This window comes from Suricata suricatta, chromosome 12, assembly GCF_006229205.1.
Source record: "Suricata suricatta isolate VVHF042 chromosome 12, meerkat_22Aug2017_6uvM2_HiC, whole genome shotgun sequence".
Lineage (NCBI taxonomy): Eukaryota > Metazoa > Chordata > Mammalia > Carnivora > Herpestidae > Suricata > Suricata suricatta.
In genome coordinates, this window is record NC_043711.1 from 53,230,558 (window position 1) to 53,302,312 (window position 71,755).

Below are 71,755 nucleotides of genomic sequence, written 5' to 3' on the forward strand. Positions count from 1 at the left end.
GGCTCCCTCCTTGACAGGTGAGAAAAAGGAGAGGCCCAAATGCCTTAAGTAGATGATCCGAGGCAGCACAGTGGCGGGTGGAGTTGCTGGGAGCTAACCCTGCGCGGGCTGCCTTTCCAAGACTGCTGAAGGGCTCCTCAATTCAGGGGGACAGAGAGCAGGACCTCAGAAGCACCTCTGGGCCTTTTTGAAAATATTCCCCCCTTAGTTTGGTTTCCCTTAGAGGCTAACCCTTGAGACAGGGCTTCAAGCGCATGCATTTTACTTGGGAGGGGACCCAGGGTGCGCCGGAGAGAGAGTGTGTAAGCAAGACTGAGCGGGAAGCCTGCCAACGAAGCCAGCATCAGACCTCAACCCACTGTGGGCAACTGGAGCGGAAAGCTGTGGAAACGCCAAGTGTCCACGAAGAACAGAGCTCACGGTGGTCCTCCCTGAGGGGCAACGGGCTGCTGTGTTTTCACCCGGACTCTCTTCAGCCATTGGTTGGGTCCACTCCCAGGGCACACTCCTTAGCCAGCCTGTCCAACAGCTAGAAAAAGGCCTCAGGCACTGCCAGATGGATGCGGTCCGGGCCTCACGCGGGGCACTGACCAAGGCCACCGCGACCCCTGGCCTCCCAAGCTCGGAACCACTGTTCTTCAACAGCAAAACAGGCCAGCATACTTGAAATCAGGGCCGTTCCAGACCCTTAATGGTGGAGCACATCAGACGCCTGCTTCATCTCCCGAGACTGGGGAGCCCTGAGGGGCAGGTGGTTTCTTCTTTCAAAACCCCCTTCACTTCTCTTGCTGTTTACCTCCGTTTTTACTAGAGTTGCACAAAGATGGCCTGAAGAGAACATCCAAGGATCTGAAATGCAGGGGTTCGGTACATCCAAAGATCATTGCCGATAACTTATATCTGATAGATATTTTATTTATTTATATAGATATTTTAAAATAGACTTCCTGGGGCACCTGGGTGGCTCCGTCGGGTAAACGCCGGTTTCTTCTAAGAAAATGATGATAAAGTATTTCAGACATACAAAGTGGGGGAACAGTAACATAGCAAACACCCATATACCCACCCCTAAGCTTCAGAACTGGACAATCGCAAGCTGATTCTGTCTTTTCAGAACCACCGTCCTGCCAGAGATGTGGAGACGGGAGCCCAAACTTCCAGATGTCACTCTGCCCTTCCCAGCTGTGGTCTTGCACAGTCACTTCACTGAGCCTCAGTTTCCTTGTCTATGAGATGAGGAGCATGCCAGTACTTACCTTAAGGAGAAAGTGAGGTGACCTGTGAGTTGATGGGTGAACATAGGTGGTCTGTGCCTTTTTTTTTTTTTTTGGCAAAATGTTTCACTGCATTTCTCGTTGAGCCTGAAAAGTCTCCATCCTTTTCCCTCTGGGCTGCCATCTTTGCTCTGATGTTTCTAGCACAAGAGAGTGAAAAATGAGCCAAGGCAAGGCTGGCCTGAGAAATCAAGACTTGTCAGCAAGCAGATACAAGGATACGTACATCCCAGTATCCTAGGAGGAGTTGTGCAGGTTAGCTCAGGAGTGAGCATGCGTCTGTTCCAGTGGGAATGTTCATTTATTTGCTTACACAGGTCTTCATTGCAGGGGGGCGGGGGGGGGGGCGGCGGTGGGGAGATGTGTGCATGAACTCCGTGTCAGTGGATATGGCCCCTTGACACATTTTTATCTGGTTACATTTTTTTTCCTGTCACAGTAGTTTTTTTATCCCATTACTGTAATACCCAAATATCCTGACATTCCTTCAGAAATCCTCTGATTTCTCTTTTCTCCTGCCTGCCAAGAAAAAAAAGGCAAAAAGACCTTACATTCTAAGTCACACTGCCCAGCCCCATCAGGAACACCTTCAGAACAGAGGGGTGTCGGTTAGCTACTGCTGTGTAACAAACATAATCTCAATGGGTTGAAACAATGGACATCATTACTCAGAGAGCACAGGCCAGCGGGGTGACACTTCTGGTGTCAGCTGGCCTTGCTTATGTGTCTGACCTCAGCTGAGAGTCATGTAGGGAACATTCTGATCTGCTCAGGGCTCTCATATTTTGGGGGGTCAGATGGCTGTACGCAGGTCCACAATATAAGCTGGGACACCTGGGCTCTCCTCCAAGTGTCTTTACATCCTCCAGCAGACTAGACAAGGTTTGTTCATGTGGAAGGAGAGAGAGGACGCGTGCAAGTACTCACAACTGGCACACCATCATTTCTGTCACATTCTACTGGCCAGAGCAAGTCATGAGTTCAGCTTAGATTCAAGTTGTGGAGAAATAGAATCATCTCTCAGTGAGAGGGGCTGCAGAGTCACATTGCAAAGGGATGTGAGTATAGGGAGGCCATTCCTGCAGTAAGTCTACTACAAAAGGGAAGCATTCTGGAATGATCAGCCTTCCTCAACTGCCACTACCCATGGCTGAGATATGTGGGTCTCCAAATTGGCAGGTCCATAAAGGAAGGGAGGGAATAGGGAAGCAGGAAGAGAGGACCGGGCTTGGTAAGACTCTGTGCCCTCCCCATCCTTAGCCAACAGCCAAGGGGCTGGGAGGAATTCGCTCTGGCAGTACATGTTCTGGGCATCCAACCTAGAGCTCCTAATACTTAGTGAATCTCTGACCTTGTTCTAGAAGTTGGTTTAATAAGGCATTACTGATGCATTAACTAGCAACTAATTGTTGAGCATATTTACCCAAGTCTTTGATGAACACGAAATCTGTTCTGGTGTCATTGCTGCCATGACAATTGTGCTCATTTAATCTCTATCCTTGTTTCACGAATTATGTCCTTGTTCTTGTGTGTTAAAGGGATGTTCCTTGTGTGATGTGGGTGCCTGAGCTTTAGGGGACTCCATCAGAGGAAGCTAAAGGACGTCTCCCTCCACTCTAGCTGAGCTCCCTCTAGACTCTAGAGTCGCCTCCATGCCCGCTCCCCCACCAGCTTCTGCCTTGTCCCCGGCTAGGCACTCAACTGTCCCATCTCATTGCTCCACGCTGATCACTTATCTGTCTCCTTTGAGAGACACCAGCCCTGGGACTCAGATTTGGCTCTGAGTCTGGACTCCATTGCTCTTTTGAGTTGCTTTGGGACATTTTTAAAACTTCACTGACACTCAACTTTCTCATCTGCAAAATGGGCATCAGATGACCAAGATTGCTTTTAAAGTTTGCTCTGATTAAAAATCAAAGTTCTTGCAAAGATCATAAAGTTGGATGGTCTGGCTGATGTTCCCTCTCTGAACTCATCCACTATTCAGCTCCTCCCCGCCACCATGCTCATCTTCCTCTAGCTACCTGGGCCTCTTCCGGGGAGGCTGCTTCCTCAGGGCTTCTGCTTATGCTGTTCCTTCTACCATTAGTGCTCTCCCCGAAGACAGCCACATGGCTCTCTCCCTCACCTCCTTCATGTCTTTGCTGAAACTCATCTGCTTCCTATCTGCCAGGTCTATCTAGGGAACACAGCCTCTGCTCTGTGCATTCCCCATCCTGTTCCCTGCTTGATTTTGCTCCTTATTAGCACTGTATAATTTACTCCACTGTTATCAGATTCCACACCATCAACAGCAAGATGAGCCATTAGTTTTGTACCGCAAAGAAGGAAACAAATAACACCAATTAAACCGTAGAACAATGCTGAGACACCATTGAATGTGGGATACACCTAATTTCAGACATGTTAAATGTGAGGGAAAAACACATAGAATCAATGAAACATGGTGTATTTTATATATTTGTGTTGTTTATTTTTTTTAAGTTTATTCATTTATTTTGAGAGAGAGAGAGTGCAGGGGAGGGGTAGAAGGAGAGGGAGAGATCAAGACTCCCAAGCAGGTTCTGCACTGTCAGCACAAAGCCTGATGTGGGGCTCAATCCCATGAACCATGAGATCATGACCTGAGCCAAAGTCAAGAGTCAGATGCTTAACCGACTGAGTCACCCAGTCACCCAAGAAAGCACAAAACCTGGAATTGCCTTAATACTGCCCAAACGGGCTGTAGGAATGTCTGATGTAAGAGGGAGCATGTCAAGAAGGGGGCCTGGTGGGAAAGCGCCCAACAGTGACAGCAGGGAGCTCTGTGCGCCAGTCTGGCTGACAGGATGTTATAGGAATCCACTGCTACAGTGCGAGGGGCATCCCCTGCGTTTGGGGGGCGTACTGCTTGAGTGGCCCAACGCAGCCACCCATGTCCCAGGGACTGGACCCAGTGAGAGAAGCGGGGAACGAGTCAACATGGTGGCTCGCAGGACCTGCCCCAGGTTGGGGAGGGGCAGTTCGTCACATCCTCACATTTACGCAGGGCCTCACACACTGAGGTTTGAGACGCTCTGGAGAAGTCACTTTCTATGTGAATTTTAGGCAGCACTTTGTAAGAATATTAATGGAGTCTAATTTTAAATGCAAAACTGGAAATAGTAAGAATATCTCTCCCTCCCCCCTCCCTCCCTCTCTGTCTGTTGCGTGTGGGGACGTGCTCATGTGCACACACATACACACACAGAGTTAGTGGAAGGAAATTCAAAAGTCCAACCTATCCAGAGAGGGCCCACCAGAAGAATTCTGAGTCATACTTCACTGCTGCCACACGGTGGCGCCACGCCAGCCATGAACAGAAGCTACCTCCGACTTGTCCTTGTTGGTCTTGGATTGTGAGAGTTTTGAAGAGTTTTGTGAGAGTCTTCAGGACTGCTTCTGTCACATACTCCTCATTGTGTTTTATGGGTTGTGCTCTTCAAGGTGTTCATTCTTTGATTTGTACCCTGTAAAATATACCACTTTATGACACCATTTCTTCATTGTTTAGTCTATCAGGTGTCCCCAAACATGGGAGTGGCCCAGGGGCTCTCGGCTCTGAGAGGCCCCAGAGATTGGCTTTCCTGGTGACCCAGGAGAGGTGGCATCTCCTTCCTCATCCATCCATCCCCGGAGACTTCCATGAGTGCATGCACAAAGCAAATACTCCACAGCCCATACCCAGGAAAGCTATTGTGCTGGGAACCAGATGTCAGAGATGGACCAGATGGGCTCCCCAGAACCTAGGGCTGGGGGCTCCCAGGGGGGCCATCCGGAGGAGGTGACGTCTTGGCATTCATTAGATTGAGAGTGTGGAAATGAACATGAAATTCTGAATTACCCTTTGTCTCATTGGCTGAGCCACAAGCTCCTTGTGGTCAGGAAACACAATTCCATTCACCTATTTTTCTGCCCTTCTGTTTAACATAGGAACTGGCAAGTGAACTAAGTATGCAAATTTCTTATAGCCTCACCGGATACTAGTGAAGACTATGGCAGTGTTAGCCGCTATTGTCACTGTTGTCTTCCTGTCATTAACCAGAATCAGTGTATACAGAATGAGTGAGTGGCGTGGTGGTAGGGGGCTCGGAACAGAGGCCTCGGGCTGGCTTTAGCGCTGATCCTCACTTCAACGTCCATAAAGTAGAGAAAATGAAACCTTTCAGGACTGGTGGGGGTTTTTTTGTTTTTTTAATTTATTTTTTAGAAACAGAAAGAGACAGCATGAGCAGGGGAGGGTCACAGAGAGAAGGAGACACAAAATCTGAAGACAGGCTCCAGGCTCTGAGGTGTCAGCACAGAGCCTGATGCGGGGCTTGAACCCACAAACTGTGAGATCATGACCTGAGCCAAAGCCAGACACTTAACCAACTGAGCCACCCATGTGCCCCTCAGGCCTGCTATTCTTAGGGTGAAATGAAATTTGAGAAAATGCACAGAAAGCAGCCAGCATGTAGAAGATGCTTAATGCTAATTCTACTCCCCCTTCTCATGTTATGGCCCCCCAGCACCTAGCACAGGACAGGGCATGTGTGTGAGCTCAATAAACATTTATTCTATTCATGGATAATGATAAATAATGTTCTCATTGCTTTAAGAAAATTAGTCATTGGGGCGCCTGGGTGGCTCAGTCGGTTAAGCGGCCGACTTCAGCTCAGGTCATGATCTCATGGTTCATGGGTTCAAGCCCCGCATCAGGCTCTGTGCTGATAGCTCAGAGCCTGGCACCTGCTTCGGATTCTGTGTCTCCCTCTCTCTGCCCATCCCTTGTTCACATCCTGTCTCTCTCTGTCTCAAAAATAAGTAAACATAAAAAAAAAAAAAAGATTAGTCATGAAGCGTGCTGGGGTGGCTCGGTCAGTTAAGCATCTGACTTTGGCTCAGGTCATGGTCTTGCAGTTCATGGGTTAAAGCCCCACATCAGGTTCTATGCTGACATCTCAGAGCCTGGAGCCTGCTTCCCATTCTGTGTGTGTCTCTCTCTCTCTCTCTGACCCTCCCCTGCTCACACACAGAATAAATAAATAGAATAAATAGAATAAATAAAACATTTTTTTAAAAAAATACTAGTCATGAGACATGTTTAAGGATCTCAAATAAACTCTTTTTTTAAATTTTTTAATGTTTATTTAATTTTGATAGAAAGTGACAGAGCAGAGAGAGAGGGAGACACAGAGTCTGAAACAGGTTCCAGGCTCTGAACTGTCAGCACAGAGCTAGATGCGGGGCTTGAACCCCACAAACCATGAGATCATGACCTGAGCTGAAGTCGGCTGAGCCACCCAGGCACCCCTAAACTCTTAAGCAGAAATGGGAAATACCTTCATATGAATGTCTGTTGACCACCCCTCACCCAAGGCAGACATTATTAATCAATCATGACATTCTACCAGTCAGGATTGGCCAGCTAGGATCATGTGTCCCTGGCAAGGTACCCCAGGGGAGGGCAGCCAGCAGAAGTGAAGAGTTGGCCCTCCTATGGTCCAGAGGAAGAACAAACAAAAGCTTGCATACAACTCACTTTGACTTGTCCAGAATTGGTTGTGAAAAATAAACAGGCTTCTGCATTGATTTGTTTACATGAAGAGAAACCCCATATCTTTATGATAAAGGACCTTTTACACTAATGAGTCTCCCTGGAGCCTGTAAGAGTTGGGGTTTGATTTGGTTTTTTGTTTCCTCTAAATTACTAGGAAGAATTTTTTTCCTGTAAGTGGTAGGAAGCATCACTGCATCTGGAAAAACCATCATCATCATGCCTCCCTTTCCTGGGTGGCTGAGTCACTTGCTTGGCTCTAGGAGACAGTGCCACTCAGTCCTCGTTAGGGGGTGTGTGTGCATGAGTGTGCGTGCACACCCACAAACCATGGGTGTGTGCATACACACACACCTGCCAGGGGCACAAATGCACCTTGCTTGAAGGGGGTGTGTCCCCCCACGCCTGGGGCCACTGACAGCAGCCATTCTGCAAAGGCTTGTTAATTCCTAGACAGCAGGGTGTGAATATCGTCTGACATTTCTAGCACATCTTCCCCGCACTCCTCTCGCCCACACCGAGCCATGCACCTGCAGAAGGGAACTGTGAGCGTGCTTGCAGCAGATGTTGTGTGCCCTGGGAATGGTTAAATATGTACTCTACTGAAGGCGTTTGTTACCCAAACACAGGACCCGAGGGAGGAAGGGTGGGGTGGGACTCTGGTTTCCCAAGTCTATGTCTGGGTGATCTGGGTGGACAGCCTGTGAAATCCCAGGCTTGGATAAAAAAACAAAAAGCTATCCTGGCTTGATTTTTTAAAACAAGCTCAAGAAGATGTTAGTTTATTATATAGAAGGAAAAAAAGCACAACCCCAAACAACACATAGGCTATGAAGTCAGAGAAACCTGATTTTGAGTCCCAACTCTACCATTTGACTTGCTGGGTGACCTTGGGCCAGTTCTTAGCCTCTCTGAGTTTCCTCACCTGTAAAGTGGATGTATTAAAGGTATTTACTTCTCAGGGTTGTGGTCAGGGCCTGTTAGATTAGTGATTCATAAGGTAGAAGCAATGTTGGATATTATTCTCTTAAAATTCTTTTTAATGTTTATTTATTGTTAAGAGAGACAGAGTTCAAGTGGGAGAGGGACAGAAAGAGAGGGAGACACAGAATCTGAAGCAGGCTCCAGGCTCTGAGCTGTCAGCCCAGGGCCGGACATGGGGCTTGAACTCACTGACTGTGAGAGTCCAAGGTTGGACTCTTTAACTGACTGAGCCCACCAGGGGCCCCTGGATATTATTTTCTTTATTTGATCTTCTAAGTTCAGGATGGTGTTTCAGGGCAACTTTGTTCTAAAATTAGAGATCTTATGACCATTTTCTAGTTGCCTCTGGTTCTCAGCTATCTGTCCCTAACTCTGGAGTTCCTGTGCCTCCTGGGGGTGGTCCCACAGTTGCTCCCCCCTGCAGATCCAGCCCATCCTCAGTCCCCAGGTCTCTCTGAACTTGAGAGGGAAAATATATTATGTCACTCAGTACTTTTCTGGTTGCAAAGTGACAGAAAATGGGAACTTACTAATTCATATAATTAGAAAGTTCAAGGATCTGACTTCCTGACACAAAGTACAAACAGGCCACCTGAACTTGACTTGACTCTGTCTCTGTCTTTCTGCTTCACCGTCTACCGGGCTGGCTTCATTCTCAGGATTTTCCTCATGGCCACAAGATGGTTTCCAGCAACATCAGTTCACATCCAACCTAGAAAAGGTGTCTCCCTGTCCCAGCACTCTTAGCAAAATCTTGAGACTTACTTGGATCGAACAGAGTGAGGAGAACAAGGTACAGTGGTCCAAGGAATGGACCACACTCACTGGCACAGACCCGGGTCACTGTCTGACACTGGGCAGGGAGACTCATGTGGATCAAGAGTGTGCAAAGGTGCCTCCTCAAACAAAAATTTAGGGCTCTTGCTAGCAAAGGAGGGTGGGATGCTGACCAGACAAACCGCAGCCATCTACTGTGTGTGTGAGCCCAAAGCTGTGGTCCAAGGAGCCCAGCATTGAGGCTTCTCATTGTTCTCCCCTGGGTCTGCGTGTTCCTGCCCGGACCACTGACCCACGATTCAGATAAGTGGTGGGAAAACGCAATTAACAGTATCTGCGGGGGTGTCGTAAGCAGTCAACGGGTCTTGTAAATAGATGCTTAGCTCCTTGTGTGGGAACAGTGCTTTATGACCCCAAGGTCATTTCCATCTCCTGGATGCCTGAAGGAAGGATGTTTCCTGCCTCCATGCAGGTATATTGGGACCTCAGGACTGAGTTCTGACCAGTGGACTGTGGGCGAAAATGGCATACATACTATGTCTGGGCCCGGCCACCTTCCATACTTCTCTCTTCCTCGCTATTAGGTGGAAGCAAAGGGCTCTGAGGTACTGAAGCCGCCCATTGAACTAGCCTCATGCCTCAGTCACTATGTGGAGGCGAGCCCAGGACATCAGCTGGGCCCAGGTACCCCGGACTTTGTAACAGCGAACCTTAGATGTGATAAGTCAATGGTTCTCAAAGTGGGTCATTTGATAATATTGGTTGTCCCAGGGAGAGGTGGGGTGGGGTGAGGAAATGTCATGGGCATCTAGCGGGTAGAGGTCAGAGATGCCGTTCAACATCCCACAATGCCCAGGGCAGCCTCCCAAACAAAGAATTCCTTGGCCCAAAATGTCAACAGTACCAAGGTTAAGAAATCCCACTCTAAACTGTGAGCACCTTATGGAAAAGATTTGTCATTGCCCTGTTTGGGACCTCCAACAGCGTCTGTCACAGCTGGGATAAATCGTGGGCCCCCACCCCCCACCCCTTGAGCTACAAGGCCCTGCAGGACCAGGATCGTGCCCACCTCTCCTACTTCACATCCTATCCTCTCCCCTCACCTCGCTCGATACCAACCACACTTGCCTTCATCTGACCTCTTATAGACCTCAGGGCCTTTCACTTGCTTTCCCCTCTTCTTTAAATGTATCTCCCTCCCCCTCCTCGCTCTTCTAATTATCCAGGTACAATTTTTTTATTTTATTTTTCAATGTTTTATTCATTTTTGATACAGAGAGAGACAGAGCATGAGAGGGGGAGGGGCAGAGAGAGAAGGAGACACAGAACTGGAAGCAGGCTCCAGGCTCTGAGCTAGCTGTCAGCACAGAGCCTGACGCGGGGCTTGAACCCACGAACGTGAGATCTGACCTGAGCCGAAGCCAGAGGCTTAACCGACTGAGCCGCCCAGGCGCCCCATATCCAGGTACAATTTAAATGTCACCTGCTCAGAGACACCGTCCCTGATCACACAGTGTGTATCAGGCCCCTTCTCCATTATCAAACCACATCCCCATTACCAGTGATCACAGTCACGAGCCCAATCTACAATGTGGTAACGGGCTGGTTACCTGGGAAGAGAGGGACTGGGGTCCCCCTGGAACCTGAGGGCATGAGAACAAGCACCATGCCTACATCCTTTATTTCTGTCTCTCTGGTACCTGGCACAATAGAGGCGTTGGATGAACGAGTAGATGAGGAATGGGCAGAATGGGCAGGGTCTTTGCATTCAGACTCCCCTGGATTGGATTCTGGCTCCACCACCAGCTGTGAGTCAGCTTCACTCTCCAAACCTCCATCTGCTCCTCTGTAAGATGAACATGAGGATCCCATCTCCCAGGCTGCTGTGAGGATGAAAGAGGGTGACCTATGCAGGGTGCCATCACAGTTCCTAGCACATAACAGGCACTTGTAAGGTATGCACTGAATATCAAATGCACTTCCCTGTGGGCCATCATTTTGCGGGTGGCCGCTGGGAGGGAAGATGGAGCTGGGATGCCAGGACCTGGTTCATCGAGGTGGCTTCCACTTCTCTCTCTCGATGATCCTATTTTGTACCCTGCCTTCTCCTGGAAGACCATGACTCTAGGTCCCTCCTGCCAAAGTCACAGACCTGGCAGATGTCTTCCCTGCAGCCTGCCTGTCCCTTGCATGATCCAGGAGTGATGCAGCCATCATGAGGGTCCCTCCTGCGAGATTCACAGCCCCTCCCCAGGTGTGCCTCCCACTCCCTGACTCTATCTGCGTCCATCTAGACTATGCAGGAAATGAAAGCGGGTGGCAGGGTGTCTGCAGTAAGGAGCACTGTGAGGCCCTGTGATGTCTGTAAAAAGCAATGTGCTTAGGGGCCTCTTTTTTTCAAGTGCGGTTTCATAGCAGACTTGGGGCCGCAAAGGAACTCGGATTCTTTCTTCCTCTGGGTGTATGCAGAGCGAGGACGGCAGGCAGGGCATAGAGGAGGCAGTGAACCAGGGGAGAAACAGGTGCAGGAGCCCCATCTTCTAGGAGAGGCAGGAGTGAGAGGCTGGGTCCTCCCGCCCGGCCCTGGTGTGGACACCGAGGCTCCCTGAGCCTCGTCCCCCTCTGCCATCACAGCAGGCCCTCCCACTTGGGTTATTGTAAAAATCTGATGAGTTAAAGCTTGTACAGTGGGCACCGCTTGACCGTGGGCTGAGCCAGTGACATGTTTCCACAGGGGAGCTGTGCAAAGGGTTAAAGATGCCTTCCTGGTAGAGAAAGCTGCACACCGGGCCTCAAGCCAGGGGACGAGTGATTTCAGCAGCGCCACTGACCGGCCTCCCAGCAGCCTGATCCAGATGGGGGCCTGCGTACAGACCGACTTCCTTTTGTCCCTTCTCAGCAGCCAGGCTGTGGGGCCACGTTTCTTCGGCCAATTCTCAACAATGCCTCAGGCAGGTTGTAGCCCAGGGCTCTCCGAGGTGGAGGGAGGCCTGATTCCCTCCTCCCAGGCAGCACTGGGAAACCTGAGCTCCTTTGGAGCCTCTTCTGGGTTGAAATGGGCCCCGCCATCGAATGATATATTGGAGTCTTAACCCCAGTATCTCAAAACGTGACCTTGTTTAGCAGTAGGATTGTTAATAACAGATGTAATTAGATGAGGTCCTACTGAGAAAGGCGGCCCTGCCTCCAGTAGGCCCGGCATCCTTGGAAGGCAGCACGTGAAGACACAGGGAGAACGCCAAGGATTGGAGTGACGCATCTACAGGCCAAGGGACACCAAAGATTGCCAGCAAACCACCAGAAGCTAAGAAGAGGCAAGGAAGGACTCCTCCAACAGACTGCAGGGGAGTGTGGTCCTCCAGCACCTTTATGTCAGACTTCCAGCCTCCAGAAATGTGAGGTGATGTCTGTTGTTTTAAGCTGCCAAGTTTGGGCCTGGGAAACGAACACAGGGCCAAAAGGAAGGGTCTGCTTTTCCCCCACTTCATGGCCTTCAACCTCCTGAGGGGTATCCTGCTCAAACATTGCCAAGTTCCTGACTTGCCCTTTGTGCCCATCTTTGGAGCCCCTCACCTGGCTTCAGACGCCCCTGCCTCCTCTCAGCAGTGCATCTGCTTGGTGGGAGAGGTGGGAGTTGAACATGGTAAGGCATCTTCTGCCTTTCCCCGTCAAAGCCACTGGGTTGAGGCTGGGGGCAACTGTCAGGCCCAGTGATAGGTGGTTTTTTCCAGGCCATATGTAGAATTCCTAGTACCTCTTGTGTTCAGCTGTGGACTCAGCACTGACTTCCCAGGCGGCAAGAAAAGCTCCTCTCACCATCCCATTATTCCAGATTTGCAAGCTCAGATGGGAGCTCCAGGCCACCAGAGGATCCTTGTCCAACACCAGGGGGCACCTTCCGGCCTCCTGACATTCACCTGGCTGGCCCCTTGTGCTTACAATAACCTATGACCAGTGCCTTGTGGAAATATACTGGCGTGAGCTCTTATAAAAATCTCCCCTCTCCCATGTAGACTTACCTGGATGGATGAATAAGTGAACCCGTGCGAAGCTAATACAGTCTCACATCCACTGAGGGAGGACAGTGTGAGGTTCTGGACTAGGCTGCTTGGGTTCAAACCCCAGGACCAAGACTCTCTGGGTGACCTTGGTCAAGTTACCTTCTCTGCTTCTCAGTTTCCTCATCTACAAAATCAGGATGACAACAGCACTTAACTCTTGAGGTTGTTGTGGGGCTTTAGTGAAATATTGCCAACAGCAGATTCTGTGCCTGGTGCCAGTAAAAGTTAGCTTCTTTGTTAACCAGGATACGAGTCACGGCATCTCTCTACCCCATCCCGTGCCTGTGCTTAGAACCTAATTTCCTAATCTCCTTTCACACATTGGGTTTGCCTAATTCATCTACTGCTGAGTAATTTATTATCACAGATGGCGCTCTGGAGACGGAACAAAGGTTAAGATGCTACGGGCTGGACGCAGTGGGGAGAGACACATTTTTAGTTTGAGGAAACAGGGTGTGTAGAGAAATTGCACACATGCCAAAGTGGGGTCTGGATGAAATTAAACCTCTTTACTGCCAATTAAAACATTACAGGAGTGGCACAGGCTTTAGCCTGCAACCAGACTGCTGTGAGACCTCCTGTTGGAAAATGACTTTAGGGCCGCCTTTAAAACAAGAGCACAGCGTGGTGGCCATGTCCACAGGGAAATAGCTGCTGCGTGTTTTGGAAGGTCTCCTCTCTCCCCCTTCTTTAAGCACCTAGGAGATTTGACAATTAAAATCTACTAAGAGATGAGAAGGAGGAAGATAATTGGTCTCCCACTGAGTCCCACCCCCTTGGGACCCAGCATGGGGACAAAATGGACCTCAGAACACTGCAGAATATGCACTGTCATAACGCAGACTGTCTTCAAGCATGTGCCTTTGGCTGTAAGAAAACCGGCACTGAGCAAAACTTCTGGATCCTGTATGTGATGTGTGCACAGCACCTGTCTGCAGATCATCCCTGCGCTCTAGATCTCAAACATCCTGTGTCCCTGACTGGGTGAGAGTGTTGGGGCACCGAGGGGCGAGGCGACGTTCTCGAGGGAGCTGAGGGGGTGGGGTCGGGACTGAGTCCTAGGCCCTTTGGAGGAAACCCTCACTCTCTTCCATCAGGCTAGAGTACCCCTGTCTGTGTCTTTCTTCCAGAATGAACCCAGCTCCATGGTCCGGCTGAGAAGATGACACCCTAGGGGAAGAATGGCCCGGCAAAGAACATGAGGGCTGTGGCCTCAATTTTTGTATTAGGTAGCAGAAGGCCATTCGAGAAGGACCCAGGTGTTTGGAAAGCATCAAAGGAAGAATCGGAGGAAACAGGACATGGGAAAAATCACTGGTGTCCTCAGAGGGCATTCTGGTCAATCCAAGATTAAGCTTTTCCCTGCTTCTCCAGACCTTGAAGTGTGTGAGGCTGGGGGGAATAAAGGGGACTCCCTGACTTTTTCATAGTAATTTTAATGGCGTGGAAGGTAATTAAAATCAGCTGGATGCACTCTAGTGAGACCTTCTGATAAAGATGATGGCGTACACTTGCCTAATGAGCATGGAGATGACAGCAAAGGACCATGGCAGGCATTACAAAGAGTAAGTCCAACTCTCAAGGTCTCCTGTTTATGGAAACAACTAAGGTTACTTTCTTTCTAGCTGCCCAAGATCAGAACCCTCTGAATGAGATCATTGCCAGTGGTCAGCTGGGCAAGGAAACTAACATTCATGGTTTCGAGTCTGTCTTTGGCTTCTCCTTCTCCCTCTCTTTCTTTCATAGAAGTCCTCTTCTAGCCATTTTTAGCTGGTTCCCCTCTTTACAAGTAAGTAGCATGTAATTAATTCAATGTCGCTGAGTTACTCTTTGACTCTAGGCTCCAGCACTTGCTAGCTGGCAAAGGCCCCCTGGGGTGTCACTTAACTTCTTGAGCCTTGTTTTTTCCCTCTGTAAAATGGAGATAGTAACTCCTACCTCTGGGATTATTTCAAGAATTAAACCAGATAACCCATGGAAAGAGCTGCACACATCCCCGACCTCCAGTAGTGCTGTTGCTAAAATCATCATTTCTATCAGTTTCCAATTGTAAATGTTATTTTTAAAAAAATCGACCTCTGTGCTTCAGAGTGTAAACATAACTCAATGACAGAGTTTGGGGTAAAGAGGAACAATAGTTTTATTGCTTTGTGGGACAAAGGAGGCTGTGGAGGACAAAGGCCTTCAAAACTGCAAGCCTGCTCAAAGTTGGGGGATGGGATGTTTTATAGGGACATCAGGATCTAGCTGGTTTTGATAGGACTTGAGGAAACATATTAACAGGTCCTGTGGACTAAAAGATGGACATCTTTGGCAGGGCAGGTCATTAGTCTGTCACAATCATTAATATGTTTTTTTTAATTTATGTGAGAGAGAGAGAGAGAGAGAGAGAGAGAGTGAGTCTCAAGCAATCTTTGTGTTGTCAACAGCAGAGCCCAATTCAGGGTTAAAATGGAACCATGAAATCATGACCTGAGCCAAAATCAAGAGTCAGACACTCAACTGACTGAGCCACCAAGGCACCCCAAAATCATTGATAGTTTTATCAAAACTAGCTCATTTAACTCATTTAACCCTCATTAAGTCCCATGAAGTACATACTATTTGATTCCCATTTGGAAACTGATACAGAGAGAAGTTTCCAATGTCACATAGCCCATAAGTGTAATTGGAAGCCAGGAAACTGGACCTCTGGAGTTCATGTTCTTACCACCTCAAATATATGTACAGTATTTTTTTTGTATTTTAGTGAGAGAGTACACGAGCAGGGGAGAGGGGCAGAGAGAGAGAAACAGAGAAAGAGACAGAGAATCTTAAACATGCTCCACACTCAGCTCAGAGTCTACAGGAGGCTGGATTCCATGACCCTGGGATCATATATGAGCCAAAAACAAGAGTCAGACCCTCAATCTACTGAGCCACCCAGGCGACCCAAAACAGGTGATATATGTAAAATGGTACATAATAGGCACAGTATTGTTAGTTATTCCTCCCGAGATTGATATAATAATCCATATCACATATGGCTTTTGTGAGAAATAAGTTAAAGTGTGAGAAGCACCACACAGTGCCAGTCGTACAGGAGATCTTCAAATGGCATATAGATCTTTCCAGACTTTATTAGACCACCTTTCTTTTCATCAGGAAGAACATTTGCTCTCACAATGCCCTCCCCAAAATGGCGCCATCCCAACACCCAGTCCGCCCCATTCAAGATGGCGCCCATCTTGCTGAACGCCACATTCTGCCCTTCTCAAGATGGCGCCAACACCAGCCCTCGTTACCTTCCCCCTCTCTCTTCAAGATGTCCTTAGCTTAACTGTGGGTTTCTTTGACCCTCTCAAAATGGTGGCAGGCAATACGCACACCATACGACCTTTCCAAGATGGCGCCAGCGTCGCAAACATCCTGTGTATTTTAACAGACACTTCCGGTTGCGCCGGATGCAGGCATTTGAGGCCTGCGAGAGTCGGTCCGTGCTTGGCAGCTTTGCGCTGGGACCCTCTGGCGCCAGAATGGACCGGAGGAAAAAGCCTTTGGACGTTACAGCCTCCTCGGTGAGTGCGTGTACGGTGATACTACGGGGCTCCGAGTTCTTGCTCCAATAGGCAAGAATCTCGACCTTGTGTCTTCACTGCGGAGACCCAGACCTGGCTTTCCCTCAAACAGGAACCCGAACCTGGCTTGTCTCAGTTGGGGACCAGGCCCAACTTTCTTACTGGGTTCTCCCCTCGGACGTACACCCAGAGCAGGATTCCCTCCTCCGATAGGACCTGAACCTGATGTCTTTACCCCGGTTAAGAACGTCTCAGCCCTGCCTCGGCAACAACCGGGCCAGGTCTCCTTGCCAGTCGCGTCTCCCTCTGTGGTCGGAGAGGAACCCCGGCCTGTGCTTGTGGAGCAGACAATTCGCCTTCCTCCTTTTCCAGTCCAGGGACCAGCAGGGTCGTCCCAGAACATGAGAGAAGGTGACTTACACCCCGGGCTCCGAGAGCGCCCAGCGTTCCCTGACCGGGAAACAGTTGTTAATGTACCCGTAGGTTGCGGTGCTTTTGAGTGTTGTTAAACTAGCTACTTCTAAGAAGGAAACCTGCCCTGAGTACGTTTCTGTGCGCTCCCTGAATTCTCCCAGGTGCGTTAGAAAGCAGGTGCTATTAATATCCCGGTTTTATAGCTGATGATTTTGAGGCCCATTAAGGCAAAGTGGCTTTCCCCAGTTTCCGTACAGAATTCTTAGTGATAGAACTGGCTCACTCAATCTGGTTGTCTCCGAAGCGGTTGCTCATGAGAGCAAATTGCCTAATATTTGATATACTCTTCAACTAAATCAGAACAAATTGCCCAATATTTGATTTAATCTTTAATACTGCAGAGTATTAAGGTGCAAAGGAAAACTACTATGTGTTCCAGTATTTGAGTGTCTTTTCCTTGTCTAATATTGAAAATTGGTTAATTATGTTTGAGCAAAAAGAACACAAAAAAATAGTTATTCTATCTTAAAATTAGCAACCATAATAACAATGCTATCTGGGAGTGGACAATTTTCAGAGCATCTTCCTTTTAAAATTCAAAAGCAGTCATAGGATAGGAAAATACATGGCTAGAAAATGGATGTGGTTAAGAAAGCTTAGAAGAAGAGGCTATAAAGTTTTTGTGTGTAAAAACTTAGAATACTAGGTTCTGGGATGAAACTGCCTTAAATCCCTGCCAAGACTGCTTTTAAACTGATGTCTTCCAAAATAGAAATACTTGATTTCCCTAAAAAGTCTATCTGTGATGCTTTGGGAATGCCCTGTGATAAATGCCCACTCGGAAGCACCTGGGTGGCTCCTTTCGTTAAGCTTCTGACTTTTGATTTTCAGCTTAGGTCATGATCTCACAGTCCTGAGATTGAGCCCCGCATGGGACTCTGTCCCGAGTATGGAGACTGCCTGGGATTCTCTCTCTCCCTCTCCGCACTCGCATGCACATGTGCTCGCTTTCTCAAATAAGCATTAGAAAAAATGCCCGTGTGTATGGGGAGCTGTATCTGGACCCTTAAAAAGGAAACTGGCGTTATATCTGTCTTTGCAAAGTAAACAGTAGTGATTGGTACAGTAGGCATGGTTATTCACCCATCTGCCCTGTACCCTTTACCCTGCCTCTCCTGTTCTTGAGCCCTGTGATTGAGCTAAACTTAGTTTCTAAACATACATAAGCTTGGAGCTCTTTTCACTCAGTCCACTTTATTTCTAGCTGTAGACATCTTACATATCTTTTTGTTTTAAATTTTATTTATCATTAAAACCATTTTTTAATGTTTATTTTTGAGAGAGAAAGAGAGCATAAGCAGGGGAGGGGCACAGAGAAAGGGAGACACAGAATCTGAAGCAGGCTCCAGGCTCTGAGCCGTCAGCACAGAGCCCTACATGGGGCTTGAACTCATGAACCGCGAGATCATGACCTGAGCCAAAGTCGCTTAACTGACTGAGCCATCCAGGTGCCCCTTATTCATTTTAAGTAATTTCTACATCCAGTGTAGGGCTTGAATTCATGACCCTGGCTGCGATCAAGAATTGCACACTCTGACTGAGCCAGCCAGGCACCCCTTTCCTCTTCTTTTAAGGCTCAACTCAAAGCTGTTTCTGATCACTCTGGACAGAATGAAATGCTCCTGCAGCTCAAATTATATTCTGTTTTCTTCCACTCTTTTTTTTTTTTACTTAAAGACTATTTTTAGGTAATCTCTACACACAATGTGGGGCTTGAACTTATAACCATAAGATCAAGAGTCACATGTTCCACCAACTGAGCTGGCCAGGTGCCCCTGTTTTCTTCCATTCTTTTTTGAGAGAGAGGGGCACCTGGGTGGCTCAGTCAGTTCCGTATCCAGACTTCAGCTCAGGTCATGATCGTAGGATTCGTGAGTTCAAGCCTCACATCGGGCTCTCTGCTGTCAGCACAGAGCCAGCTTGGGATCCTCTATCTCCCTCTCTCTGCCCCTCCCCTGCTTACACTCTCTCAAAAATAAATAAACATTTAGAGAGAGAGAATATATTAAGTAAGCTGCATACTTAGTACAGAGCCTGACTCCGGCTCAGTCACAGCTCCATCTCAGAATCCTGAGATCATGACCTGAGCCAAATCAAGAGTCGGACAGTTAACCTTAATGCCACCCGGAGGCCCCTTCTTTCCACTCTTAAACTCATTTGTTACATCTTACTGGTACTGTAAGTTACCTTTTTTATTAGATTGTAACTGAGGCAGAAGCGTCTATTTCACATTTATAACCTCTTCAGTGCTCTGATAGCTGCTGAAGACATTTCTCTGCAGAAATAATCAATTGTGATGATTAAATGGGATTACGGTCTAAGAGAGAAGGTGTTTAGTGTTATTAGTTCAGTCTGAATCTAACAGTAATGCAGACTTCATTTACTTTGAGTGATTACTTGCCTCTTTCCCAGTGTTGAAGGTTAGAGTAGAAATCCATTTCCAACAGAGCTGGAATGCGGTATGACTTGGCTTTATTTTGCACCAGATTCTACATTTAATTTTGTTTTATTTATAGGAGCTTTAAATCTTGCTTTGAGAACTCAATAACCTGGAAATCTAGTCACTTGTTAGAATTAATCCAATATTTGTGTTTGCTTATTGGTTTTATTCTAGTTGGTAGACCTTAAGGCTGAACTCTTCCGAAAACAAGAAGAATTCAAACAAGAAAAACTTCTAAAAGATTCTGGAGTTTCGGGAAAACCGAAAACAACTAATAAGGTAAAAATAAGATCTAGTTATCTCCATTGATTTGAAACATGAGGGAATTATGCTGAATTAGATTTTTTGAAAGTCTCCAGGTATCTGCTGCATATAAAAGTTCAGGGAAAATCCCTATCTTGTAGCTGAACATCTGCTAAAATATATTAAAATAGAAATTAGAACATTAAAAAGCATATTACAATGCTGTAATTCTTTAGCACTTGTATAAAAGTGCATGCTTTAAAGTGGTTTTGTACATTTTCATGGAAGATCAGATACATAGGTATTCTAAATCCAGAGACAAACAATTAGATAATACAGTAATATAGCAGAAAATATCAAGGTTTTTAAGAGTTGTAAATGGTTTTCTGATTTTATAGGTAATGCTGTTTCTTTCTTGTATTCCTAATTCTCTTGAATTAAGTTGCAGTCATTCAGGAGATAAAAGATGAGTATCTATGCCATCGTGTAAAGGAATTCTTTAAATAATTTAGGACTTTTTTTTTTTCCCAGCTTCAGCTTTTCTTTGTACAGTCTTTTGCATGATGTAGGTTGGCTGTCAGAAGATCTAGTTTTTCCCCACTGGTTTATAAGATCTAATCTCTTTTTTTTCTGATATGTATAAGTAGAGATTTTCTAGCAATCATTTGGTATTTCTGTTTTGTCTTTTTAAATAAATCTGCAGAAACCAAGTATCTGGAGCAAACAGAATGTAGGAGTTTCAAACAGAGCTGAGAAGGATGCAGAACAGAAGCTTGAGGAACAGAAGACTTTAGACAAATCAAGGTAGAGTCAAACTCTAATAAATGTAGTTGCTCGGTGCTACCCAGGCAAAGAAGTGAGAGTTCACTTTCACACTTTTGAATTTGTAGGTTTAATTTTGTCATCTTTTCAGTCATATACTCAAAAAATATAAAATAGACTCTAAAAATAATATCATTGGTAATCTTAGAAGGAGAAAAGACATAACCTCAGTTTGGAAGATGAAACAATCCCACCTTGAGCCTTTGTCAGGTGCCAAGATTATCAACAAGTGTTTTAAGATGTGTCTCCAGGGAGGTGTGGCTCTGGGCTACTAGATATTATGACATTCGCATTTAGGAATTGAATTTTCCCTTTAACTTTTTATTTTGAAAATCTTCAAAGCAACAGAATAATCGAAAGAAGTACAGTACCTACGTTCACCAGTTAGTGTCTTTCCACATTTACTTTGGCTTCTTTCTCTGTCTGGGGGGGGGGGGGTGTGTGTTGCAGAGAAACTTTGTTAAACATTGTGATACTTTGCCTCAAAATACTTCAGCATGTATCTCCTGAGAACAAGGATATTCTCCTCCGTAACTGCAATATTGCTATCTTACCCAAGAGATTTAACACTGATAAAATACAGTTAACTACTATATGGTCTATGGTCCCAAGTTTACCAGTTATCCTGGTACAATTAAGTCCTTTATCTTTTTTTTTTTAATTTCAGAATTCAAAGATTACACATTCCCATTTAGCCTTTTCTTTTCTATTTTGCTTTCTTTCTTGCTTTCCTTCTGTCTTTTGGAGAGAGGGTACGAGCTGGGGAGAGGCCAGGGGAGGGAGCGGCGGGAGGAGAAAAAGAAAGAGTGAGCGAGAAAGAGAATGAATGAATGAATTGTAAGCAGGCTCCACGCTCAACGGGAAGCCTGATGCAGGGCTTGGTCCCACGACCCTGGGATCATGACCTGAGCCCAATCAAGAGTCGGATGCTCAACTGACTAAGCCATCCAGGTACCCCCCACTTTTTTTTTTAAAAAAAAGAGGGAGAGATTTTGTATATAACACGACTTTATTTATTCTTTTTTTTTTATTTATTTTTTTTTTTTAGTAATCTCTGGACTTAGAGTGGAGCTCAAACTCACAACCCAGATATCAAGAGTCGTCTGCTCTACCCGCTGAGCCTGCCAGCTGTCCCAGTTGTCATATTTCTTTAGTCTCTCTTAATCTAGAGTAACTCCCATGACTTTTTGTTGTCTGTTGTACCATTACTATTCTTGACGAGTCCCAGCCTGTGTCTGCAGTGTTGCACCATCTGATTAGAGTCACATTAGCTGCCTTTGGTAAGAATAAGGTGTAGGTGGGGCATCTGGGTGGCTCAGTTGGTTAAGGCTCTGGCTTCAGCTCAGGTCATGATTTGTGGGTTCGAGCCCCATGTCGGGCTCTGTGCTGACAGCTCAGAGCTTGGAGCCTGCTTTGGATTCTGTATCTCCTGGTGTCTCTGCCCCTCCCCCTCTCATGCTCTGTCTCTCTCTGTTTCAAAAATAAATAAAATTAAAATTAAAAATTAAAAAAAAAATAAGGTGTAGGTGATGTGTCTTTCCCGTCAGATCACAGCAGGAGGGTCACAGTGTCACTTTGAGTTATTATTGGTGACGAACTTTGATCATTTGGTTAAGATAGACTGCTAGATTCTTCCACCGTAAAGGTCTCTTTCCTGTTTGTAATTAATAATAACCTAAGGAGGGCGACTCTGAGACTACAAATATCTTGTTCACCAACATATCTCCGCCCAGTGGGACCTTGAGTTGTTAGATTGGTGATTTCAAAGTGATGATTTTTCTAATTCAGTCATTCCATTTTTGTTTTACATTGCATTTCTTAGCTGACATTTCTTGCATAAAGAAGAACTTTTTGTTATTTGCAGTGTCACCCTAGACTCAGAGGGAATCCCAAGTTCGAATGTCTGTCATGACTCATGTGCTTTTTGCATCTGTTGCATAATAAAACTCTGCACTTGGAAACTGTGGTTGCTAAGATTACTCAGCCCTTCTGGGTCTGAAAAAAAGAGGCAGAATATTAGCGCATTTAGGGAACTGGTTTTTCTTAGTGTTTGACCTGTTCCCAGCAGACATAGGCTATGTTAAGTTTTGAGACATCTTTCTCATCTACTGGAATATTCTCAGAATTCTAATTTGTTGAAAGGTGCCATAATCCTTTGTTATTTATTGTGTATAACAGAGTTTTCTGGGTTCTTCGCTGTGATTTTTTAAATCCGGTAACCTATTACATAATACTTTGACTTCATTGTGCTTGTGAAGAGCCCAGTCTGTCCTTGGTCTGCAAGACTTCTGAGCCTCCCCAGAGCTCACAATGGGCAGGGGCAGTCCCTTGAGGATGTAAGGCCTTAGGCAAGTTACTTCTGCATTGAGATGTTCCTTATCTATGAAATGAGGTGGTTAATACTCAGCTCATGGAGCTTTTAAGGGAATTAAAGGAGATACATAGCGTCTGGCACATAGTGGTTCCAGGTAAGTGTCCCATACTCTTGCCTTCTGAATTCTTGTTCTTTAAAGGCTCTGATGACTTCCTCATTGACTAAATCCAGTGACCATTTCTCCGACATCTTCCTTGATCTCCGTTAGTCATTTGGAGACTCTTCCTGCCTTCTTTCTGTTAAACTGTATCGAGGCTTCTTATGCTTTCTTGTGTGTGTGTGTTTTACTTTATTTTTTGAGAAAGACAGTGCCCCTGCACGCTGGGGGAGTGGGGGATGGGCAGAGAGAAAGGAGAGAGAGAATCCCAAGCAGGCTCAGTGCCACCAATGCAGACCCCTACGTGGGACTCAATCCCATGAACTGTGAGATCATGACCTGCTCTGAAATCAAGAGTTGGACACTTTACTGACTGAGCCCCCCCAGGTGCCACACATTCTGTACCTTCCTTTCTCTGTCCTCATTCTGTGCCCCTCTATCCTTTGCTCAGCACCCTCCACTGCTCTGATCTCTTCTTGAACATATCAGCCCCATTCCTACTTCATCCTTCCTCTGCCTCACTTGCTCTCTCACCAAGATTCTCTCATGGTTGGCTTCTTGCTCCTTAAGCCTTAGCTCAAATGTCACTTTCCCCTGGCTACCCTTTCTAGCCTAGTGTCCATCCTCCTGGTTACTCTGTCCTGACATCTGTTTTTTTGTTGTTTGTTTTTTAGGTTTTATTTTCATTAAGACAATAAGATTTTATGATGACCCAGCTTGTTACGTGACGTCCCCTCTGAAATAGTGCAAATTAACCTTTTGGAAGTTGAAGGGTCTCCATTGGTGACAGCAGCTTTCATTGCCTCCCCTTCATAGCACTCCTGTCCAAAATCCTCTTTCTTACTGATTTATCGCTGTCCTCCTTCCCTTCTATAACATAAGCTCCATGAGCGCCAGGACTTTGTCTTGTTTACTGCCAAGTCCTTGGCACCGGAAAGAGCGCTTGGCATAGAGGAGGCCTGGAAGAAGTACTTGAAGGAATGTGTAGAATGGGCGAGGAATCTTCCTGACCTAGATGACAAAGATGCGGATAACGTAGCCGATGGCGTGCTCTCTGAGCGCAATCTGGTTACCCTCCATGGCAACCCTAAGAGGCAGTGCTGTTTTTTCATCTGTTACAGATATAGGAGCTGGGGGTGGGGTGGAGTACAAGAGAGGCAAGGTAATTTATTCCAGAGCACACAGCCATATGACCAAGGGACTTTATTGTCTCGGGACGCCATCAGAAGTAAAATTGTCCTTTATGATTGTGATTGATTTCGGTGCCTTACTAAGTCTGTGCCCACTAAAAAGTAAATGTCACCAGAATTAACATGAGCAGTGAGGCTGCTTTATTGAAATACCAGAGTTGATGTTTTTTTTTTATTAGCTGAGTTATGAATAAGTTATTCATGCTGTCTATAAAAAAACAGACATCATATTTTTAACAGACTTCTAAGAAGCTGATCTTTAGCTCCTTTCAAGAAGCCTAATGAGCCATAGATGACCAGGGACTCGTGCCTTAAAACAGTCATACAAAGGGTGTGCATTGATTTTGGTGACCCCTGTAGAAGGCTGTATGTAGAAAGTGTTTCTGTTTAGACACTTCTATTTAACTTGGTCTGCATTTGGAATATTAATTATTTTCAGATACTGATTGAGAATTTACTACGTGCCAGGTATCCTTCTAGATCCCGAGGTATCTAGGGATATAGTCATGAATAAGAAAGATGGGCCTCGTCCTCTTGGAACTTACATGGAGTGGGCAGTGAGGCATGGCTGGGTCTGGGGGTCCCCTCAGGGTGGGGTGACCTGCCTCATCGCCAGACTGGGCCTCCCGGGCAGATGGTAGCAGTCAGGCAGCCTTCATGGAGTAGCAGGTGTAAGACCATTTCTAATACTTGTCTTTTTTTTTCCTCCTAGGGAGAAATTGGAAGAAAAAGCCAAATTATATGAAAAAATGACTAAAGGAGACTTTATAGGTAAATACAGTAATTTATTTATACTTCTTCATTTTCTGTAATTCAATAGCCCCCTTATTTATTAAAATAACCTTAAGAATGGGGAGAGATCTAAGAAATCATATAAGTGACTTTCTGTGCCAGCACAGAGACCAGAAATAAATGCACAGTAATCTTTGCCCAGTGGGTGTCAGGCCACATGTTAGGTGCTGTGAGGGGAAACCAAGGGTAGCATGAGCCAGATCCTCTCCCTTGGCCCTCAAGGGGGTGGTCATCAGTGGAGGAGAGTGGCACACAGAACAAAGCAGAGTCAGGAAACGAGCTTTAAACTGGCAACAATTATAAACAATTATACCTACGTTAAAAAAAAAAAAGGGGAAATTATAGATCTATCAGGGTGTTTGAGTTATGTTTCCTTGTCCCTGTTTTCTTTTTCTTTTTCTGTTATGTGCCTGTAATTGCTTCTAAAACAATAAAAAGATCCCTTTCCTCATACCCCCCAGAGAAAGAAAGCCCAGCCTTACCATTAGATAGGATTTTTTTTTAATATTTGTTTATTTTTGAGAGAGAGCGTGAACGGAGAGACAAAGCGTGAGCAGGGGAAGGTCAGAGAAGACACAGAATCTGAAGCAGGCTCCAAGCTAGCTGTCAGCACAGAGCCTGATGTGGGGCTCGAACTCACGAACCACGAGATCATGACCTGAGCTGAAGTCGGCGGCTCAACCAACTGAGCCACCCAGGCGCCCCTTAGATAAGATTTTACAAGGCCGTGCATATTTCATTGCCAGAAGGCATGTGAGGAAGTCTTTAGGGAGAGGGTAGTCTCTAATAGGATCTCACAGGCTTTGGAGAGCTGGAGAGAGGGATTCTGCAGGGTAGAGTGGTGAGAGTGGACCAGCAGAGGGAGGAGAGGGCCAGTGTTGGCAGGACAGACTAGTATGGCTGGGCCTGATGGGCTGGGAGAGGGGGCAGTGGGGCAGCAGGAGAAGAGGCAGGGTGGGAACCCTGGTCATTGGCTGCCCACACAGCCAAACTCCTCCTTTCCAGACTGCAGAGGCATGTTCCCTGCACGGCGCGGAGCCCAGCATGGGAGGGTAGGCACTCTCAAAGTGGGGGGACAGAGAGGCTGTGTCTTCCTTTTGAAGAAGCAGCAGGGTGTCCATTAATCAGGAGGCCTCACTGTGATGCAGTCTTACAACTCTGCTCTAGCAAAGTACATCTCTTTCCCATTGAGTTATTTTGTGGCTTAAAAAAAATTAAAGTTTTTTTCTTTGGATTTAAATTTTACTTGCATTGTTAATATAGAAATCAGGTCAAAGGAGGGTGCCTGTGGACGGGGGGATTTGGTTCTGACCACCGTGGCGTGCCCACCTCCTGACAGGCATGTTGCATCTGCACATTTGGGCAAGTTAAGTTTTGGAGCCTCAGTTATTCTCCACTGTACTCTGGGGACTAACACTAGTACTTGGTGACAGGGAACCTAAAATCTGTTCCATAGAGCTTAATCCTGTCCTCAGAGAACAACCTCAAAATTCAGCATAGTGAAGCTTCGTGTAAATGTTATTTGCGAGTATATCAACTATGTTGGGTTAAGTTGAATTAAAGTCATGGATTGCTGTTTAACTTCAGAGTATGCTTATACACTCAATAGCTTAAGCATAGTTGAAGCCACAAGTCTGAGCTGTCTCTGTATGCACGGCAAATCCTGGCACCGTGGCTTGCCTGAAAGTGGTGTTCATTGGGTTGAAAACATTCAGATGACTTCTTTTACCTCTATTATGACCCTTAAGACACCATACCATGGCCGTATAATTAGGGTTAGTAATGACAGAGCCCCTTGATTGGGAAGGTAACGTGTAGCAACACAGGACTGTTGCTCTGGTCTGGCCACATGAGCAATGCAGTCCTGCGTCTATGGTATGTCATTGGGTGAATGAGTCTATTTGAAATCATGTGGTTTTATCTTAAAGTTGCATTCTGCAACCATACTGCTCACTCATTGTACTGATGAGGAAACAGAAGACGTTAGACTCTTGTAAGATTTTTTTAGTGTGGTATGTGTTTATGATGGCCTGTTTGCAGCTTCCTAATCCCGTCCCGCGATGGCTCTCTGTCTTTGTAACTTTCGGGGGTGGTGGGGGTGGCGGGGGTGGCGGTTCATCAACTTGTGAGCCGTCCAGGGGCAATGTAGCGGCCCAGAGGTGAATGTGACTGCTTCATAGCAATTCCATATGTTTTTTACTTCTTTGAAAAGAATGTCAAAGATCTGAATATTGATTTTTATGTCTTAGATGAAGAAGTGGAGGATATGTACCTTGTGGATTTTACACAGAAGATCATAGACAAACGCAAAGAAATGGAGATGTTTGGTGCCAGTAGAGATTGTAGAAAGGCAGGAGAAAGAGACGATGATGAGGAAAACCTTTCTGAAAAAGATATACCTCCTCCCCAGGACCCCAGTGAAGAATGGTTGGTGATAATGACCTCAATTGGTCATGTTAACATTCTCATATTTGTGTGTGTGTGTGTGTGTGTGTGTGTGTGTGTGTTGTGGTTGTTTTGGGTTTTTTTAATAAGTTCTATCTTACATGGGGCTTGAACTTGTGACCCTGAGATCAAAAGTTATATGCTCCACCAACTAAGCCAGCCGGGCGCCCTGACTTGTGCTTGCTTTCTGAAAGTGGGTTTGTTTGGATGTTGCTAAACCATTTCTTTCTTCTTTCCGTTAAGATTGGATTTACAGAAACAGTCACTCCAAAGAAGTAGTAATTAACAAGACAGAGTCAGGTGCAGAAGGCGTTCATACGCCCGTTTTATTGGCATGGGAATGTTGTTTACACAGAAGCATGCTCCTTTATTGCCCAGGCTGCTGTCCAGGATGTCATTCGGGCGTGTGGAGAGCCACTGTCTGGCTGCTGGTGATCTTCATCTCCACCGGAAAGAGGCGGCCAGGGCTCTGGCTGGGTTGTGTGGGCCACATGGGCCTTGGAGCCGCATCACGGTGGCTCCGTCTCTCACTGGCAATATAACCTTGATCAAGTTGTTTGACTTAAACTCCCTTTTGGAAGTAGGGGTATGTTCAGCTACCCAAGAAACTGCCCTGTGGAGTATAAGCAGACATTTTGTAAATTTGTGTGGAAATTATTCTGAATTTTACCTACATGTACGTGAATGATATGGAAGCCAAACTAGTCTTCTCCTCCTGAGACCACTGTGTCAGTAAGTAAGGAGACCAGAATATAAATTCCCTTTCAAGGAGTTTCTCTACTGAAAACTTTGTTTACAGACTTGTTCAGAAGTGCTTAAAATTGCATAGAGCAGCCCTGATGCTGTAAAACTGTCTTGAGGGTAACCCTGCCCGCCCACCCTCCTGCCAGTGCAGAGCCTTCCCTTCCAGGCTCAAACATCCTCACCATCGGGACCTTTGTTCGGAACTGCTCAGGGTGGTTTGCATCACCTGCTGACCTTTTGTCAGATCACAGGGACCCCACATCTTCATACACGTCGTCCAAAAATAACCTGACCTTGGGATAGAACAGGTGCTGCCTGCTTTCTAAGAATGTGTATTTAGGCTGGGTGTCCGGCTGCCTCCTTGTTAAAAACAGCCCACCCAGAGAGACGCACATACGGTATAGTCTCTTCTACTGATGATTTTCCTCATTGTCGTTTCTAGTGTGTGTGATTTCTCCCCTACCCGACCTCTGGTAGCACTTAGATATGCCTCTGGCTCCTTTGGGTCTTACCTTGTCTTTATTATTGACACACAGTGGGCCTCATTACCTGAAAAAAATTCGAAGCAGACTTTTGGTACTTGTTCCATCCTCCCTGCTGATGTTAGGAAGTGTTTCATGGGCCTGTGCCGTAACTCTGCCTGAGAGCCCTTTGAGGATGCCATGCCCTGAGCCCTGCTGTATTACTCTTGAACCTCAAGTGATTGCTGACTGCATCGAGCACCTGCTGACTGCCTTGCCACTTCTGTTTTGAGGAGACTTGTATATTATAGAGACCTTCTCCAGAAACAGAATAGCCTGTGATTGCTTTTCATAGCAGAAATCTCATCTCCTTTGAAAGGTTTAATGTCTTTTTTTCTTCTTCCTAATGCATGTGTGATTACTAGCAATTTGTCAGTGACGTTAAGAGTTTGGAGGGCAATTGAAGGTGTCACATGCCGCCATATGGCGAAGGAAGAGGCACCAGCAAGCAGTTCTGACACTTGTTTTGTTTTTAAATTAAGCTCCAGAATCGGAGCTTCTTGTAAAATCCTTTCTGTAGTTAAGTTCCAGGTGGTGGAAAATCTTTACGCAAAAATACTGTAAATAATTACCCAGACCATCTGGCTAGATTATTTTTTTCTCTATTCATTAAATAAAGGGGGGGTGGGGAGGAAGACAGAAACTGCTTTCTGCAGTTGAAGGGAATATTTCTTGTGGTAATCAGCGTCAGGACTGTAGTAATAGATTCTCAGACGTTCAGTTTTCAAAGCGTGAGCTAACAATTGGAATCAGCACATGTTAGAGGGAAGAAATTGCTAACAGAAGCAAAACCACATACAGGAGATTCTGCTCTTGAGTTGCACCAGCAGTCCCGACCCCTTTCTGTGTTTTTAGCACTCTGCTAAAGGCTGGGAAATTCCTTGCCCACAATTATAGAATAAATCTGTTGCGTCGTACTGCAACTGAAATGCTTTCCATGAAAATCTGTCAATGTTTCGTCTTGTGGGAAGTGGGAGTGTTTCATTTTGCCTTGCTGTGTGCCTCGTTACCCTGACTAACTTCTGTCTAGTTCGGGCAAAGCTCAAGTAAGGGGCATGAGGTGTGGAAGATCGTAGACTGGCCCACCGCTGAGCTGCTTTTAAAGTACAAAATGTGTGTTGCTGGCTTCCTCCTAATTAATGGGTCCTCAAAGTAATTCTGATTTGAGAAATTTCTCATTGGAAAAAGCTGTCCCAGTTAGAAGATGTAAAAGAATTATAAGTCAGGTTTGCAAAGACTGAGAAAATGAGCAAGTTGAGAATGGTACCAACCAAAGTGATTATGCTGATAAAATATGTGGAATTGTCTAAACCAGATCGAAGTAAATTCTGCGGTGTGGCAGCAAGGGTCTGTGTTGGGTATTTTTATTTTATTTATTTTTTTAACGTTTATTTTTGAGAGAGAGAGGGAGAGCGCGCCTACCACCAGGAGATGGGTAGGGAGAAAGAGGGAGGCAGAACCTGAAGCAGGCTCTAGCCCTGAGCTGTCAGCACAGAGCCCTATGTGGGGCTGGAACTCATGAATTGTGAGATCATGACCTGAGCAGAAGTCGACGCTTAACCGACTAAGCCACCTGGGTGCCCCTGTATGGGGTATTATTAAATCAGAGACCTACATGATCAATCATTTTCTGAATTTTCTAAAGCTAAGGTTTAACAAAGAGCACAATGAGTTTATTGTGTGTCAACTTTAAAAAAAAATGCTCTTATCAATGGTTATGGTCTCTCAGGTTGAGTGTTTCTTGGTAGTGAGACTTAAGTTACTTTTTTACTGGGCACCCACTCTGTAACATAGGGACCCATAGGTCACATCGAAAGCCCTCTTCACATGTTTTCACTTTTATTCCAGGGTGGATTATGTGGATTCCTTAGGGCGATCTCGCCGCTGTATGAAAAAGGATTTGCCACATCTGCTGGAGATGGATAAAAATCTTCAAGGGAGGCTGTAAGTATGTGATATGCAAAGCTCTGCCCTGGTCTGGAACACAGGGATGTTTTATGGACGAGGCTGCTTTTAGTTCATCATCTTTGATGGTCCAGTAGGAAGGTTTCTCTTCATGCCTAAGAATATTTGCTAAAGAACGGTTTTGTGGATAGTACACACATAACCCACACTCGGGTAATAACCTGATAGTCGATCATCCATGTTGTGTAGCTATGGAAAGGGATGAGGTGGAGCGATCTCTCTTTACTAGGAAAGCTGTCTGATAACAGAGTTAAAAATATAGAATGAGCCAAAACCAGCAAACCTTTGCGGAGAAAAGCATTTAAGAACATATACTTGGTTATTCCATAGCAAGCAAGAGGAGAGAGGTGGTTAGCTTATTAACTTTTCCTTTATACTAATTTTTGCATTTTGAGGCAAGAGCTACATCACTAGATTTCCAAAGACATCTAAGAGATAACTTGCTAGTATGTTCCAGAGACTAAAACCCCCTCCCCAAGGGCAGTGTTGATGTGGGAGGTCCACCTTGTCCAAGTCCTTTAGGTTCAGATTGGCCTGGGCTCAACACAAGGAAGGAGGTGCAGAAGCCCTGAGCCCTCTGATAGGGGACAGAAGACGCTGCCGGGCTGCAGCGCTATGCGGCTTCCCCGGCCCTGTATGGTGACCATGCACACGGGGCCCTGGCTTTGCCCTCCCCTTTAGCCCCGAAGGGAGGGGAAGAAAAGTGATTTGTCTCAAGTGCTGAGGCAAGATTCTGTTGCACTAATGTAATAAGTCAGCTGCTCAATGAAAAGAAGATGAGAACAGTTTTTGCAGCTTTCCAGTGGTATTGTGGGTCAGAAAATTCTGTAAGGAATTGTCTTCTTTATCAACTAGAATTGCATGGCCATGATCCAGCTCACTGAACTTCATGAAGTATTGCTGTCCTACAGCTCTTATTCTAAATGTAGCTTTGCTGTCTCCCCCTACTAGTTTCCTTAGTCCTGCTAATGAGAAAACCTTATTATCCGAAGATATGAGAAAAGAACTTCAGCGCCAGCAATGGGAGGAAGAAGAAAGAGAGGCCTTGAAAAGGCCAATGGGGCCCATACATTATGAAGACATTCGCGAAAATGGTATAATCATCTTGCAGCTTTTTAAATCTTTTTTTTTTAACTAATGGCAAGCATAAAGGGAAATATTCATAAAGCTGCAGCTCTTAACAAAGAAATAAAAGATTCTGATTTTGAAATTGAAAATATACCTTTGTTCACTTTATAGCCTAAAAAATGCTCTTTTTGGGAAGATCTTTCTAACAGAAGACCTATTAATCATAAGGAGGAGATCTTTCTGACCTCGCTGTTTTTTTTGTGGGGTTTTTTCCATTTGGTGCCAGATATCACTGCGTTTCTTTTTGCTTTGGTGGGAAGTTTAGCCTGACTCTAATATGTTAATCAGGGAACTCTAATCTTTTGAACAATTTTGACTTATTTCAGAGGCCCGGCAACTTGGTGTTGGATATTTTGCCTTTGCCCGAGATAAAGAGTTGAGAAACAAGCAGATGAAAACCTTAGAGATGCTACGTGAGCAGGTAAAAGTTAAATTCAGAATTGATGTTTAAGAAATATTTGAGCAGTTGGTTTCTCGTTGGACCATACTATTGTATCGGTCTGTTTTTTAAATTAATACTCAGGATCTTTTACGGATTAGTATTTCTGATAGTAATATTGTTGTGGCCATAAACCAGATACTGTGTTACTACTTTTTAATTGAGATATAATTGACAATAAGATTATATTAGTTTCAGATGTATAATGTATATATTCAATATTTTTGTGTATCCCAAATTGATCATCATATTAAGTTTGGTTAATATCCATCACTGTACATAGTTACAAAAATTTTTTTTCTTGTGATGAGAACTTTTACGATGTACTGTCTTAGCGACTTTCAAGCATGCATTACAGTTTATTAACTGTGGTTGCAATGTTTTACATTACATCCCCATGACTTAATTATTTTAAGAGTGGAAGTTTAAATACCTTTTGATTCCTGTCACCCGTCTTGCCTACCCTCCACCCTCACTTCTGTCAACCACCAATCTGTTCTCTGTATCTATAAGCTTATATTTTGGGTTTTTGTTTTTCTTTCTTTCCTTAGGGAAGGGGGTTAGATTCCACATAAAAGTGAGATTGTACAGTGTTTGTCTTTTCCTTTCTGACTTATCTCACTTAGTATAATTCTCTTGAGGTCCATCCATGTTGTTCACATGGCAAAATTTCCTTCTTTTTTATGACTAATACTCTATCCCCCCGCCCCCTTCTTTATCCATTCATCCACTTGTGGACACTTAGGTTGTTTCCATATCTGGGCTATTGTACATAATGCAGTGAACATGGGCATGCAGGTATCTTTTTGAGTTAGCATTTTCATTTTCTTCAGATAAATAAGCAGAACTGGAAAAAGTGGATCCTATGGTTTTTCAGTTTTTTGAGAACTTCCATATTGTTATCCATAGTGGCTGCACCTCTTTACATGCCCACCAGCAACGCACAAGTGTTCCCTTTGCTCTACGTCCTTGCCAACACTTGCTGTTTCTTGTCTTTTTGATAAGTCATTCTAATAGGTGTGAGATGATAGCTCAGTGTGGTTTTGGTTTGCATTTCCCTGATGATCAGTGATATTCAGCATCTGTTCATGAGCTCCTGACCATCTGTATGTTTGTTTTGGAAAAATGTTCAAATTATCTGCCTGTTTCTAATTGGATTTGTTTTGTTTTTGTGTGTGTTTCGCATTGCATTGTCTGAGTTCTCTGTATATTTGGGGTCTTAGTCGCTTATCGGATAATATGATTTGCAAATATGTCCCCCATTCAGCAGGCTGTCTTTTCACTTTGTTGAGGTTCCCTTTGCTGTGCTCAAGTCTTTGGTTAGGTCTAGTCCCACTGTTTTGTTTTTGTTGTTGCTGCCTTTGCGTTAGGTGTCAGGTCAAAAAAGTCGTCACCAGGATTGATGTTAAGGAGCTTCCCACCTATGTTTTCTTCAAGACATTTATAGTTTGGAGTCTTGTGTTCAAGTCTTTTGCCCATTTTGGATTAATTTTTGTATACGGTGTAAGATAGTGGTCCAGTTTCATTCTTTGCACATGCCTGTCCTTTTTTCTCACCATCATTTATTAAAGAAATTGTCCTTTTCCCATGGCATGTTGTTGGCTCCTTTGTCATAAATCAATTGACCGTATATGCTTGGGTTTATTTCTGGGTTCCCTTTTCTGTTCCACTGATTTTTGTGTCTGTTCTATGCCAATACCTGTTTTGATTATTATAGCTTTGTAATAAAGTTTGAAATTAGGGAGCCTGATGCTTCCAGGTTTTTTCTTCTTTCTCAAGAATGCTTTGGCTGTTTGAGGACTTTTGTGTTTCCATACACATTTTAGGTTGTTTATCCTATTGTGAAAGATATTTGTTGCAATTTTTATAGAGTTTGCATTGAATTATAGATTGTTTTGGATAATATAGTTGCCTTATTAGTATGAATTCTTCAATCTATGAGCATGCTATATTTTTCCGTTTCCTTGTGTTTCCAGTTTCTTTCATCATTGGTTTATTGTTTTCAGAGTACAGGCCTTTCACCTCCTTCCTAGGGTAAATTTATCCCTAGGCAGTTTATTCTTTTTGATGTAATTATAAATGGGAATGTTTTCTTAATTTCTTTTTCTGGTAGTTTGTTATTAGCATATAGAAACATAACAGATTTTTGTGTGTTGATTTTGTATCCTGCAGCTTGACTGAATTTATTTATTAATTGCAACAGTTTTTTGGTTGGTGTCTTTAGGGTTTTCTATATGTAATATCCCATTTTCTGCAAATAGTGAGTTCTGTCAATAAACTATTATTTATCAGTATCAGAATATTTTTATAGTTTCATGAAGGTAATTGCTATTCTGTTTTGGTGTTCCAGACTTGAAAATTATAGCTGCTTAGAAGTAACTTATGTAACTTTGATGTTTTAAATTTAGTTTTAAGTATGGTACTTTTAGAGTGGCCTGGGTAAGAAAATAGAAAGTTATTTAAGGGATTTGTTTAAGGGATTAAGGAGTGGAACAGAATTGGTTGGTTTCCCTGAATGTGAAGCATTCCAGGGCGCTCTGTGAACACTCGCTAAACTTAGAAGACATGCCAGAGGGCGCGCATAAGGGGCCGCCTCGGGCTGCCTTCTGAAGAGCTCAAGGCTAGCTGCCTACAGGTGGCTCGGAATCAGTTAGTCTGTTTTTAAAATGAAAGTAATTTTTTCATCCTTTACATTTACTTTTAATAGCTGTAACTTAATATGAAGTATTGTGAACTTAGCTTACAGTAAATTCCTAATTTTCTGTTGTATTCAGACAACAGATCAGAGAACAAAACGAGAGAACATAAAGGAAAAGCGAAAGGCTGTGTTAGAAGCAAGGCTTGCTAAACTCCGACAAAAAAAGATGAAAAAGTCAAAAGAAGATGGAGCAGAGGAAGAAAACAAAGGTATATATCGTGGCTCATTGTGTCTGAACTTCAGAAGGCAAAACTTTAGTTCCATTGATGTCTCAGTGAATAGGACTGGCAGTAGGGAAATGAGCCATTTAGTTTTACTCCTAACTAAGCAGGGTACCTTTGGGGTACTGCCAGGAGCAAGTTTCCATAACCAAAGTGGTGCAGAATGACACTCTGAAGACTCTTTTGATAGTCAAGAATATTAACAAACAGGACATCGTTTTACTTCATAGAAGGGCCCGGCTTAGTAATCCGAGACTGAACTGATAGCAGAGATGTTTTAAGATAAAGTTTGGTTGTATACACACGTTTTAGACTTGGTTTCTTTTGCTATGGCTATGTATTTTGGTTATTGCGCATTAATTTATTTTAAGAAATGTATTTACAAAGTCAGGTAAGAAAAGAAAGAAAGTATAGACGGCTTCTGAAAGGACCGTCATAACACGCGGCAACCCCACGGCATGTCATGTCCCTCCTGGCTTGCTGCTTGCTGCGGGACTGCCCTCGTCTGGGCTACACTGCCGTGACCGGGCCTCCCGCATGGCCAGGCTCACACGAGGTGGAAGTCTGGTTTCTGTGTCGGTACTTAGAGGTGGCGGCTGTCTAGGCAGGTGGTAGCTCTGCCCCAGATGGTCACCCAGTCCCGGCTCCCTCCCGTTTTCCTGTGTCTGCCATTCCTAGGGTGATGCTTCACCTGCAGGGTGGACGCTTGCTCCCTGCCACCTGTTCGTGGTCCAGTCCCAGGAGAGGGGGAAAGCGAGGCGAGGGACTGGCTGCTTCTAAGAATGTGAACTATAAGGCACATGCAGCCATGCCTTCACAGCATGGCCGCCTGGTGAGGTGGCCGCCTTCCCAACTGAAGCTGGGGGCGATCCATTCCCAGAAGGAGGCAGGGGGGGTGGCTGTCAGGGGCCTGTTAAACAAGCGTCTCCAGCTCTCACAGGATCCTCGTGCTAAGCCACCAGCCATTCTCTGATTCTGAACACAGCTTCAGTTTAGCTTTGAAAGGAGACCAGAAACAGGAATTGGAAAATCACCTGTTTGGTTTTGTGTAAATGCTATGTTCCTATGACACGTTAAGCTCTGCATATTGTTTCTGTTTGTGCTCTACTCCTGACATCTGTCATTTCCACAAGGTGTGAAGTGCTGCACAGTGTTTTTTGAAAAGTCCATTTTCTTTTAAAATCTAGCCAAAGGTGAAGAGCCCACAGCCATTGCCACGGCCCCGCTCTTCATCCCTCCAGAGTTCCCTTGCTTTGTCTGAGAATCTTATTTTGGTGGAGTGATTGGGGATTTCTGGTCCGTCAGTTGTTGGCATAGTGGGAAACATAAAACTTTGAAATCCATCCAACCTGGGTTCAGATCCTGGCACTTGCCTCTTTCTACCTGGGTAGCATTTCTGAGCTTAATTTTCCTCATTTATAAAATAGGAATACTATCATTGACTTTATTACAAGAATTACACAAACTACTGTATGAAAGGTACTTAGTCCACTGCCTGGGCCCAGATAGGTGCTCATTAAATACTGGCTATTACTTTTACTTTCAAGATTAACATGTTCTGTTTAATGTTTATTTTAAAAATAGCTTTAAGTTTTATTATAATGATGTCTTATTCTCTTGTTAAAAAAATAGATGTTATTGGGCCTTTACCACCAGAACCAGAAGCCGTGCCAGCCCCACATACTGCTGCCCAGAGCAGCAAAGTGGAAGTCATTGTTCAGGAGAGGAAGGATACCCGGCCGGGAGTGCCGCACATCCGAGAGTGGGACAGAGGAAAAGGTAAAGGGGGCGGGTTCTAAGGTATAAACTCTGCAGTAATGGGCCTTGCACAGATTTTTCCAGTTCACCTCACAGTGTGATTTTCATGAGTTTTAGTGGTCTTTTGAGGCTCATGGAACTCTCCAGATCTTTGAACTGTTTCTTCTAAGTACCAGACCCTAGCTGTTTATAAACAGGAACACTAGAAAGTGTGATTATAAAAAACCAGGGTCTACAACAGATCATTTCAAAAGGACAATTTTTTTTAGAAGCAGTGGGGGAAGTTTTCAAAAATTCGTGCTGCCCTCATGTGGCCTTGAGCTTCGGAATGCCCTTTCTCAGGAGCCACTTTTAAAAATGGTACAGGGTTTGATATTTTAACGTCCCCTGTGTTTCTAGCAGTCTCCTTTACGTTTAGTTGAAAATAGTCTGCATGCCCCAGTATTAACCTGCATTCACATATGGTTCTGTTGGGTCATGCAGAATTTTCTGTAAATAAACCGTGATGCCCAGAGCACCTTCTCATTGGAGGAGGACTAAGATTTATGTCTCTTTGAACGAGATCGTTACCGTCATACATTAGCCCACCCTGTTTGCGCTGATGAGATCCAAGACTCAGTAAAAAGCAAATAGGCCAATGCCTTTGGTTAGTGCTGCTGTTAGAAATAGAGAAAATACCGAATTAGATTTGGACTTTTGTGTCTTCTAAAACTCAATAAAGGCCAGAATTCTTATTTTGTTGTCAAGTACCTACATCAGTCAAGCAAATGATTTGAGTGTTTGATTTTTCTGTATTTTTCTCTCACATGTAATTTTAGTGCCTTTTGGCAACACTTCCAGAACCTACCAGCCTTCTCCGCCAGAGCCTTCTGTGAATCTTTCCCCATCTGGAAGTAGTCATTCCCTTTTCTTAGCCTGCTTCCTTATATTTCTGTAGGAATTACATATACCTTGTGTTATCTTGTTGCTCTCCTTGCTGTCTCCTCCAGAGAATGGGGGTTGGCGTGTAAGAAATACATATAATAACTGAAAAGTAATAACAGTAAAAATTCAACTGGGTCATTACTTCTAATAAAACTCTTCCTTTTTTTATTAGAATTTTCCTTTGGGTACTGGTCGAAGAGGCAGGCAGATCTCCGGGCTGAGAGAGATCCTGAGTTTGCCCCACCGTCGGATTACTTTGTGGGTCAAAAGAGAACTGGTTGCCTCAGTAGCCAGACATGGAGCAGACCTGCGCCTGCGCCGAGTGACCCGGGACAGTGCTCTGGCCAGAGCCATGCCGCTGGCTCTTCACGTCTGCCATCCACTCCTGGCCCCAGCGGCCCAGCACAAGCCCCTCCGGTCACTTTCGAAACTCTGGATGATATGATATCATACTATAAACAAGTGACATGAACTTCAAAACCATTCTGATTTGGGTCTATACTGTTGATGGTGCCTTCTTCTCCCAAACTGAGGAAAATAATTTAATTTTAGGGACTGAATTGTACCTGTTTTCTCCTGTCCTTTCCCTAGAAGACACAGACTTCAAGTTGGATTTGTTGGTCAGCAAGGAAGAAAATGAATGGTGTCATGGGAATTCTGTGGCCATTTGGCTGTTCATTTCTAATTGATATGGAGACCTGTCCTTCTGGATTTATGTGTAAGCTGTCACGTATGACTCAGCGGGGCTTGTAACCCTGTTTCATACCCACTCCATTGGCTTACCTAGATTTAAGGGTTTATTCCTTTCCTTTTGCAAATACTAGAGTGCAGCTTTCTTTGTTCCAAGGATTCAGCTTCCCTATCAGTTCCATTTCTGTTAGAAGGTGTGTTAGGCTGTCAAAGTGGCAAATGAGGGGACACTGTGTGGGGCACAGTGATCTAGTCTGGAGGACGATGAAGCCGGTGGACTGTTAAGCAATAACATTTGAAATAAAACCAGGGAGCAGAACTCATAATCCAGAAAAGTGGAAGGTGAAGTCACTTTTCTTGTCATCCTGTCCTAAATGACGGTTGTTACCACACATGCCTAGTAGGCATTCAGTAGGTGTGTGCAGCATGCCTGGGGCACGTGTGGAGCCAGCTCGGCCTAGTCAGAAGTGAGATGCTTCTTGGCTTCAGGGTCGGCTTTTCAGCTGGGCCTGCGTCTCTGTTGCACCCACGGTAGGCCCGCATCACTCTCAGGACCAAGTCACCTCAGAAGTCTGACTGGAATAGACCTGGGCTGGAGTGAGGGGCGGGATGGTCCCTTTGCCTTTACTAACAGTGAGTTAGCAGAGCTCCAGGTGCCCACTGCACCTCGGTGTCTTTGTGACAGCTGCAGGCAGGCAGTGGGAGTTGGCCCATAGGGCTCCCCGGGAGAATGTGCTGGAACAGGTCTTTCAAGTGCCAGAAGGAGCCTGCACTCTTGTGGGCTCTGATGCACACAGTCTCATTGGTATTAATGGGAGTGCCCCCTTCTCGTTACAGATTGCAACTGCAGTGCAGAGAGGGCCAATGACTTGTCCAAGGTCATGTGACATCCAGATGGCAGCTCTGGGACTTCAGTGCAGTTTGTTTAGCCTCTTGTTTGCTCCAGCCTCACTCTCTCCAGTGCCATCTGCTCTCAGTCTTATCCCAATATCAAGTAGTATTAGATGAAAATCCCAAATTCTTGCAAACTTAACCTCTGAACTCCATGTCAAAGGTAAAGTCACCTGCCCTATTAAGGGTCATTCCATCAGCCTGATCAGGCAAATACTTCTTTTTAATTATTTTTTAATGTTTACTTATTTTTGAGAAAAAGAGAGATCATGAGCAGGGGAGGAGCAGAGAGAGAGAGAAAGATGCAGAATCCGAGGCAGGCTGCAGTCTCTGAGCTGTCAGCACAGAGCCTGATGCAGGGCTGGAACCCACAGACTGTGCAATCATAACCTGAGCTGAAGTTGGACCCTTAACCAACTTAACTACCCACGTGCCCAGGCAAAAAGCTTTTAAAATATATACATTGAAATCAACTGACCCACCCAGCCACGTTTTTTGCAAAACTTGATAAACTGATCCTAAAATTGGTCTGGAATTGAAGAGATGCAGAATATCCAAAACAATCTTTAAAAAGAACAGAGTTGGAAGACTCGCACGTCCTGACTTCAAGACTTACTCCAAGCTGCAGGAATCAAAGCAGTGCAGTGCTGACATAGAGTAAGCACATAGATCCGTGGACTAGCATTGAGAGTCAAAAAATAAATCCTTGTTTCTGTGGTCAGTTGAGTTTTGACAGTGGTGCCAAGGCCATCCAGTGGGGGAAAGAATAGTTTCTTCAGATGATTTTGGGACACCTGACTTTATGCATAAAAAATGAATGTGGACCCATAACTCAAGCCATAAACCAACTCAATGTCAAAATGGATCAAAGACCTGAGCATAGGAACTAAAACTGCAAAGACAACAGTTTGTAGGACAAAGGGAGAGCGACCAAAAAAGGAAGATTGGAATACTAGAGAGAAAAAATAGAAATATTAGTTACACTGGAATCCTAAGAAAAAAAAATGGAAGTGAAGAAGGAAAACAGACGGATGCGAACAATGGAAGGAGGACGTGTTTGTGAGCTAGAGCAGAAGGCTTGAGAGGCTGATGGCGGAGAACGGCGGGAAGGCCAGCCAGGCAGCAGCAGGCCCGGCCCTGCGGGGGCCAGGGGTCATGAGCAGGATCCCCACAGAACTTTGTGTCGTTGCCCAGAATGGCCCAACCTGGGGTGGATGACAAAGCAGTCTGCACATTGGCTTATGGTTCCTGTCGACTAATGACTGTAAGCCAGATTTCCTCTAGGATTTCAAGACCATATACACGTTTCTAATCCTCTCTTAGCATACAGATGGCAGTTTCGTGAGCCCAGTTCACATCCTCTTCCCTTTCAGACCCAGAGTTGAAAGTGTTCACACAGTTTTACTGGCCTGTTTTGTGCACATGTATCCAGCAGATGGCGGGCAAGTCCTCAAGTCTTCAGATCACTCTAGAACAGCATGGCCCAATAGAAGTAGGATGCAAGCCCTCAGTCATTTTCAGTTTTCTGGGAACCACATTCAAAAAGTGAACTTAATTTTGTGATATACTTTAGTATATCCAAAATATTTCAACATTCAACCAATATTTTAAAATATTGGAATACTTTACATTTCTTTTCACACCAAGTATTCAAAATTACCTAAATCCACCGATGGCACATCTCAATTCAGATGCTAAATTTTCATCAGGAACACTCGATCTGTGTTTTATGTCATAAAATACACAGTGAAAAAGTGGAGTTACACACCCACGTTGTCCCAAACACACAAATATTAAGTTTGTGAGTAAGTGAATTGTATCAGGTCAATACAACTTTAGCTCCTTAGTCATACTAGCCACATTTCAGATGCTCAAAGACACGTGTCCACTGCTCCTGTCTCTCCAGCACAGCTCTAAATGATCTGTTTTTATATACTTTATGGTGTGATCACACATCCTCCTCCCATTAGTAACTAAGGGTTGATAAACATTTCTTCCAGGCATACATTAAGCATTCAAGATATTCTTATGGCAGTGTTTCACTTGGAGGCAAGGAGCAGTGAAATCTGTCAGAAAATGCAACCACACCTTATTCATATCTTTGAAGAACTGAGCAAAATGTTTTGGATCAGAAATTGCTTTGAAGCACTTGTTTTCATTGTAATCTTTCCTCCAGGCCTTTGTGTGTTTTGATACAGTTCATTTGAATTGGCTAAATAAATCATTTTGTTTGCTTGCAAAATTCCCAAAGGAGAAACTTTAAATCCATATACATGAGACTTCTGCTATGTTTAGCCATACATTTGCCAAAGACTTGTGGGAGAATTTATTTCTTCTTAAAGCTATAGCGCAGCCTGCTTTCAGCCTTCAGCTAACCTTGGGACATAGAGACGAGGCAGTAGAATTTAGCATTTGGAGCAGGGGTGGGTATTGGTCTTTACAGTTAAACATAGATTAGCCACGCCATATCCTTATGTGTGTGGTTTCTTTTTCAGCCCATAAGTTGAACTAAGTCAGTTATGTGGCAAGCAGTTCCTATAAAAAAACAACATGGCCAAGGTAAATGATAATGATTGACAAAAATTTGTTGACCCACTGAAAACCAGGAGAGAGAGTGAAATGCCTGCAGCCCCTCCCGCCCTTGCGAGCGGCCTTGGTGAGGCGGTTCAGCAGTGCAGGCTGTGAACGGCTGGCTAGCTAGTGGGGTTGGGCGGGGGGAGAGACTGATGGGATGCGTGTAGGTCATTGTCTAGGAAAACTGGAAAATTCATGGAATGAAGCAAGGTGTTTTAGTGAAAACCTGTCACTCAGGCCCAGTATTGATTTGTTACTCTGTTTCTTAATAAATCGTGCACTCCCATTTATATATTTATCCATTGTAAATATATGTTTGTCCAGTGATGGGAATGGTCAGAAATATTAGTTTTTTCATCCTCAATTTTAAAAGTTACCCACCACATTTCTAACTGCCACTTTCTTTCTAATTCTGAAAGTTCACCTGCTTGGTGGCAGTTTTGCCTGGTGATAAGCATTTTCCCTGGGGTGCACATTGTATTCTATTTGCTTCTTTTTTTTTTAAAGGTTCATTTATTTATTTTGGGAGAGGGAGAGAGCCTGTGTGCAAGTAGGGGAAGGGCAGAGAGAGGGGGAGAGAGAAGCCCAAGCAGGCTTCGTACTGTCAGTGCAGAGCCCGATGTAGGGCTCGATCTCACGAACCATGATATGATTTGAGCCGAAGTCGGATGCTTAACTGTCTGGGCTACCCAGGCGCCCTTCTGTTTCTGATTGTTATCAGCAATTAAGCTTCCTTTAACTTGAATATGAGGAGTAGTTTTAGAGACTTGACCCCTCAGCTCCCCTTTCCCTGCCCCACACCTCTCCACCCATGTTGTTCAGGATTGTTTATGAAAAACAGAAATGCAAAAATAGGCTCTGCTCATAGCCAGTTCTCCCAGGTCACAAACATGTCTGAAATAGTGCTGCTGTTTTTGTAAGGGACCCAGGATTTACTGTCTTCTTTCTAAAACTCAATCGTTTTTTTAATCGAGGTATAATTTACGTACAACATATTAGTTTCAGTGTACATCATAATGGTTTAATATTTGTATATATTGCAAAATGATCACCGTAATGAATCTAGTTACTGTCCATCACCATACATAGTTACAGTCTACTGTCTTAGCAACTTTCACATATGCCATACAGTATAACTACAGTCACCACGCTGTGCATTACGTCCCCGTGGCTTGCTTATTTTATCTCTGGAACTTTGCAGCTTTTGACTCCCTTTACCCATTTCATCCATCTCATCCTCTGCCTCTGGCAACTACCAGTCTGTTCTCTGTTTCTGTGAGCTTGGTTTTTGTGTTTGTTTTGTGTTTGTTTTAGATTCCACGTATAAGAGACCATAGGGTACTTGTCTCTTATTTCACTTAGCATAATGCTCTCAGGGTCCATCCATGTTGTGGCATATGGCAAGATTCCCTTCTTTTTGTGGCTGAATAATATTCCACTGTGTATATAAATCACATTTTCTTTCTCCATTCATCCATCATTGGACACTTAGGTTGCTTCCATATCTTGGCTCTTGTAAATAATCCTGCAATGTACATGGGGCTGCCTATCTCTTTTCCAGTTGGTGGATTTTTTTTTTATTGGTTCTTCATTTCTTTTTTTTTTTAATGTTTTATTTATTCTTGAGAGAGAGAGAGAGAGAGAGAGACAGCATGAGCAGGGGAGGGTCAGAGAGAGAGGGGGACACAGGATCTGAAGACAGGCTCCAGGCTCTGAGCTAGCTGTCAGCACAGAGCCCTACATGGGGCTCGAACCCACGAACCATGAGATCATGACCTGAGCCGAAGACGGACGCTCAACTGACTGAGCCCCCCAGACGCCTCTATGTGTTTTTGTTTTCTTTGGAAAACATTTTCTTCCACCCAGAAATGGAATTCCTGGATCATATGGTAGTTCTATTTTTTATTTTTTAAGGAGCCTCCATATTGTTTTCCAGAGTGGTTGCACCACTTTGCATTCCCACCAGGTACAAAGGTTCCAGTTTCTTCAAATTCTCCCCAACACTTGTTATTTCTTATCTTTTTTATAATAGTCATTCATTCTAACAGGTGTGAAGCGATATTCCATTATGATTTTGATTTACAGTTCTCTGACATTGAGCATTTTTTCATAATTTACAGAAATCTTTACCTTAGAAAAGGCTTTATATCTCTGCTTCCAATTATGACTTGTGTAAGTTTTAAGGTATTCGTAACCAATGTAAACATACCATTTAAAAAACTATTTAACATTTTAAAAACTGAGCTCAGATATTTTTAATTACTACCTGCTAGTTCATCAGATTAATCTGCATCATTGTTAAACATTTCCTCAGTTGTTGGCTGGCTGCGTTATTTCACTATTAGGAATGAAGTAGCTACAAGCATCTTCTTTGTTTGGCTCAACCAGCATTGGTCTTTATTCGAGTATCTTCTCTCTTCCTCTTAAACCATCCCCTTGGGCATTACTTTCAGACGTGTGATCACTGGTCAAAGGGTTGATCATTCTTATGTTCCTTGATGGGTCTTGCCAGGAGACCGTCTTAATAAGAGCCCTTGATGTCATAATAAATCTCCCTGGTGGAGGATGCAGGTGGTTTGCAAGTGAATCCCGCTCCAGGATGAGCAGTGGCCATAACATTTCCTTCCGTCCCCTGTGTAAACCTTCCTTGGTGGCAGGGGGCTAAGCTTGATCATATGCGCTGGCCCCCACTCTGCTTCCTCTCAGATCACTTCTCTCTCTCCAGCTCAGCCCTTTCTTCCTCTCATCTGCTTAGAGAACTCAAGCATCCATCCAGAACATGTTTTCTGTATTGAGCAGCAGAGAGGACAGTGCCTGTTCATGTTCCTAGTCCCGTCTCCGCCTCTTGTGCGCTGAGGGCTCATGGCTGTCCTAGGCTCCAGCTGCACTTGCTCAATGATTACAGGCATGCAGTTACATCTGCGCTGCTCTCTTTCTCTATCAGAGCATTTCTATTAAAACCATAGGGAGCCAGAAACTAGAGAAAACAGCAAAGAAAGCCAGGACCTGAGAGAGCCAAGTTTAATTTTGTTTTTAAGTATACAGCTGTATAAATTTCTAAAAAATACATTCTTGGGTCAGTGCCAGTAATGGGAAGGAAGGATGCCCTTTTTACTTGTAAACCTATACCTGATGCCCCACCCCAACCCGCCCAGCTTCCTTCTGATTACATGCACTTCCTTTCCCAAAGCCTGTTGAGAACTTTCCCACTGCTCCCCTGGCAGCTTGCTGTGTCTGTGCTGCTTCAGTTCCCTTCCGGGGCCACCAAGAACTGGAAATCCCTTGGTCCTGTAGACAGAAATCAGGGTGCTGTGGGTTCAGCTCCTGTCCTTGGCTAATCTCTACAGCAGCTGGGCTTCTAAACTCCTTCCCACACTGCCAGCCCCTGGGAGGAGCACCTAAAATACAGACGCCGCCTCTGCTGGCAGTCCTCCCCTGGTTTCCCATCACCTGCAAGATGAAGTCCAGGTTCATCGTTTTACAGCTGGCCCCTTTCTGCCACTCCCAAGCACGGCCCCTCTCCCCCCACCCCCCACTAACCCATCACCTGCTCTACTTATTTCCAGTTCCGCAAACTTGCCAGGCAGTTTGTCCCGAGCAAGTGCCGTTCCCATCAGCTGGAATGCTCCTCCCCTCCTGGTCCCTAGTCAGCTTGTCTCCGGAGCAGTTTCTGTCATTTCTGTTGTGCAACTTTTTGTGACCACTCCAAATAATTTCCATTTGCTATTTAGCATTCATTGAGCACTTAACTCTGAGCTAGGAGTTGCGCCAACCCTGTACGTGCATCACCGCACTTAATCCTCACGGTCCTGGGAGGTGGGGACTAATGCCCTTGAGGATATCATACAGATCCAAGTACTGGGCTCAAGGTCACTTAGCCTCATCTCTTCACTACCTAGTGATACTACCTTCTCTGGGCTTCCCTTCTGCCTTGCAGAGGGCACTCTGACTTGCCATTGTAGCTTTGTATGCATGCTTCTCCCCTGGGGTCTGTTCACTGGGACAGAGCAGCCAGGCAGCAAATGGAATGAAGAAGGCACTAGACCTGTGGTCATCTTCTGTATGCTTTATAAACTTCCTACATGATCCTTTCATTTCTTTGTGGGAGGTGTTTCTTGAAACTTTGCTTATGGCCATCTGCATGGGTCTCTCAGGCTACTCATGGGACTTTGATGCCACAAATAGTTTTCAGTTTCTGGCTTGTAGCAGCACTGTAATACAGACACTATAAAAGAGAAGATGTGGCCCCTGCCCTCCAGTTAGAGAGATGATTTTTACCACATGGGACGCAACTAGTGATTAAAGACAATACACTTGGATATTTGATTGCATTATACATGCAAATTCTTTGGCATGACATGCAAGGCCTTTCGCGATCTGATTCGAGACCACTTTTCCAACTTCGACTACTGTTCTCCCATAGACCCCAATCATGCTGATAGGTTTTGCAGTGCTCTGAGCCCACCATGCTATGCTTTCAGTGCTTCTGTTCCCTTGTACTTACTGTTCCTTTTGCCTAGAATGCCTTCTCCTTCCCATCTTCATGGCAGCCTCTGCTCATCTTTCATAACCATCTTCAGTACTGCTTCCATTAGACCTTTTTCTTTGGGTTTAACTGTTTACAGAGAAAGGAGGGTGGCATGATGTTCCAACATGGCTGGTTGTCAGTCAGGAACCACACTGGACTGCAAGGATAGAGATGTGAATAAACTGGCACGTTCTGTCCCATGAAAGTGGGTTAGAGGTCGCTGGCCGAGTGTTGGTGTGGGGGTGCCGTTGTGTCATGAGGACCCCAGGGTCCGTTGCTCTGCTCAGCCCCCTTCAGTGCATGGCTTCCCTTTCCAACCTCATGGTTGCTTGAGCTACAGAGAGGAGGAAGGAGAAGGGCTGTGAGGAAAGAGCAGGTGTTCTGTCCCTGAAGGTCGCTTCCTTTAACAATGTCTCAGGGTCGTACCCTGCAGCTCCACTTTCATTTCAGAGGCCAGAGTTTAGTCACGTGGGTACCTCTAGCTGAATTTTGAAGAGAGAAACATATGGCAATAAATACAGGTAAGTAGAAATTATAAATATAGTAAATATTTGTGTTGATTATAACATATATAACATAACTATAATAAGCATATGGTAATACTAAATTTTAGATGACATTTCTTTTTTAATAAAACAGCTTTTAGGGTCCGTATAGGCTCTTCTCTAAAGAACATACAAACTGGTCAATAAACACACGAAAAGATGCTCACCATCATTAGTCGTTAGGGAAATGCTTGTCAGAATCACAATGAAATGCCACTCTGCATCCTCTAGAATGGCTCGAGAATCAAAAAGACATAACAGGTGTTCACAAGGACATGGATTAGTCACAACCCTCCTACATTGCCGGTGGGACCGTAGTGGCGCAGCCACTTTGGAAACCAGTCTAACAGTCGAAAATGTTAAACACCGAGTCGCCCTGTGACCAGCAGTTCCACTCCTAAGTGTACACCCAGGAGAATGAAGACATCCATCCACGCAAAAATTTGTACACAGGTGTTCATAGTATTACTATTCGTAATAGCCCAAAGTAGAAGCAATCAAGATGTCCATCAAATAATGAGTGGATTGACAAATTGTGGTCTATCCATATAATGGGGTATTATTATGCCATAAAAATGAATGACGTGCTGACACACCACAACACGGATGAACCTTGAAAACATGCTGAGTGAAAGAAGCCAGTCACAGAAGACAACATAGTGTGTGATTCCATTTATGTGGAATGCCCCGAACAGACAAATCTATAGACAGAAACTAGATTAGTGGTTGCCTAGGAGTGAGGGGAAAGGGGGATTGACTGCTAATGAATTGCTCTTGGGAGTGATAAAAATGTTCTAAAATTAGATAGTGGTGTGCATTGCACAACTTTGAATATACTAAAAAACCACTGTACACTTTTAAAGGGTGAAATATTTTTTAAAGGGTGAATTATATGGCATTGAATTATATCTCAATAAACTCTCTTTAAAAATCAGCTTTTATCTTTAAGACTTATCTTCAAAATTAACCTCGAAATGAGCCAGTAGGAGGGGTGGAAGAAGTTCCCCAAACCAGTTAACATTTCAAAGACTCTGTCTTCTCTTCATTTGAGTCCTAGCTTTAAAAAAAAGAAAAAAATTCTGCCCTGCTTGGTCAGGGTCAGATCCATCTGGCTGGTTGCCCAGATGATCGAGATTCTGAGTGGTCTCTTTGTTCTGCAGACTTCTCACTTAAGAAATGAACTATTTTTCTGAGTCTCCAAAGCTGAGCAATAGAGATGCCAGGGGGTCAGCCAATAGACATAGGAAGCCACGTCTCTGTCAACCAGGATGTCAGAAGGGTTTGCTCTATGGAGCCCTTGTTCCTCGGGCATTTTGTCGCGATAGATGGGAGAGGCAGCTCGAAGGCCGCAGGGAAATCACAGTGTGCTTGGACGGCTGCTGTGCCAAGGGTTTGCAAAAAGGCAACTCCTGCCTGATCAGGAGCTCTGTCTCCCTAAGCCTCTGATTCCTCACCAGTGAAATGGGAGAGTGAACAACCTTCTCATCCCGGGGAGGCCACACCAGATGGTGACCCTGAGCCTGCTCTGGTAAATGCTGCGGTATGCCCCACAGGCGGCGTCAGGGTCACTGCGGAGGGCATGCTCCAAAAAGTGAGAGAATGAGGATTGTCTGGCAGGAGAAGAGCAGCACGGACCTCGTGGGCAGTGGTTGTCAGGAAGGAAGGTCGAAGTGCTGGCTGGGAGGCTGTGATAACCAGCGGTCAGCAGTCCTTCCTCCGCCGATGGTACTTGTGTGCCGGTTGGGGGGCACTGAAGTCAGACCACAGGGGCAGCTGCTCTGTACCGCCCGGAAATGCTGGCAAAGGTGGTGGAGGAGGACCCCGCCCCTGTCTGCTCTAAGCTTCCCGTAGGTCAGCTTTTCTGATGTGTTCTTGATTCTCGAGCATCTTTGGCAGAGGCTCTATTCTCACAAAGCCCCTCCGGAATTAAAAAGACATAAATCATCATTTTTGTGTAGTGCAAGATTAAGACGTGACTTTACATTTTTGTCAGTGTATTTTAGACTGATACACTATTGAAGAATGTTCTTACGGGGTTCATTTTGATTAGATAAGTGAAACTTTCAGATTTGATTACAAAACCCTCGAAGTCTAGTTGTGGATTTTCCTAGCCATTTTTGTGTTTATCAAATTATTCTTCACATTTCCTCTCTGCAATCAATTTTTTTAATGTTTGTTTATTTTTGAGAGAGAGACACACCCAGAGCATGAGCAGGTGAGGTTCTGAGAGAGAGGGAGACACAGAATCAGAAGCAGGCTCCAAGCTCTGAGCTGTCAGCACAGAGCCTGATGCAGGGCTCGGACCCACGAACTGTGAGATCATGACCTGAGCTGAAGTCGGCCGGTTAACCGATTGAGTCACCCAGGCACCCCTGCAATCGATTCTTTAAGTTGATTTTTTTTTTTTTTTGTAATCTCTATACCCGGTGGGTTTGAACTCACGACTCCGAGATCAAACGTCACATGTTCTTCTGACTGAGCCAGGCACCTCAACCAGGGATCTATTTTTGACATATATTGAGAAAATAAGAATAAAACACAGTTTAGAAGTAAGTCAGGGTAAACACCACCACAGCGCCTAATGGTGTCCACATCTGCTACCCCACATGTGTTTACTTGATGAGCACGCAGAGCCCTCAAAAAGTTCTGTTAAAGTGGGAAAATCTTTATCGTAGTTCACTGACTTTGAGGTAGGCATTTTTCTCATTTTAACATCTCTTAAATTGTGATATGTCTTATAGTTAGTGGCATCTTACATCATTTTTTTCTTTCTTGTAAGATGCTGCATCTTACAATCATTTACATCAAACCTTGATTTGATGAAATGTGGCCAATATTAGTCACTGAATTGAGGAAGTGTATTCACTGCCTGCCCTTGGATGTACGTGTTGAGTAATTGCCCGCCTACCCTTGCCTTGCCACGCAACCGGGAGCTTCCACATCACTTCCTCCAGAGAGTCAATGAAACATCTTTTTGTTTGTGTCTGCAGGTTTTTATTTATAGATTACAAGCAGATCTTCCACTCTCAAGCCTCTAACTGTAAAAGGTACAGTGGAACCTTTCTCCCTTCCCCATCCTTTCCACTCCTCCAGCCCCGCAGGGTCCCTCCCAAGAGGTACTTGGTTTCCATGACTGTCCCTGGAACCATTTCTGGAATCTGGTCATCCCCAAGGCCCTTCCCAAAGCAACTCACTCATGTGGGTTTATCCGTTGCTGTCTCTGGGAAGGAAAGGGAAGAGGGGCATCGCTTTGCCCCACTGTGTGAGAAGGGACCAGTTATTTCCTTACTCTCCGTGGACAGGACCCACTGGCTCAATGACCTATAAAGGCCATTTCAGCACTTCCATTTTGTTTGTCTCCAAGGCTTCACCTTAGGTAAGAACTTTTCACTCTCATTCACCTCTCAGGGGGCTCTGACTTTTATAGCCGAAGGTCCGTCTGGTCTAGGATGGACAGTATTACCAAGTGGTATGCGCACTCCAGCAGCATGAATGACCTCAGGAGCAACGGAGAGCTGTATCAGCAGTACCCAGCCTCGGCCCCCAGGCTGCTGGCCCACGTCTCCAAACTGCTCATCATATGCCAGAACTCAGGATATGCTGGGGATAGGTGGCCGCCATAGGTCGGCTGTAGGAATCGAACCCTGTCCCACAATCCCCTCAACAGTCAGCCTCTGACTCCAATCTCTTCTCCAATTCTTCCTCCCATTCCCCTAGTGTTATGGAGCTCAGACTGGAAGGTAGTCTGTGGATAACTGTGAGGCCAGAGGCACTGCAGGGTGGAGGTTGTGGAAATGAACCAGAGGTAGAGAGAGGCAGTACCCAGGAGGAGGGGGTAAACTGAGAGGGCTGATGGTGTTTAGGAAGACCATCCCTGGTAAGGGTGTAACCCCAAGATCAAGGAAGGAAGATAGAGCCATATCTGTAATTTAGCCTTCTAGATGCTTCTAGAACCTTCTAAATGTTATTTTTAGTACTAATGGCACAAGAACCCTGGCCTGTGGGTAGGAAGAGAAAAGAGTAAGGGGGTAGAGAGCAAAATGCCACCTGACAGGTCTTGGGAGATTGAGACCTTTCCATTAAGGAGACCCTTCCATTAAAAGATCCTCATCCTTGCTTACCCTAGGAGTAGATCTTATTTCCTGGGCCACTTACAGAGATCCTTTCCTGGAGCATTAGTCCTGTGCTGGGAGGAAACTGAGTTGCTTCGATGACTCCTTTATTAGGTTCCAATCCTCTGGACATCACAAGGCGCTTCATGGAGGCCAGCCTGCTCCTCCACCTCAATGCCAAGGAGACAGCTTTCAACTGCCTGCACCATTGGGAAAAGTAGCTATGGTGTTGGACCGATAGGGAAAGGTGGGTACCGGGCTTCCACCCTTCGGTGGAAGTTGGAATAGTGCCAGTACGAATGCAATAGAAAGGTCAAATCCCCAGTTTAAACATTTGACACCTCCAAGAGTTGAAGTGGAGTCTCCAAGAGGGATATTCTGGAGCAACTGAGATTCTCAAATGCTGCAGGAGAGCATAGAAATTGGTGCAGTTCCTGTGGAGAGCATTTGGGGTATCTGCAAGGAGGGAGATACTCGAGTATCTGACCCCTCCTGGGTCATTCCCTAGGGCCGTGCTTTTCAAACTATCTGTGGTAAAGGACTACTTTGTAAAACTGCCAATCTCTCTCTCTCGTGGATTGACCTTTTCAAAAATGTGATATCACAACAATGTCACATTGCCACAGAGTTTTCTAAATGTTTACTCTTAATTTTTGTGCTCATCTGGTCATGGCTGGTGTGGATTTCCATCACACTTGACAGTCCCACTTAGCACACGTGTGTGAGCTACTGTACCAGAATGTTTATTGCAGAACCGTTAAGAATGGCAAAGGAAAATAAAACTGAAAGCAACATATATGTCCATCAACAGGAGAAAAGCAAGTTATAGTTTATTTAGACAATGGACCATAGTGAGAAGTAAAAATCAAGCACTTGTATGGCATAGGGAATATAGTTAATAACACTATAGTGACATGTGTCAGATGTGACAGAGGTGACAGATGGTGACCACACTTACTGTAATAAGCACTTTGTAATGTGCATGAATATCGAATCACTCTATTGCATACCTGAAAGTAATGTAATATTGTATGTCAACTGCAATTAAAACAAGAAAAATAATAAAATAATACAAAATGAAAGAAGCATTAAAACACATATCAATACAGATAAATCTCAAAAAAAAACAAGTTAAGCAAATCAAAGAAAGCATGTTTGAGAAGGATACATTTAGTGTGATACTATTTAAATAAAACTTAAAAGAACACAAGCAGGATTGTGTTGGTATAGTATACAAGCATGAAAAGGAATGCTGACGTGAAGCCAGAGGAAGTGAGCTCCGGAGAGGCTGGAGGGGTGGAGGATCGGGAAGACACAGTGAATCCGTTGTACCTAACGTATCTCTTAAGTATGGTGGGTATAGAAGTACAACTGACCTTCGTGCTGACCCGCAAGCCATAAAAAATCCACATGTAACTTTTGACTCCCTCAGAACTTAACTACTAATAGTTTACTGTTGATCAAAAGTCTTACTGTTAACATAAACAGTTAACACATACTTTGTGTGTTATATGTATTATATGCTGTATTCTTACAATAAAATAAGCAAGCAAAAAGAAAATTTGTTAAGAAAATCCTAGGGAAGAGAAAATACATTCACAGTATTGTTCTGTAGTTACTGGAAGAGATTCACACATCAGTGGACCTGCACAGCTTGAACCTGTGTTGTTCAGAGGTCACCTGGGTGCATTTTGGATGACTGAAAATCATCCTGCCCATTAGGACATTTTGTTGGGAAGCATAAACCATTTCAGTCTCCTAACCATTGATCCTCACCTGTAAAATCCATCCCTACTTAGCGTCTCTCCCGGTCCACTAGACAAAAGCTTGCTTGGAGGTCGGAGCTTAAACATCCGATAACATACGTGTACCATACAAATAGATTAAATAATAAAATTGCCAGCCTTGCGGGGAAAATGTGGGATTTCATGGTGTCAGTGGAAGTGACGTTGGGAAGCCGCTCAGTCCCCAGGCAAAGCCACTGATGGTGGTACAATGGGGCAAAACTAATCAACCACTGGAGACAGGAAAATCATCTAGGGTGGTGACTCCTCAGAGAAAGGATGATTTGTCAGTTAAAAATAAAAACTGACAAAACCCTTCGGTATTTATGCAAAGACAAACAGGAAGGTATTCATGTTTTATTGCTATCATACAGCCATTCGGGAAAAAAGAAAATCACCCCACCTCAAAAAAAGTGACACAGTCATTTTTTATTGCTTATAAGAATTAGCGTGTGCTTACAAAATCAAATTTTTGTTAAATACAAGGTAAAAAAGTTACTTTGATAAATTTTGGGGGGTTTTTTTGAGCCTCAATCCAAGTATGCTTTATTTTTTTTCTTAAGATTTATGTAGTTTAAAATTTTAGTTCCAGTGTAGTCAACACACAGTGTTGTATTAGATTCAGGTGTACAATATAGTGAGTCAACGATTCTATGCATTGCTCAGTGCTCTTCATGGTGAGTGTCCGCTTAATCCCCGTCACTTATTTCACCGCCTTCCCCCCCCCCACCGCCGCCTACCTCCCCTCTGGTAACTACTGGTGTGTTCTCTGTATTTAAGAGTCTGTTTCTTGGTCTCTCTTTTTTCTGTATGCTTATTTGTTTTAGTTCTGCAATCACACATATGAGAGAAATCATTTGATATTTGTCTCTCTCTGACTTATTTCACATAGCATAATACTCCTAGCTCCATCCACATCATTGTAAATGAAAGATTTCATTCTTTTTTATGGCTGAATAATATTCTATGATACATATACATATATATGTATACACACACACACACACACACACACACACATATATATCTCACATCCTTTTTTCTCCATCTATTGATGGACACTTGGGCTGCTTCCATAATTTGGTTATTCTAAGAAATATTGCAGTAAACATCAGAGTTTATTAGTGTTTTCATATTCTTTGGGTAAATACCCAGTAGTGTGATTACTGGATCATATAATACTTCTACCGAGGAGCCTACATTCTGTTTTCCACAGTGGCTGCACCAGTTGGCATTCCCACCAACAGTGCATGAGGGTTCCTTTTTCTCCACACTCTCACCAACGCTTGTTGTTTGTGGTTTTGATTTCAGCCATTCTGACAGGTGTGAGGTGGTATCTCAGTGTGGTTTTGATTTGCATTTCCCTGATGATGACTGATGTTGAGCAGTTTTTCATGTGTCTCTTGACCATCTGGTTGATTTTGGAGAAATGTCTGTTCATGTCTTCTGCCCATTTTTTAATTGGATTATTTATGTTTTAGGTATTTTGTTTTCCTTTTCTAAAATAAAATTCCAGTTGGACTCCCCCATCCCCACCCCACCCCACACTGTTTACCGTGACCTGGACGTATTTGTTTTAAGGGAATTTACTCTGTACCCACGCTGTTCAGGATCAGCTATACCATGATAACGCTGGCCCTCTAACTGTGCTGCAACTGTTCACACAGAGTGTTGCCAGTATACTTGGAGTCCTGCAACTTGGATCCCATGTGGAGTTTAGAGATCTGTCTCATTTGTGGGGGACGCCGCCGGCTGGTCTGTTTCATGGGTCTGAAAGTCATCCCTGGCCCAGTCGCCCTCCCTCAGACCTGCCCACGGTGCTCTCCTTCCTGAATGCAGTGTTCGCTTACCTTGAAGCAGAAACGGTTGTCACCATCAGCATTCCACCCCATAAGGCATGTGAGCATTCTTGCAGGGTCACAGACTTTGCCCACTATACAGTGACTTCCTGAATCCCTCTGGGTTGTGGTTAATCTGGTGGAGGAGAATTTGCAGAGACCAGAGCTGAACTCCGGATGATTTCCGTATCCTGCTGCGTTAGCAAGAGTGACACTCTCTAAGAGATCTCTCACTTGTGGAAGTGTCTGTTCCAGATGCTCCTCTTTAAACAAGCCTAGAGTTTAAAAAAAAAAAAGAAGAAGAAGAAAGAAAAACCTAACCAACAAAGTATAAATGAAGGACTGATCTGTTCCTTTTGGAAAAGCATTAATCCTACAAGGTCTTGAATTAGATCTTACTGGGCACTAAAAAGAAGCTGCAAATGCCATTGACTTATTTTGCATGATTTTACTTTTCTGGACCATCTTACTGGCTGAGGTAGACCAAAGCTATCACTAGGTCTGGAATAGTCTTCCCTTAAAGCTACTGCCAGAATATACCCCTTGCTTAAGGTAGCATTTTCTTAGTGATAAAGCTGCTTCCTGCCTTTTCTCCTTTCCAGTACATGCTAGTCCTGCCTTGTCATGAAAAAAAACTGGACTGCTCCTTGATTTTCAGTTGTTGGCAACATTACTAAGTAAAACATCCACAAAAAAGGAAAACAAATAATCTTGCCATCTTTACATAATACCTATTTTTTTTATTTTTGCAATCTCCTTTTTGTCCTTCCATCTGTCTCTCCCTGACTCTCTCTTTCTCTCCCTCCCTCTCTCTCCCTCCCTCTCTCTCTCTCTCTCTCTCTCTCTCTCTCTATATATATATATATATATATATATATATATATAAACAATACTACAATTTTCCTGTTTCTCAGTTTCCTTAACTAAGACACAAACGTTTGCTAACATGGCTATATGCTTTAATAATTGTCATTTTAATTGGTCGTAGACTTTTAATGTTCATGTTCTATTATTAGCCAAATTCTTAGGTTTTCAGGTTTCCTACTATTAGTATAATAAGCATTGCAATATGCAACTTCAGTTTCTATTGGTTAAGATTGATTAAGAGGGATTATTGGGGCAGAAAGTTTCAATATGCATATAGCTGTTGCTCAAGACTTTTTTCTAGATGGATTTTGTCTATTCCAGCATGGTTGACTGCTTTTATTCCATCTTTACCAATATTGGCGGTTTTCAGTTCATTTATGCTAATTTAGAAGGTACTGAAAGTTGTCCTGATTTTAACTTTTGTGTCACTAGTGAAGGTTATTATTTTCTTGTGTGCAGTCTCTGGTTATAGTCTTTATCTGTTTAGGTCAGGTCTGCCATTTTCTTTATGAATTTGAATGAACCGTGATAAATTGCTTAACATTTCCTAACAATTTCATGCCTACAGTGAAATGACCATATTTGGGGTAAGAGTGAGCCAGTGGTTTCATGAGATTTATGTAAGTATGATCAAGATTTTCTAGTGATGGGGGCACACAATTTTAATTCTCAAGTGCTCAGATAGCAAATGATTCTACATGAAACTGTGATTCTGCAGGAGACTGATTTGTTGTTGAAGAAGCATCTGATTGCAGTGCCCTGGATCTGGAACAGCTGGCCCAGTGTTTATTTCCTCCACCTAGCACCGCACTTAAACCTGCATTTGCCCTCACAGTAATACCATCACCTTTTGTGCTTGCTGCTCCCGGCTCCTTGTGCTGGTGTCATTTCTCCCTTGAGGGATATTGTAGTGGGGTGAGGGTACTGTTGGAAAGGAATCTGAAAGATTCCCCTTAATTACTCTGAGCCTGCTCATACATTAAAAAGTCTTTTTCTTCCAAGTTCTGGTTGTTTTGTAACAACCAGGGCACTTTAGAATATCTACTCTACCATACTGCAAGAACAAAAAAAATCTAATATTAAATTTTTGGTTAAAATATAAACATTGAAAAAAAAGTTCCCCCATCTTCCGCTCCAGATTCCTCCATGAACACTCCAACCATTGGAATGAACTCACCTTACCAGCCTGTCTACGAGTCCTCTACTGGCTGTCTAAGCTTTTCCCTCTCAACTGGAAGAGAAGTCAAGAAGAAAACAGGTAATAGAGGATCCCAGCAAGAGCTCTTACCTCATTTTGGAGGGTGGGGTTGGGGAAGGGGATAGAGGATTCCCAGCGTAGTTTGATGAGATGGTTTGACTTAGTTTTCTGGTAGGAAAGATACATGACTGTCCTGGCTGTTGGCAGAAGCTATTGACACAGATCCTTTCCTGTGAAAGTTGACCCATCTCAACCCAGCCACTCCATGGTGCAGTCTCATCATTTGATTGTTTTTACATGCCCTCCGTTCCTGGTGATATGGTTCCTGTCACACAGGACAACATCCCTGTCAAACTTAACATCTTTCACCCCTCTCAGTATCCCAGACTCACCCCCTATACTCAACAGAGAGATGTGTGTTGTTCCTACTCACATAGCAAGTGGGGGAAAGAGTATCTGAAAGAAGGTATTTGGATACCAGACCTAACAGAATGTCCCAAACTGGGCCAATTCATGCAGGAAGAAGAGAAAAACATAGAGGACCTGCTATTCCACTGAGGAAGACACACAACAGAAATAGAGGCTTATGGGAAAGAACAGGTGACCGTAGACCAGACAGTATAGCAGCAGCCATGCAGCCAGAAACTCAGAGAAATAAGTTGGGAGTGGAGATGGCAGGGCTGTGATGCCAGCTGTGATGGGGTAGGCAAGGGAGGACTGTATTTGCAAGGAGGCAGGTGGTGGAAGGATCGGCATAAGGTGGGAATGCTCAACGATTGTCCAGTTGACACCCACAGACTCTGGAGGTAAGGCAGGAAGTTGAGAAGTTTGGATTTTAGTTCTGACCCTGACTCTCGCTGGCTGTGTGATTTGCCTTCCTCCAGACCTCAGTCTCCATATCAGGCTCCTCCTCTTCTGTCAGTGAGCAAATGCTTAGTGAACAATTGCTACTTATCGCTCACTTCTAAATCCTGGGGGTATACATGTGGACGCATACCTTCCCAAATGGAGCTGATGTCTTCAGCTTCCTTGTTTGGAACAGATCCAGCTGTCCCCTCTCACTTCCCGAGTTCCTTTACCTCTGTCGATGTGCTTTCTCTCACTGTGGTTCAATAACACACAGCATTACTTCCAGCATCCCCACTTTGTGTGCTCCTGGTTTTATTATATCCACTCCTGAGCTGGACCTAAATCAGCACAATCTTTTGAGAGAATACTCTGTGATTTCATGATTTTTCTGCCTAATGACCTTGAGGGTGATGCCTTCTGTTGGCTTCTTTGTCTCTCTGGCTGTTTTCCTCTGCTACACCACCAAAATGTGATTTGTCATGATGTACATCATTCTGACTATACGTATGTTCATGGTGCTGCATTTCTTATAGGTCCTTGATATGTTTAGAAATTAGTCTCACACATGCATGCCAGAATGAATGAGTAACTTTCCCTAATAGTTTATAAGTAACCATGTGACTTATCTTGCCCAGGAATGTCCCAATTTATGTTTATTGTCCTGACATAACAGGTAATGATACCACTTTCACTCGAAAGACTTTCCCGGTTTGGATATACTATAGAGTTATTCTGGTTTTAGGCCACCTAGAATTTTGGACATCTGCACATGGGCCATCACACCTTACCAACTGCCCCCTTTGCAGGTCTAGGGCCAGGCAGACCTGGAGTAGACAGGCTTCAGGAGTTGAGTCTACTCCCTGAGGGGACAGCAACTATTTCTGTAAAGTAGCCCAACCTCACAGAAAGAGAACTGAGAGAAGTCTGTAAGCACTGGTTCTTGGTTGTAGCAAGAGGCTGTCACCCTCAAAGACCCAGGGCAACTAGGGCCCAGCCAGACAGGATGGTCAGACTAGAAGATGTTCCAGGAGGCCAGCCAGCTACTAGCTGGGACTCAGGGCCAAGTCTGGTCTTGGGTAGCAGGAGGAGTGGCAGAAGGGATCAGGAACCACTCATAGTGGCAGAGGCCAGAGATGGTACCCAAGTATCAGCGAGAAACCCCCAAGGCTTGACTGACAGTAAGGAAGACTCATTATCAGGCACTCAGGACTCCGCTGGAGCCCAAGCTTGAAACTCACTTTCATTCTTGAAATCAGGATGAAGCTAAGCCTACACATGTTAAGGGAGAGCATGTGGCTCCAGTTGGGTGCCAGAAGATGCTCAGACACATGTGGACCTGAAACAATGACTCTGGACTTTTAGTCATGGAGGGCCATCACCACAAGTTCATGTCACTGTGTCCTTCTACCAACTAACACCTGCCACAGGGGGACAGCTGTGAAAGTAAGTGAAAATAAGTGGAGTAAGCACAAAACATGGCCACCCAGATTTGAGCAGGCAGAAGAAAGAATAAGCAAATGTGAAGATAGGACAATTGAGGTTTATTGAATCTGAAGAACAGAAAGAAAAATTTAAAGAATAAACTGAGCCTAAGGGACCTATGGGACGCCATCCAGGAGAATAACCTGCACACTGTGGAAGTCTCCAAAGAAGAAGAGGCAAAGGGATAGCAAGAATATTTGAGGAAATGATGACTTGAAAGGTCACAAATTTGAGGAAGAGTTTAAACACCAAAGAAGTTTGACAGACTCCAAGTAACATGAACTCAAAGAAACCCACACCAAGACACCTTATAATCAGACTTTCAAAAGACAATGACAGGGAATCTGGAAAGCAGCAAGAGGAAAGCAAATCATTGCATACAAAGAATTCTCAGTAAGATTATCAGCAAATTTCTCCTCAGAGACTTTGGAGGACACAGGGCCCCAGAGCTGTATATTCAGAGTGTTAAAAGAAAAAAAAAAAACCTGACAACCAAAATTCCTATATTCAGTTAAACTGTTCTTCAAAAGTGAGGGAGATATTAAAACATTCCCAATTAAAACAATGAAACAAAACCCAAGGGAGTTCATGACCACTAGACCTGCCCTTCAAGAAACGCTCAAGGGAGCCCTGCAAGCTGAAATGAAAGGTCACTGGGCACCTTGAAGCTGTATGGAGAAATAAGGACCATTATAAAAGCTAGTATTGTTGTAACTGGTTTGTAACTGTCCTTTTTGTTTTTTACATGATTTATTTACTTAAATTTATTTTTAAGTGTTTTTATTTTATTTTTGAGAGAGACAGAGACAGAGAGGAAAGTGCAAGTAGGGGAGGGGCAGAGAGAGAGGGAAACAGTATCTGAAGCGGACTCTAGGCTCTGAGTTATCAGCACAGAGCCCGACGTGGGGCTCAAACTCACAAATTGAGAGATCATGACCTGAGCCTATGTTGGATGCTAAACCTACGAAGCCATCCAGGTGCCCCTGCCTTTTGGTTTAAAAGACTAATAATACATTTAAAGAAAAAAATATTAGTTTAAAAGCTAGTATTACTGCAATTTTGGTAACTACAAATCTTGTTTTCTGCATAATTTAAAATACTAATGAATTGAAAAGAATTGTTAGTTTTTGTTTTGCTGCATATAATATATAAAGATGTAATCTTGTAAGGGTACCTGGATGCACCTGGGTGGCTCAGTCGGTTAAGTGTCCAGCTTCAGCTCAGGTCATGATCTTGTGGTCCATGAGTTCAAGCCCTGTGTCAGGCTCTGTGCTGAGCGCTCAGAGTCTGGAGCCTGCTTCACATTGTGTATTTCCCTCTCACTCTTCCCCCCTCCTGCTCATGCTCGGTCTCTCTCTCCTCTCTCTCTCTCTCTCTCTCTCTCTCTCTCTCTCTCTCTCCTCTCTCTCTGTCTCTCTCTCAAAAATAAACATTAAAAAAATTATAAAGATGTAATCCTGTGACAGCTGAAAGAGGTGGGGATGAGGCTATAAAGGAGAGTTTTTGTAAGGTAATGAAGTTAAGATGGTAAGCGTTCCGATCAGAGTGTTACAAGATCCTAACGGTGTTAAATGTAACCCCGCTTGTTTCCCTCATTGAACTAGAAACAGAATAGCTATAGAATATACAAAAAAGCAAATAAGAAAGGAATGTAAACATCTTATGACAACACAAAACAGTGTCGTAGGACCTGAGGAACAAAGGCCATAAAGGCATTTAGTAAACAAAAAGTACAACAAAAGAAAAAATAGACAAATTGAACATCATGAAAAATTTTAAGTTTCTGCATCAAAAGACAATACCCACAGAGAAAAAAAGCAGCTCACAGAATGGAAATATTTGCAAATTATATTTCTGATAATTATAATCCAGTCTATATAGAGAACTTCTAAAACTCAATAACAAAAAAGACGACTCAAAAACGGCCACAGGACTTGAATGGACAGTTTTTCAAGGAAGATATGTAAATAGTCAATAAGCACATGAAAAAATGCTCAACATCACTAATCATTAGAGGAATGCAAATCAAAGACTACAGTGAGATATTCCCTCATCCCCAGTCGGATCTCTACCATAAACAAACAAAACACCAGAAAACAAGAGGGAAAGGATGTGGAAATAGTAGAACCGTTGTACACTGCTGGCAGGAATGCAAAATGGTGCAGCCACTAAGGAAAACTGTATGGCAGTTCCTCAGAAAATTAAAAAGGGAATTACCATATAATCCAGTAATTCCACTTCTGGGTATGTACTCAAAAGAATTGAAAGCAGGATCTCAATGATATATACATATATATATCTACACACACACACACAAACACACACACACACACACACACACACACACACACCCATGTTCATAGTAGCATTATTTTCAATAACTAAAACATGGTAGCAACCCAAATGTCCATCAGTGGATAAATTGATAAAGAAAATGTGGTTTATGCACACGTCAGAATATTGCTCAGCCTTAAAAAGGAAGGAAATTCTGACACATGCTATAATGTGGAAGAACCTTGAGGACATTATGCTAAGTGAAATGAGCTAGTCACAAAAAGATGTACTATATGGCTCTACCTATGTGAGGTACTTAGAGTAGTCAGACTCAGAGAGACAGAAAGTAGAGGGATGGTTGCCACAGGCAGGGGGTGGGGGTAGAGAATGGGGAGTTACTGTTTAATGGCAAGAGCTTTAATTTACAAGACGAGGAAGCATTTATAGAGGTGGGTGATAGTGATGCTTGCACAACAGTGTGAATGTATTTAATTCCACTGAACTGTACATGTAAAAATAGTAGGGATTGTAAATTTTTGTTATGTGTATTTTACCACAACATGTAAAAAAAAAATGTGGTCAAACTCTGTTGATACACACTACCCTCTGCAGAAGGCCTCAGATTAGCCAACTCGGAAAAGTGTCGCAGCCGATTGGGTTGGAACTGAGATTTTCTGTCTTTAATCAGAAATATCAAAAGGGAATGGCTTCAGTACCCATGACAGCCACGAGCCCGGGCTGTCCTGGGGAAGCATGGCTGGGTACGCAACTGTGCAAATGCCTGTTGCTAACACGGGCTTACACATTGCTCACTCAGTCAGCTGAGTGTCTGGGGCTCTTGATTTTGCCTCAGGGCTTGTGAGACTGAGTCCCGTGTTGGGCTCTGCACTGACAGTTTGGAGCCTGCTTGGGATTCTCTCTCTGCCTCTCTCTCTCTCTCTGTCTCTCAAAAGTAATTGAATAAACTGAAAAAAAAAAAAAGTCACCTTGCAGCCCTGGTCCCATCATCCCCTCCCCAAAAGGCAGTGGGGCTAGACCGGATGTCCAACTCATTTGGCAGAAAGGCTGTGAAGCCAGAGAGGGCAAAGCACTTATTCCAGGTCCTACAGTCTGAGTTGGATGATATGTCAAAGAGAGGAGACACTAAGCCAGACATTCCTGTCCCTTCTTTGTAGGAATGGATGGTGTGACTCACTTTAATGTCAAAAAGGAATTTGGTGGCAAAGCCAGGCCTGGGTTCAGGGCTCGTTCACCTCCAGTTAGGCACCCAGAAAGAGGTGCTCTCTTTCTGGCACCATTTTTATGCCTTCTAGGATTGTTTCTCCAGCAGAGAGCAGGAGGGAGAGATGGAAGGAGCCTCATTTAATAATAAAACCTCTAGGCACTCAGTGTCCCACGCCTGTGGAGGAGAGGGAGCTCTCTGAACTCTCAGGCGGCCCAGCAGCAGCCCCCTCACTTCGTCTGGCCTCCTCTCCAACTGAGCTGGGAGTTCAGAATTTAAGCACCCTGTCAAGAGTCCTATTGTTTCTCTGACCATAAATGAATCCATTCATCATGCTCTGCTCAGCCTTGCTTCCAGTGAGCCCTGTCATCTTGTACACAGCAAACTCCTCCCAGGGTAGCTGCTGCTTGCTGTGGGCCATGGGCTCTCCCTTCCCCCTTTCCTGATTCTTCACTGCCTTGAGTGTGATCATCTCCCTGAGCTCCTGGAGAAGCTGTGTCTGTGAATTCTGTGGCTCTGAGCAGGACCAGAGTAGTGGGCTAGGGCACAGTCTTCATTCTCTCCCCTGTCCCAGAATCCCAAGGTCCCCCTGGGTGAGACCACCCCAAAACGTGCAGGCCATGCTGTGGCATGCTTGACTCATATGCCAAAAATAACCACATCCTGGCCATCAACCCATTTCCTCTTTGGGAATCCCAAGAGGGTGGGTTCTAGGCCCCCTTCTTCTTGGTGACCCTGCACAGGTCACTTCATCTCTCTGGGCCTCACCTTCATTTTGAGCTGAGGAAGTTGGACCCAGTGATCTTGTTAGAGAAATTCTGCATTACTGCGTTCAAATGGCCGAAGCACCCGTGTAGCTGATGGGTCCCTTGGTAGTAGAGAAAATGTTTGAAAGATGTTTTCTGGGCTCAGCAGTTAATTCCGGTCCGGTGGAGATTGCTGGACAAAGCTCTCAGGTAGAAATGGTTCATCTGCCCTTCGGAGCTCTTTGCTCCCAGCCCTGACTGGTTTCCTCTTTGTCAGCACCAGACCCCGAAACCGTCCCAGTATTATTTTCACTTGAGTTTCATCCATTTCATTGTCAGCACCTCCTGGATGCCTTCCCTCAGCGGCCCATGCTCCCACCACACTTCCCTCGAAGCCGTTTTCCCCGTGCACAGGCAGACTCATCACGTTAGGAACAGACCTTAATCACAGTGCCCAGGGCTCCGCTCAGCGCTGTGCCCTTAGGGGTTGGTGGAGCACTCAGAATCGCGTTGTGAGGTACACACTTTTTTTTTTTAATATGGTAAAATATACATAACATAAAATTTATCATTTTAACTATTTTAAAGTGTATCGCTCACCAGCACGAAGTACTCTGTGCAGTCTTCACCACTGTCTAGTTTTAGGGTTTTTTCAACACCCTGAAAGCAAATCCCATGTGTCGGTTAAGCGGTCACTCCCGTTTCCCCTCCCCTGTAGTTCCTGGAAACCACTAATCTGCTTTGGGCCTCTATGCATTCACCTGTTCCAGACATTTCATGTAAATAGGATCATGCAATATGTAGCCTTTTGTATCTGGCTTCTTTCACGTACATTAATGTTTTCGAGGTTCATCCACATTGTAATATCTATCAGTGCCTTTTTTATTGGGGTGAAATTCACATAACAAAATATTTTTAATATGTACAATTCAGTGGCATTTAGTGCATTTACAGCATTGTGCCACCAATAGCTCCCTCAAGTTCCACGACCTTTTCATCGTCCAGAAGAAAACCCTACACCCCTTAAGCAGTCACTTTCTGTTTTCCCCTGCCCTAGCCAGCCAACCACCAATCTGTTTTCTCTTTCTTTTGATTTGCCTATTCTGGACACCTCATATAAATGGAATCCTACAACATGTGACCTTTTGTGTCTGGTCTTTCACTTAGCATAATGTTTTCAAGGTTCATACATCTTACAGCATGTCTCAGACTTTCTGTTATAATATATATGTTTAATATATAAGTATATATTATATATATGTTATTTATATAATTTATATATTAAAATATATCATGCATAAATAATATCCTGTTATAAGGATATTCTGCTTTTTTCTAATCCATTTATTTGTTTATGGACATTATGCTTTCCCCACCATTTGGCTACTGTGAACATTGTTATACAAGTTTTTGTTTGCACACCTGTTTCCAATTCTTTTGGGTCTATACCTAGGAGTAGAATTCCTGGGTTATATGGCAATTTGTGTTTAACTTACTGAGGAAACTCCAAAACGTTTTCCACAGTGGCTGGACTATTTTACTTTCCCACCCACATGTATGAGGGTTCCAGGTTCTCTACATTCTTGACTATACTTGATGCATTTCAGTTTTTAAATTCCAGCCATTCTAGTGGATGTAAAGTAATATCTCATCGTGGTTTTGAATAGAATGTGTTTTTTTGCACTATTGCTTTTATTTATTTTTTTCTCTTATAGTTTATTGTCAAGTTGGTTTCCGTATAACACTCAGTGCTCATCCCCACACGTGCCCTCCTCCATGCTCATCACCCTCTTCCCCCCTCCCCCACCTGTATCAGACCTCAGTTTGTTCTCAATATTCAAGAGTCTCTCATGGTTTGCCTCCCTCCTTCCCCCCAACTGTTTTTTCCCTTCCCCTCCCCCATGGTCCTGTGTTAAGTTTCTCCCGTTCCACTTATGAGTGAAAACATATGGTAGCTGTCCTCCTCTGCCTGACTTATTTCACTTAGCATAACACCCTTGAGGTCCATCCACATTGCTACAAATGGCCAGATTTCATTCTTTCTCTTTGCCAGGTAGTAGTCCATTGTATACATAAACCATATCTTCTTGATCAATCGAATAGACTGTTTCTAATAACTAACAATTTTTCAAGTATATCCACATACCTTCTTTGTAGATCTTCTTGTAAAAATATGTATTCAAATCTTTTGCCCATTTTTTGATTGTGCTTTACTTGCTGAATTGTAAGAGTTCTTTATATATTGTAGATACTAGATCCTTATCAAACGTATGATTTGCAATTCTTTCCCCATTACTGTGGGAAGTTTTTTCACTCTCACTCACTCTCTTTGACATATGGAAGTTTTTAATTTTTATGAAGTCCAGTTTTTATTGTTTATTGTTTGCTGTGCTTTGGGTTTCATATCTAAGAAACTATTCTCATGCCTTTGCTGTCTTCTAAGAGTTTTTAGGTATAGCTCTGACATTTAGGTCTTTGTTCCATTTTGAGTTGATTTTTGCATATGGGTCGTGATTGTATAGTGGTTAGTACTCTGCATTGTGATTTTTGCATATGGTGTGAATAAGGCTCCAACTCCATTTTCTCCCATGTGATTCCCAGTTGTCCCACCTCTATTTCTTCTTCTTTTTTTTTTTTTAATTTATTTTAGAGAGAGAGACAGCATGAGCAGGGGAGGGTCAGAGAGAGAGAGGTGGACACAGAATCTGAAGCAGGCTCCAGGCTCTGAGCTAGCTGTTAGCACAGAGCTCAATGTGGGCCTCGAACCCGTGAACTGTGAGATCATGCCCTGAGCCGAAGTCGGACACTTAACCGACTGAGCCACCCAGGTGCCCCCCACCTCTATTTCTTGAGGAGACTGTTCTTTCACCATTGAAGGTTCTTGGCACCCTTGTTGAAGATCAGTTAACCATAGATGTATGAGTTTATTTTTAGACTCTTAATTCCATTCCATTGATCCGTATGTCTTTTTTTGTGCTAGTGCCACAGTGTTTTGATTATTATAGCTTTGTAGTAATGTGTTGAAATCAGAAAGTTTGAGTCCTTCAACTTTGTTCTTCTTTTACAAAAATTTTTTTGGTTATTTGGGGTCCAGTACAAGTCCATATGAAGTTTAAAATAAGTTTTCCATTTTTGCAAAAAAGATGGATGAAATTTTGATATGGCTTGCATTGAATCTGCAGATCACTGTGGGGCATATTGCCATGAACAGGATTAAGTTTTCCAATTCATAAATACTAGCCACAAATGATATGAAATGCTGTATGAACAATTACAACAATAAGAAGGAAATGAACAAAAGGAAATGATGCCATTTATAATAGTATCAAAAATAATATTTTGATAGGGGTTATATTGAATATGTATATTGCTTTGGATAATATTGACATTTTAGCAATATTTGTTCTTCTAATCCATGAGCATGGCTTGTTTTTACATTTCTTTGTGTTTTCTTTAATTTCTTTCATAAGCTTTCTAGAGTTTTCACCAGACAAATCTTTTACCTCTTTGGTTAGGTTTATTCCTAGGTTTTTGGTACAATTGCTAATGGGACTGACTCCTTGATTACTCTTTCTGCTACTTAGTTATTAGTGTATAGAAATGAACTAATTTCTATACATTTATTTTATATCCTGTGACTTTGCTGAATTCACATATCAGTTCTAGCAGTTTTTTCATTGAGTCTTTTGGGTTTTCCATTTAGAGTATCATGTCACTGCAAAGAGTAGAGGTTTGACTTCTTTGCCAATATGTATGCCTTCTATTTCTTTTTGTTGTCTAATTGCTGAGGCTAGGACTTCCAGTTCCCTGTTGAACAACAGCGGTGAGAGTGGACATCCCTGTTATGTTCTTGACTTTAGGGGGAGAGCTCTCAGTTTTTCCCCATTGAGAATGATATTAGCTGTAGGTCTGTCTTTTATGGCCTTTATGATGTTGAAGTATGTTCTTTCTATCCCCACTTTCTTGAGGGTTTTTATCAAGAAAGGATGCTGTATTTTGTGAAATACTTTTCCTGCATCTATTGGGAGGATTACGTGGTTCTTATCCTTTATTACCACGGTGTATCACACTAACTGATTTGTGAATATTGAATCAGTTGTGCAGCCCAGGATAAATCCCACTTGATCATAGTGAGTAATTCTTTTAATGTACTGTGAATTCAATTTGCTAGTATCTTACCTAGGATTTATTTTTATTTTTTTATTTTTTGAATAGTTTATTATCAAATTGGTTTCCATATAACACCCAGTGCTTCTCCCCACAATGACCATTACCCTCCTCCCTCCTTCCCCCTCCCCCTCCCCTTTCAGCCCATGGTTCAATTTCAGTATTCAATAGTCTCCCATGATCTGTGTCCCTCACTCTCCCCAGCTCTCTTTCCCCCTTCCTCTCCCCATGATCCCCTGCTTTTTAATATCCAGTTTCATCAAAGATATTGACCTGTGATTCTCCTTTTTAGTGGGATCTTTGTCTGGGTTTGGAATCAAGGTAATACTGGCTTCAGAGAATGAATCAGGAAGCTTCCTTCCATTTCTATTTTTAGAACAGTTTTAGTAGAATGGGCATTAATTCTTTAAATATCTGATAAAATTCTTCTGGGAAGCTATCTGGCCCAGGACTCTTGTTTGTTGTAAGATTTGTGACAACTGACTCCATTTCATTGCTGATTATGGGCCTGTTCAAATGTTCTATTTCTTCTCACTTCAGTTTTGGTAGTGTGTGAGTTTCTAGGAATTTGTCCATTCCTTCTAAATTATCCAGTTTGTTGGCATATAATTTTTCATAGTATTCTCTTATAATTGTTTGTATTTCTGTGGTGTTGCTTGTGATCTCTCCTCTTTATTTTGTGATTTTATCTATTTATCTCTTTTGTTTTTGATAAGTCTGGCTAGGTTTCCTTCAAAAAAAGCAAATTTTCATTTCATTGATCTGTTTTATTGGGGTTTTTGCTTTCTAAATCTTATTTCTGCACTAATCTTTTTAGCTTCCTTTCTTCTGTTGGCTTTAGGCTTTATTTGCTGCTCCTTATTTAGCTCCTTTAAGTGTAAGGTTAGGATGTGTGTATTTGGGACCTTTCTTGCTTCTTGTGATTGGCCTGAATTGCAATGTATTATCCTTTTAAAAAGGACTGCCTTTGCTGCATCCCAAAGGGTTTGGACTCGTGTGTTTTCATTTCCATTTGCTTGCATGTATTTTTAAAAATTTATTCTTTAATTTCCTGGTTAACCCTTTCATTCTATAGTAGGATGTTCTTTAACCTCCATGTTTGAGGGCTTTCCAAAATTTTTCTTGTGGTTGATATCAAGTTTCATAGCATTGTGATCTTAAAATATGCATGGTATGATCTTGATCTTTTTGTACCTGTTGAGGGCTGATTTGTGACCCAGTCTATAATCTATTCTGGAGAATGTTTCATGTGTTCATGAAAGAAGGGAAGAATGTGTATTCTGTTGCTTTAGGATGAAATGTTCTGAATATATCTTTTAAGTCCATCTGGTCCTGTGTGTTATTTATAGCCATTGTTTCCCTGCTGAATTTCTGCTTAAGATGGTCTGTCCATTGCTGTAAGTGGGGTACTTAGGAATTTTTTTGAGGCAGTCTAGTTAAAGTTTTCTCAATTTTGTTGATCTTTTCAAAGAACCAACTTTTGATTTTGTTGGTTCTTTATGTTTTTTGTTCTCTATTTTGTTTCTGTTTCTTCTAATCTTTATTCTTTCCTCTCTTCTGCTAGTTTCAACTTTAGTTTAGTCTTCTGTTTCTCATACCTAAGATGGAAATTATAGTTATTGGTTTGAGGTATTTCTTTTTTAAAACATTTATTTATTTTGAGAGCTAGAGAGGGAGCAGGGGAAGGGCAAAGAGAGAGGCAGAGTGAGAATCCCAAGCAGGCTTCACACTGTCAGCCCAGAGCCTGATGTGGGGCTTGAACTCACAAACCATGAGATCATGACCAGAGTTGAAATCAGGAGTGGATGCTTAAACAACTGAGCCACCCAGGTTCTAACCAACACCAACCAGTTTCTAACCAACATTACTCCTATTCTATATGCAGGGAAGAATGTCTTGTTTTGGAGCAAAGAAATGGAGACTTCATAACTCCAGCATTATTGTGGTGGCACATCTGGCAGAAAATCTGCTGGGTCACCTTGAATGTAGGTGTAGGCACCTAGTTGGGGGTCATTCCCTGTGAAGTGCATGTTGGATGAGGATGGGGAGCACCAGGCTTGGCTAGGTCCCAAGGGCTCCTCACTGATCTGGGCCAGGTGTTGGCGCTCTCCTGGCCTCTGTGCCATTCCCATGGACTCTGCCCTCCCTCATTACCGTGTCTTACCCTATAAGTTTTAATATGTTGTATTTTTGTTTTCACACATCTTTCTAATTTTCTTTGTGATTTCTTCTCTATCCATTGGTTGTTTAAAGGTGTACTGTTTGCACCTGAGGAATTTCCAAATATCCTTCTGCCATTGATTTCTAGTTTCATTCTTTTGTTAGAGAAGATAATTTCTAAGGTTCTAATCTTTTAAAATTTATTGACATTTGTTTTGTGTTCCAACATATAGTCTCTAGCGGAGAATGGTCCTGTACACTTAAGAAGAATGTGTATTCTGCTATTGTTGGGTGGAGTGTTCTATTAGGTCTAGGTGGTTACAGTGTTGTTCAAATTCTCTCTTTTTTTTAAATTGATCTTCTCTGCAGTCGTTCTATCCAGGATTAAAAGTAAGGTACTGAAGTCTCCAGCTTTTATTGTAGAACTTTCTCTATTTTTAATCCTATAAATTTTCACTTTATATGTTTTGGGGCTCTTTTGTTAGATGTATATGTGTCTGTAATTGTTGTATTTTCTCTAGGTATTGCCTCTTTTCTCAATACATAATGTCCTTCTTTGTCTCTTGTAGAAATTTTTAAAGTCTATTTTGTCTGATATCAGTATAGCCACCTCTTCTCTATTTTGGTTACTATTTTCATGGAATATCTTTTTTTCTATATTTGACTTTCAACCAATTTGTATCTTTGGATCTCAAGTGAGCCTCTTACAGGCAGCATATAGTTGTCTTTTTTTTTTTTAACTCATTCTGACAATCTCTGCTCTTTGGTTGGAGAATTTAATCCATTTGTATTTAATGTAAATCATGATATGGCAGGATTTAATTCTACCATTTTACTATATGTTTTCTATATGTCATTTTTTTGCTCCTTAGTTCCTCTATTATTACCTTCTTTTGTGTTTAACTGATTTTTTTGGTAGCATTTCATTTTATTCTCTTCTCATTTTCTTTACCCCATATTTTTTAGGGTTTTGTGTGTGTGTGTGTGTGTGTGTGTGTGCGCGCGTGCGTGCGTGTGTGGTGACTCTGGTATAATGGGATGAATAGTATCTCCTAAAAATGTATATTCACCTAGAACCTCAGAATGTTATCATATATGGAAAATAGGGTCTTTGAGATAAATTAAGATGAAGTCATATTAGCTTAGGATGGACCCCTAACCAGTGACTAGTACCTTGAAGAAAAGAAAACAGAGACCACAAAGAGGGAAGAAGGCTATGTGATGACTGAGGCAGAGATTAGAATTATGTATCTATTAACCTAGGAATGCTGAAGATTCTTGGCAACCACCAGAAACTACGGAGAGTCAAGGAAGTATTCTCCAGAGCCCCCAAGGTCATGGTCCTGTCAACACCTTGATTTCAGACTTCTAACCTTCATAACTGTGAGAAAATAAATTTCTGTTGCTCAGGTTATCAAATTTGTGGCCTGGGTGCTATAGCAGCCCCCAAGAAACTAAAATATTTGAGCATTAAAATTGACAACAAACTAGTTTGAATTAATACCAACTTAAGCTTAATAGTATACAAAACTCTGCTCCTATACAGTTCATCCTTCCTCCTTTATGTTGTTATCTGAAATTACATCTTTATATGTGCCTTGATGCTATTAACAGAGATGTACATTTACTGTTTTGTGCATTTGTCTTTCAACTTATAAAGGAAAAAGGGGGATTTATAAACCAAAAATATAATACTGGTTTTATATTTACTTACATAGATCCTTTACTGGTGTTCTTTTCTTCTTTGTATGGCTTTAAGTTGCTCTCTAGTATCCTTTCACTTCAGCCTGAAGAACTGGCATTTCTTGTAGGGTATATCTACTAGTGGTGAACTCCCTCAGCTTTTGTTTGTCTGAAAGACCTTAATTTCTTCTTAATAGTTGAAGGATAGTTTTTTTCAAGATAGAATTATTGGTTGACAGTTTTTCTTTCAGCTCTTTAAATATTCTATCTGCGTGCCTTCTGGCCTCCATGGTTTCTGATAAGAAATTGCCCTTAACCTTATTACATGTATGCATCCCATGTATACAATGAGTCTCTTTTCTATTGCTGATTTCAAGATTCTCTTTCGTCTTTGTGTTTTGGCAGCTTGATAATAATGTGTCTCGGTGTGACACTCTTTGCATTTATTCTCCTTGGAATTTGTAGAGCTTCTTGATTGTGTAGATTCATGTCTTTCATCAAATTTGTGGAGCTTTCAGTCATTATTTCTTCCAATAGTCTTTCTTCTTTTCTCACTCCTGTCCTTCTGGGACTCCTATCATAGATATGTTGATATGCTTGATGGTCTGCCATAGGTCTCTTAGGTTCTGTTAAGTTTTCTTCATTCTTTTTAATTTGTGC

General features: G+C 43.5%; 2 protein-coding genes across 2 annotated transcripts in view; both read left to right on the plus strand.

Moving 5' to 3' along the window:
* Positions 1-16,096: 16,096 nt before the first annotated feature.
* On the plus strand, positions 16,097-38,513 carry CCDC174 (coiled-coil domain containing 174). The gene is made up of 11 exons (XM_029916843.1): positions 16,097-16,210; positions 19,299-19,403; positions 20,071-20,171; positions 24,563-24,621; positions 26,892-27,069; positions 30,201-30,296; positions 31,269-31,411; positions 31,772-31,866; positions 34,659-34,791; positions 36,436-36,582; positions 37,658-38,513. The coding sequence occupies exons 1-11, from the start codon at positions 16,097-16,099 to the stop codon at positions 37,954-37,956; spliced, it is 1,470 nt and encodes a 489-aa protein (XP_029772703.1). The 3' UTR covers positions 37,957-38,513.
* Positions 38,514-50,201: 11,688 nt separating this feature from the next.
* C12H3orf20 (chromosome 12 C3orf20 homolog) overlaps positions 50,202-71,755 on the plus strand; it is a 90,001-nt gene continuing 68,447 nt past the window's right edge. Inside the window, 6 exon segments of the mRNA XM_029917899.1 lie at positions 50,202-50,323; positions 50,431-50,453; positions 50,916-51,027; positions 51,029-51,072; positions 56,453-56,572; positions 61,806-61,878. Coding sequence (XP_029773759.1) covers positions 50,202-50,323; positions 50,431-50,453; positions 50,916-51,027; positions 51,029-51,072; positions 56,453-56,572; positions 61,806-61,878 — 494 coding nt within the window.

Coding starts and splice junctions, on each gene's coding strand:
- CCDC174 (XM_029916843.1), top strand. CDS start 16,097: ATGCAGGCATTTGAGGCCTGCGAGAGTCGGTCCGTGCTTGGCAGCTTT. Junction 24,622..26,891: donor GACTAAAGGAGACTTTATAG/GTAAATACAGTA, acceptor TTTATGTCTTAG/ATGAAGAAGTGGAGGATATG. Junction 27,070..30,200: donor CAGGACCCCAGTGAAGAATG/GTTGGTGATAAT, acceptor CTTTTATTCCAG/GGTGGATTATGTGGATTCCT.